This window comes from Geotrypetes seraphini, chromosome 9, assembly GCF_902459505.1.
Source record: "Geotrypetes seraphini chromosome 9, aGeoSer1.1, whole genome shotgun sequence".
Lineage (NCBI taxonomy): Eukaryota > Metazoa > Chordata > Amphibia > Gymnophiona > Dermophiidae > Geotrypetes > Geotrypetes seraphini.
The window spans coordinates 68,054,776-68,126,864 of NC_047092.1; the positions used below are offsets into that span (position 1 = coordinate 68,054,776).

Below are 72,089 nucleotides of genomic sequence, written 5' to 3' on the forward strand. Positions count from 1 at the left end.
GTGTGAGGAAACCCTATGTCAGGGATATTTTACCATTTACAATGTAACCAAACAGAGTATAATGTGTAAATACATAGTGATGCCTTTACTAATTGGGTCAGCTCCTAATCAACACTTTTGGACCCCCACCTTTTATGGACAGGTGATAGATATGTATAATCGTACCCATGATTTAACTTTTTGTGATAACACTTTAAATGGAAAAGTTTGTAAATTGCAATCTGCTGTATATGAACCATGTTTATTGCAAAATACTGTAAACAAATGTGAATGGACTATTATGCCAATAACCTATAGGTATATGGTCGAAATAGCACCACAAGTGGTATGTGTAGTAACTGATCAACCAGTGATACCAGGAATGGCAGTGCCTTTTGCGGGATGTATTCATAACATTTCAGTATTGCACTGGGAAAATGACACATTCATATTAACATCCGATGTAGATAAGGATGTAGCTATCATTTGGAATAGCACTAAATGGGATGTTCCAAATTGGGATGTAAATTTGACCAGATTTAAGAACATATTAACTCAATCAACCAAAATACAGAGTGCCATCCGATACCTAAATCAAAGTATTATGGCTCATCAGCTTACCACCACTATTGCAGCAGACTCGATAGTGACAATAGGGTCAGGAATAGCTGATGCTACTTCACATCATTGGTGGGATATATTTTTAGGATACTCACCTTCAGCCAAAACGACTCTGGATTGGATCATCCATCCTCTGTTAATAGTTGTTATTCTGGTAATAATTTTATCTATCTGGAATTGTTATGTGGCATATGGCATTTGTTGTAAACAACAAAAAGTGATGATGGTTACATACAACACTCATTGTTAAGGACCGAATGTGATACGTATGGGACATACCTGGAGTCTGAGAGTTTGGTTTTTTTTTTGTAACAATGACTGTTTAAGAAACCATCTGCCATGCAAAAAGGGATCTTAATACGGAATAACAACTTTCTTTTTTTAAAAGGGGAACTAGAGTTCAGAAAGATAACTTGCACCTGGCGAGCCAGATTTAGTCAAGACAGGATATGGATGATTCAATCGAGAGAAGGGGGGGGGAAAGACAGGATGTGCATAAATGGTTAGTGAACTTGTCTGTGATATGTTCATGTTTGAGCACATAGACAAACCGGATCCTGACCATAATACTTTGAGTAAAAAAGTGCCTATATGCTCATGTTTGAGCACAATACATAAACCGGATCCTGACCATAATAACTTGTTTGTGACATGTTCATGTTTGAACACGTATACAAACCGGATCCTGACCATAATCTGGGCATAAAAAGACAGGCAGAACTCAGTGGAATCGGGACTTCTCGGGACTTCTCCACTGCTGATGAGCCGTGTGATGCTGATATGAAATGAATGCGCTGCCTCTGATGGTCGCTGGTCCTCCGATATCAGAATGATGATGCAATATATATGGTAACAAATTATTGATTCCTTACTGCATGATTTCATTATTATAAAATTGTATGAATAAACCTATATTATGCTTTCAGTCATCTGTGTATGCTATTAATTTTCCCAATCAGAGAGCTGGTGAGGGGAAGGGAAAGTGGGATATAGCATTACCCTAAGAATAATAGCAGTACAGGGTGCTGCTGGACAGGGGAAGAGGTGCTGACAACATGGGGAGCAGAAAAAGGAAGGGAGGCATACTGCTGGACAGGGGGAGCAGGAAAGAGGTGTTGATGGACAGGGGAAGAGGTGCTGATGGACAGGGGGGAAGAAAAAGGAAGGGAGGCCTACTGCTGGACAGGGGGAGCAGGAAAGAGGTGCTGATGGACAGGGGAAGAGCTGCTGATGGACAGGGGGGGAAGAAAAAGGAAGGGAGGCCTACTGATGGACAGGGGGAGCAGGAAAGAGGTGCTGATGGACAGGGGGGGAAGAAAAAAGAAGGGAGGCCTACTGCTGGACAGGGGGAGCAGGAAAGAGGTGATGATGGCAGGGCGGAGGTAAAACAAAGGGAGAAAGGCTGCTGCTGGATAAGGGGAGCAGTGAAGGGGTGGTGGTGGACACAGAGGAGGTAAAAGGAAGGGGGAATGGACAGGGGGAGCAGGCAAGGGGTGGTGGTGGACAGCCAAGGAAAAAGAAAGACAGAAAGAAAGAAAGACAGAAAGCGGCTAAGGAGAGAGAGAGAAAGAAATAACGACAGACACACACATATATATTCTAGCACCCGTTAATGTAACGGGCTATAAGACTAGTTGTAGAATAATAGCATAAAGCCACTTTGATGTGCCAATGACATGCATAAGCTGGTACGCTTAAGTACATCTTGTAATCTGATACTAATCTATAAGGTGTGTGCATTGCTAGATGGAACACCTATGACATACTCATACTCATCACACTGGTACAGCCCATTTGTTGTTATGTGCCATGTGATGAGCATAATAATTTATAGAATATCATCTAACACATACACATGTAAAAAGCCAATTTGTGACATCATTCACCCACATAAGTGTGCCAAATTGGAACCTAAAAGAAGGCACTGTTTATAGCAGGGGTGCCCACACTTTTTGGGCTTGCGAGCTACTTTTAAAATGACCGAGTCAAAATGATCTACCAACAATAAAATTTTTAAAAAACACAAAGCACGCTGTACTCAGAGAAAATGTTAATTATCATTTATATTCCACGGTTTTTTCAAAGAGGTCAAGGCAGATGACTCTATGCACTGTTATCTCAGTAACAACCATACAAAAATAGACAAATTTCCCCCTCCCTTTTTACTAAACTGCGATTGCAGTTTTTATCTCAGGGAGCTGCGCTGAATGCCCCTCGCTGCTCTCGACGCTCATAGGCTCCCTGCACTAAAAAACACTATTGCGGTTTAGTAAAGGGGGCCATAGTGCAAAATATAGACAGCAGATATAAATTCTCAAAACGGACACATTTTGATAACTAAATTGAAAATAAAATCAATTTTCCTACCTTTGTTGTCTGGTGATTTCATGAGTCTCTGGTTGCACTTTCTTCTTCTGACTCTGAATCCAATATTTCTTCCCTTCTTTTAGCCTACTGTATGTTTTCTCTCCTCCATACCGCATTCCCTCCCCCAACTTTTTCTTCCTTTCTCCCTGCCCCCTCCCCTTTCTCTCTCCCTGCCCCCTTCTTTCTTTCTATCTCCCTACCTCCCTTTCTTTTTTCTCTCTCCATGTCCCCCTTTCTTTCTTTCTTTCTGTTTCCCTTCTTTCCTTCTGTCTCCCTGCCCTCCCCCAAGCAATTGCCGCTGCCATCGGGGAACAGGCCCCCAAGCTACCGCGGCCCCAAGCTCTCCCTGCAGAAGCATTTGGCACAGCGGCATTCAGAGGCCTATAAAGACCCTGGATATGTCCAAAAAATAGGTTTGATTATCATTCTTAGACGACCTGTCTTTTAGGTCATCCAAGTTCTGACTTGGGCGGTTTTATAGCAGTAGCGTACCAAGGGGGTGGGGGCCGGTCCGCCCCGGGTGCAGCCTTAGGTGCATAGCCGGCCCGGTCCCTATCACGCACCCACCCTCCCAGCGAGAGCAGCAAACCTCCCTACAGTAGCATCGGCTGCTTCGCGGCTTTCTCCTCCCTCTGCTGCGTCACTGATGTCATCGGTGATGCTTCACCGGCAGGAGAAAGCCACGAAGCAGCCAACGCTACTGGAGGGAGGTTTGCTGCTCTCACTGGGAGGGTCGGAAAGGTTAACTTGGGGGGGGAGAGAAAGGAGGGTCAGCGGGGGTTCGGCTGGGAGGGGGGAGAAGCAGTCTGCCTTGGTGCTCCAAGGCCTGGTGCCATTACCTTCTTTGGGCAGCAGTAGCTTTTACAATTCGTTGCTGTTGCCGGCTTCAGGCCTTCCTCTCTGCCGGGTCCTGCCTACTTCCTGTTTTCATGAAGACAGGACCCGACAGAGAGGAAGGCCTGAAGCGGGCAACAGCAGTGAATTGTGAGTGCTGCTGCTGCCCGATGAAGTTCAGGACACCAGGCCTTGGGTGACAGAAGGAGGAAAGGGAGCAGAGGGGGAGAGTATTGCTGTACCCAACTGGAGGAAATGAAAGGAGACGCAACGGCATGGAGGGAAGAAGAGATGCAAGAGCATAGGGGAGGGGGTGGTGACAGAGAGAGAAAAACGGAGAGGTGACAGAGTTGAAATCAATCATGTACAAAGGAGAGAAGGGGCACAGGATAGTTTGTGGAAGGAGCATAGAAAGAGGGAAGATGCCATATGGAAGAGAGAGAGAGAGGGTGCACACTGGATAGAAAGAGCACAGAGGGCAGTGTATAGAAGGGACGAGATAGAGGGTGAGCAGTAGATGGAAGGGGAAGAGAGAGGGAAACAGACACTGAATGGAAGTGTGGGGGAGAGGAAGGACAGCTGCTGAATGGAAGTGTGAGGGAAGGGGGGAGCAGATGCTGGAAGGAAGTGGGGAGCAGAACGAAAAAAGGGGTACATGCAGGATTGAGGGAAGAGGGTAGAGTTAGTTACTGGAAGGGGTGAGGGAAAGATGTGGCAAGCTATAGGTAGACACAGTGAAAGAGGGAAATTGAGGACTGAATAGTAAAAAAGAATTTAGACAGAGGCAGAAAATAAATTGAGAAGGAAGACCAGGGAAGAACAGGAGGAAGGGAGCGGAGAGAGAGATGCCATAGCAGGGGGGAAGGAGAGGAGACAGATACCAGATCAATGGGGGTGAAAGGAGAGATGGAAGGGGGAGGCATACAGTTTCTGGAAGAGGCATAGAAGGAGAGAAGATGCCATATAGGGGAAGAGAAATGGAAGACAGTGGATGGAAGGAAGAGAGTAACAAGAACAAGAACAAGAAGATGAGGAAATCAGAAACCAGAGAAGACAAAGGTAGAACAAAAATTTTCTATTTATTTATTGCTTTAGGAGACATGTGTCACTGTTTCTGTGGTATTGCATTGTATGCAGAGTCCAGATTCTTGCTGGTTCAATTTAACCTTTGTCTATGTATTTCTATTTTATCCCCCCTTTTACAACACTGTGGAGCGTTTTTTAGCACCAGCGGTGGTGGTAGCAGCTCTGATGCTCAGAATTCTATGAGCGTCAGAGCTGTTACCACCGTGGTTAAAATCCACACTACAGTTTTGTAAGTTTGTGATGACATTCCATACTAGCGGAAGGTGTTTTTTGTGTTCTGTGTGTTCGAAAGACATGGTTTTCTGTTAGAATTGACTGCAGGATTGATCTGTACTAGTCTGGCTTTAGTTTTACAATGGGTGTATTGCTATTGTACTTCTCACTGCAGTATGTAAGATGCTGCCTTTTTCTAGGTACTCATGTGTGATGTGTGGCTTGTTACTAAAAATCTTTTTTTTTGTACAGATGGGGGGGGGGTGCCAAAAAATGATGGGGCCCGGATGTCACACATGCTAGGTACGCCACTGGTTTTTAGACATGTTTAAATTTCGATTATGAACCCCCCATAGCAAATAATGACAGATAAAGACCTGTGTGATCCATCCAGTCTGCCCAACAGTCACACTCATCATCAAGGCAATGTTGAACCAACAATCTACTTGCTAAGTTCCTCTAGAAGATGTCCTCCTCTTCCCCTGCGACAGGCGAGACTTGTATTCAGATATGAATGTAGTATAAAACACGCATATTTGCTCCTGCTCTGTCTTGCCATATAAGGGACACAGACTGTAGAAGTCTGTCCGGCATCAGCATCATTCCTGTCCATTTTAAATGAAGTTATAGTTGTGGATCTGATGAGGTTTGTGTCAATACTATACTCTTTCTATTTATGAATCCTTTGTGTCTAGCCCATGCATTTTTTGAACTTGATCACTGTTTTTGCCCCCACCACCTCTACAAGAAGTGCATTCCAGGCATCCACGAATCTCTCTTTGAAAAAGTATCTACTCGCATTACTCCTAAGTCCACCACCCTGCAACTTCATATTATGTCCTCTGGTTTTACCGCTTCTCCATCTCTGGAAAAGATTTGTTTGTAGATTAATACCATTCAAGTATTTAAATGTCTGTATTATATCTTCTCTATCTCTTCCTTCCTCTAAGGTAAACATATTAAGATATTTGAACCTCTTCTCATACATCTCTTGGCACAATCCTGAGTTAATTTTTGTCTCCTTCCTCTGGACTGCTTCAAGTCTTCTTCTTCTTTTTTTTTTAAATAATAGTTTTATTAGATCTTCACACAGAGACAGCACAGAAAACAGGACAATGAAAGGTACTAAGCAGAAGAATAACATGTGTACAAGCAAAATAGAGCATACCAATGATTACATTGTGTTCAAAAGAACTACCCAGTTCCAGCCATACTGACTGAAGGCCCATTTTATAATAGAAATTAAAATAACAATCAATCAAACCAACCCCCCTCTCAGCCTCATATCTAACCTAAAACAGAGACAAAGAAAAAGAAGAGTCCCACCACTCACACTCCACATACACCCCCCCCCATCCCATGAGGTGGTTGGAAGAAAACCAGACAGAAATCTAAAGGAGAGTACCAGAATAGCCCCAAGCCCTGACTATACCCTGCAAACTTCACCAAAGCAAACACTGTTACCATAACCACATGTATCTTAAACGTGCCAGAGTCTGACATTTCCCCTTTTCCAAAGCTAGTTCAAATTTTGCTTTCTGCACCATCATATGAATCCAAATATCGACTGATGGGCTCTCTTCCACCAGCTAACATTTCAAGATGGTTTTGATCACCTGAAGAAACGTAATTGCAAGAAATTTACGATCTGAGTCTGGAACGTGTGCATCTACCATAAGGCGTTGATCCCCTAAGAGCAGTGTCAAATAATCCCAAAAGACAGAACATTTAATCAAGCTTTCCACCAAAGGAAGGACTGTAGTCCATAGGGTCAATTTTAGACAATCCAAAAAAGTGTGCACAAAGGTACCTTCATGAATTTTACATCGAAGACAGTATGGGGTTGTCCACAATCCAATAGTATAGCCCCGGGCCCTGGTCAAATATGCCCAATGCAGCAACTTAAAATGAGTCACTCTCATGTCAGATGCTGTAAAAACAAACAAACCCACTTGGAATATATTTTGAAGGTGCCCTACATCTAATGTTTGCTGTAACTCTCGCTCCCAACTCCAAGCCATCTGAGACATGCCAGCCACATCCACCAGTTCTTTAATAATCTTATACCACCGGGAGAGGGTATTCATCGGCATAGACATAATGAAGAAATACCTATCCAATTTGGTACTCTCTGCCAGAGGATCCCAAGCTCACTGCACCCGAGTGTAATAATGCCGGGCTTGATGACAGGTCCAAAAGTGGGTACTGGGCAAGTCCCACATAGTTCTCATCAAATCAAAGGAAGGAAAAGTCCCGCCATCCACATCCAACAAATGCTGCACAGATCTGCAGCCCTTATGTGCCCAAAGTGTGAAAGGAGAAGCCCCCATTCCAGGAGTGAATTCCGGATTTCCCACCAGACCCAGAAGGAAGGATGCCTGATCTGTCTTTCCCTGCTTGCGACGCCACTAAGCCCATGCTGCTCAAAAAGGCTTTAAAAAGGAAAGGTATCGTTTGCACTCTGGGGAAGACCCCACAGACACATGAAGAAGGTTAAGGAAACTAAAAGGTTGACACCAGGCCTTCACCAGAGACAAAGGAGAGAAGCGTTGCTCATCCAAAAGACACTCATGGACCCCACGCAAAAGCACAACCACATTATAAAAACGAATATCAGGCACATTAAATCCCCCCAGCTCTTTATCCAAAATAAGTTTAGTGTAAGCTATCCGGGCCGTTTTATTGCATCATAAAACTGAATCATGGCTTTAAACTCCAATTCATCCTTCCTGTAAATCCATATGGGCATATGAGGATACAATGTCTTTGTCATCACTACCATTTTTAACGCCACCCTTCCTAGCAATGAAATGAGGAGATCCATCAGCTAGGTCAAAACTTGTTTAACATTCAGTTTATACAATTCAGAATCGGATGTGTGAAGGTGAATACCCAAGTATTTAAGAGAATGATTCAACGGTTTAATAGGAAGGGACCCATGCCAGGGTTCAGCACCCACCCCCCTTCAAAGGTAAGACTTCAGATTTACTACAATTTACATTCAAACCCATGAAAGTCCAAAACATCTTCACCCATTTCAGATAAAGCGGCAGCTGCTCGTCTGCATGACTAACATAAAGTAACATGTCATCCGCAAATAAACTGAGATGGATTTCCTGGGATGCAATCCTAATGCCCTCCAATTCAGGGGCCTGGTGGAGATGCGCCACCAAAGGTTCAAAAGCTAGTACAAATAAAAGTGGGGTTAGAAGGCATCTTTGTACATGCCCCTACATAGGGGAAAGGGCTCAGTCAGCTTACCATTCACTATAAGCTGTGCTTTTGGGGCAGAATACAGTGCTTTCACCCAATCTACAAATCTTCCCTCGATACAAAAATGGTCCAGTATCCAGAACAGGTGGGGCCACAAGACACTGTCAAATGCCTTCTCAATATCTAGGCTAGCTAACACCATTCTATCATCCTTCCCCTTGACCTCCCGCATCGCCAAAAGAGCCTTACATATATTCATAGAGGCATAATGCCTGGGAACAAATCCCACTTGATCATCACCAACTAACTCCGGTAGAAAGGTGTTCAATCGTTTGGCCAAAATGGACGCCATCAACTTAACATTCTGATTTAAAAGTAAAATAGGCCTATAAGACCCTGGGCGCTCCCCATCCTTACCAGGCTTAGGGAGAAGAATAACATGGGCAAGATTGAGCCAACCAAGATTTCCACTCTCAGAAGCATCCGTGAACATTTCCTGCAGGGGCAACAAAACCAGATCCTGCTGAATTTTATAAAATTCTGGGCCAATGCTATCTGGTCCTGGAGACTTCACCAACTTCAAGCAGTGGTTGGCATTTTTAATTTCTTCAATACCTATGGATCTGTTCAAAGTCTCCAATTGCTCCATTGTTAGCTTGGGAAGCTGCAAGCCCCGAAAGAAAACCTCTCTTTGTTCTTCTGCCACTGCCCCAGGACTATACAATTTGGTATAACACTGTACAAATTGGTCCACAATATGTTCTAAATCCATATAACGGTGGCCTGCAGCATTGCAAATACTACTGATGAGTTGCTGTTTACAGGATGGCCAAACCAAGTTAGCCAATACTTTCCCAGTTTTCATTCCCCACCTATACCAACTTGTACCTCTGATTGAATATATCCTGTTCCGCCCTAGTTGACAATATCTGATCTATTTCCTTACGAAATGCATAACTTTAGTTTTAGTATCCACATCCAACCTGCTAATATGAACTTTCCACATGTCTTGCAACTCCCGAGAGAGGCGTAGAAGGGCCCCAACCCTATCCTTTCTCTTCCATGCCATGTATGAAATAATATGGCCATCTCCTGTCTCCCAATACACTGTGGGAGTGACATCCTTGATGGGATCCTGAACACGCAGAGAAAGACATGGAATTCCCGGTCCCTAGATAGGTGAGGGGGCAATTTCCAGACCTGACCCTGCTCCCGATTGAGTAGGTGCAAAATAAGAGAAATGGGGGTATGATCAGATACAGTAGACTCTTCAATGTGAGCGCCACCCAGACTCTGAGAGGGGAGTAAATAGTCCAACCGCGAATACATCTGATGTAGGTGGGAAAAGAAAGTGTAATCCTCCTCATCAGGGTGCCACACATCCACCACTCCCAATTGATGATGGAGAAAATTCACCCCTTTGGTGTTGTGGCTGGCATCTCCCTGGTGTGGGGGCTTGCGATCAAGTAAAGTATTAGCTGTAAAATTAAAAATCACTTCCACCATCAGCTTATGCACTGGATAGGCAGTCAGTGTTGCAACCAAATCTGCATAAAAGCTATGTTGGTATATATTGGGAGCATAGACATTGCAGAAGACCACTGGAATAGCCCACAACCTCCCTCCCCCACACACATATCTGCCCTGAGTATCAGAAATGACCCTGTGGACCTGCAACAGCAATTTTTTGTGTACCAGAATGGCCACCCGCCCCTCCCTTCCAGCCCTTGAAAGAAGACCAGACCTCCCCCACACCCATCCTCTCTGCAGCTTAGCTGTTCAGATTTAGTTAGGTGCATTTCCTGTAGATATACAACATCAGCTTGAAGTTTACGCCTCATGGATAAGATTTTGGTGCGCTTCAACGGAGAATGTATACCATCAGCATTGAGGGATATAACCTTTAGATTAACCATGATCCAATGGGAAAGATATATTAAGCCCCCAAAGTGACATTCATGTAGAAGGGGTTGGGTCCCCCAGCTAGACACCCCCCTCCCCCGATGAGGAACAAAACACCCACCCTCCAATTCCAGCTCTTCCTAGAATTCCAAACTCAAGCCCACCCCCTTCCCTCAACCTCCCCCCTCCCCCACACACATACAGTCCACAACACACTCAAACCCAACCAAAAGAATCGAAAACCATTAGAATCCCCCCACCCGACATCAATATCATACATTCAATTCCAATTACAAAGAGAAATCTCCCCAAGAACCCCCGCTACCGATGAACATTTTAAAGAACAATGCATTCCAACAAGAAAATAATAAACCCCCACAACAAAGAAAAAAAGAGAGCCCCAAGAAGCAGTGCATATGTCCCAAATCCACATCACCCAGGGAACACTCCCCAGGACATTTGATCATGCAAATATAGGAAATAAGACCTAACACATGGGGACTGAAAAATCAGGGAGCCACTTTGTAGCAATAACTAATCCAATCCAGTAGTCCAAACAAAACCCCGCAGCCCCAAAAAAGCTCCCCAAAAACAAATCAGGCTTTTGCAGTTGGGAAAACAGCAAAATCAGTGTCTACCCATTGCCTGTACAACCTACCAAAAAGCAATGTTACTTACCATAACAGTTGTTATCCAGGGACAGCAGGCAGCTATTCTCACTAGTGGGTGATGTCATCAGACAGAGCCCCGGTACGGACGTCTCACAAGCACGTGTTGCTTGTAGAAACTTAAAGTTTCTAGATGCCCGCACCGCGCATGCGCCGGTGCCTTCCTACCCGGAGATCCGGGCATGTCTCCTCAGTTCAGGTAGCTAGCCTGAGAAGCCAACCCAGGGGAGGTGGGTGGGACGTGAGAATAGCTGCCTGCTGTCCCTGGATAACAACTGTTACGGTAAGTAACATTGCTTTATCCCAGGACAAGCAGGCAGGTATTCTCACTAGTGGGTGACCTCCAAGCTAACCTCAGTGGGATGGAGGGGGAGTTGGCGACTTAAGAGAATAAATTTTTCAATACTGTTTGGCCAAACTGTCCATCCCGTCTGGAGAGAGTATCCAGACAATAATGTGAGGTGAATGTGTGAACCGAGGACCAGGTGGCAGCCTTACAAATTTCCTCGATTGGTGTTGATCTGAGGAATGCTACTGAGGCTGCCATTGCTCTGACCTTATGGGCTGTGACCTTACAAGGAAGTGATAATCCAGCCTGGGCATAGCAGAAAGAGATACAAGCCGCCATCCAATTAGAGATGGTGCGCTTTGATACGGGTCTTCCCAACTTGTTAGGATCGAAGGAGACAAAAAGTTGAGGAGTGGTTCTGTGTGGCTTGGTGCGATCCAGGTAGAAAGCCAAGGCACGTTTACAGTCTAGAGTGTGAAGGGCCGATTCTCCGTGGTGAGAATGGGGCTTAGGGAAGAATACTGGAAGTACAATGGATTGGTTGAGATGAAATTCGGAGACCACCTTAGGCAGGAATTTCAGGTGAGTGTGGAGGACCACCTTGTCATGATGGAATACTGTGAATGGTGGATCCGCCATCAATGCCTGGAGTTCGCTGACTCTGCGAGCGGACGTAAGGGCTACAAGAAAAAGCACTTTCCAGGTGAGATACTTAAGAGGGGCCCTGTTGAGTGGTTCAAACGGGGGCTTCATGAGATGGGAAAGGACTACATTGAGGTCCCAAACTACTGGGGGTGGTTTGAGAGGAGGGTTAACATGGAAGAGTCCTTTCATAAATCTGGCGACCACCGGATGGGCCGAGAGGGGTTTCCCTTGTAGGGGCTGGTGGAACGCCGCAATAGCGCTCAGGTGGACTCGTATGGATGTGGACTTGAGCCCAGATTGAGATAGGTGTAGGAGATAGTCCAGCACGGAGGATAAGGAAGCTCGCTGAGGTTCCTTTGACTTAGAAACACACCATGAGGAGAATCTGGTCCATTTCTGGGAGTAGCATTGTCGAGTGGCGGGCTTCCTGGAAGCTTCCAAGACCTCCCTCACTTCTTGTGAGAATTGGTGAGGGGTTACGTTGAGAGGAACCAAGCTGTCAGGTGGAGAGACTGCAGGTTGGGATGAAGTAGTGATCCTTGATGTTGAGTAAGTAGTGAAGGAAACACTGGAAGTGGTACTGGTTCCCTGCTGCTGAGTTGAAGTAGGAGGGAGAACCAAGGTTGTCTGGGCCACCGAGGAGCTATTAGAATCATGGTGGCCTGTTCGAGTTTCAGCTTGACCAGAGTCTTCTGGATCAGCGGGAATGGTGGGAACGCATATAGAAATCGTTTCCCCCAGTTCAGTAGAAAAGCATCTGCCTCGAGGCGATGGGGAGTGTAGATCCTGGAGCAAAACTGAGGCAGTTTGGAGTTGTGGGGAGCCGCAAAGAGGTCTATCTGAGGCATCCCCCATTGCGTGAAGATTTGGTGAAGGGGGCTGGAATGGAGAGTCCATTCGTGCGGTTGTAGCAGACGGCTTAGTTTGTCTGCTAAGACGTTGTTCTCCCCCTGGATGTATACTGCTCTGAGTAGGGCGTTGTGGCGCACCGCCCAGTCCCAGACTCGTAGAGCTTCCTGGCAAAGGAGGGCCGAGCCCGTGCCTCCTTGCTTGTTGATATAATACATGGCGGCCTGATTGTCTGTGCGAATGAGGATTACCATGTCGTGAAGTAGGTGTTGGAAAGCTTGGAGCGCATTGAAGATGGCTCTGAGTTCCAGTAGATTGATTTGGTGTAGTCTTTCCGCACTGGTCCAGAATCCTTGGGTGCGGAGACCATCCAGGTGGGCCCCCCATGCATAATTCGACGAATCGGTTGTGAGAACTTTCTGATGGGGGGGAGAGTGCATCAGCAAACCTCTGGATAGATTCGAAGAGGTCATCCACCAAAGTAGAGACTGCCGAAGAGCAGGTGTGACTAAGATGTGTTTGGATAGTGGATCGGACGTCTGATTCCACTGTGATGCCAGGGTCCACTGGGGGATCCTGAGGTGGAGTCTGGCAAAGGGTGTCACATGTACTGTGGAGGCCATATGGCCCAGGAGCACCATCAGTTGTCTCGCCGGTAGGGTTTGGCGAGTAGACACCGACTGGCAGAGATGAAGAAGAGACTCCATGCGTTGCAGAGGCAGGAATGCTCGGAGTCGGGTGGTGTCCAGGACCGCTCCGATGAAGGGGAGGGACTGGGTGGGTTGTAGATGAGACTTGGAAAAGTTGATCTCGAAGCCCAAATTCTGGAGGAAGTAGGTTGTAGCCAAGGCCGCCGAAGTGACCTCTGGGGCTGACGGGGCCTTGATGAGCCAGTCGTCGAGGTATGGGAACACCTGTAGACCCCTGTCCCGGAGTGCTGCGGCCACTACCACCAGGCACTTTGTGAAGACTCTGGGGGACGAAGATAGGCCGAATGGTAGCACTCGATACTGTAGGTGCAGATTTCCCACCCGAAATCTGAGGAACTTTCGGGAGGCCGGGTGAATGGGGATGTGAGTGTAGGCCTCCTTGAGATCCAGGGAGCATAACCAGTCGTTCTGCTCGAGGAGGGGGTATAGAGAGGCCAAAGTCAACATGCGAAACTTCTCTTTGACCAGAAACTTGTTGAGGGCCCGAAGGTCTAAAATGGGTCGCAGATCGCCCGTTTTCTTCGGGACGAGGAAGTACCGGGAGTAAAACCCTCGGTTCAATTGGTCTGACGGGACCGGCTCGACAGCCCGAAGCTGAAGTAAGGTTTGGACTTCCTGAAGAAGAAGGGTGGTCTGCGTCGAGCTTGAAGGATACTCTCTTGGAGGATGGTCCGGGGGGACCCGGTGGAATTGAAGAGAGTATCCTTCTCTTATGATGGTGAGGACCCATAGGTCCGTGGTTATGGCCTCCCATCGATGGTAAAAAAGATGGAGGCGGCCCCCTATGGGAGAGGCCGAGGTTATGCTCCCGGGAGGGGCGTCAAAAGGGCTGGGGAGCCTTAGGTGCAGCCGGTGGCTGAGGTTTTTGCTGAGACTTCTGGGGAGGTTGTCTCTTCGCAGGCTGTCTCGCAGCAGGCGTTTGTCTGGGCATGTAACGCCGCTGGTAAATCAGGGGTGGCCTGGAAGGTCGAGACTGTTGAGGTTTGGGTTTGGGCTGCAGGATGGATTGAAAAGATTTTTCATGATCCGACAGCTTCTTGGTAACAGTTTCGATAGACTCATCGAACAGGTCAGCTCCAGCACATGGTACGTTGGCGAGTCTGTCCTGGAGGTTGGGATCCATATCGATTGTACGGAGCCATGCCAGGCGACGCATAGCTACCGCGCTTGCGGCGGCGCGTGCCGAGAGTTCGAATGCATCGAAGGAGGATTGCATCAGCTGGAGGCGTAATTGGGAGAGGGAGGCTACCACTTCCTCGAACTCGAATCGAGCTTGGTTGTCTATGAACGGAGTGAACTTGCGGAGCACCGGCAAGAAGAACTCCAGATAGGAAGAGAAAAAGAAATTGTAGTTTAGCACCCGTGACGCCATCATGGAGTTTTGGTAGAATTTTCTACCAAATTTGTCCATCGTTCTCCCCTCTCGGCCCGGCGGTACAGAGGCGTAGGCCTGGGAGGGATGAGAGTGTTTAAGGGAGGACTCGACCAGTAGGGATTGGTGGGAGAGTTGAGGGCCCTCAAACCCTTTATGGTGCACGATGCTGTATCGAGCATCGAGTTTGCTGGGGATCGCCGGTATGGAATACGGTGTTTCGAAGCACTGCATGAAGGTCTGGTCCAGTAATTTATGCAAGGGGAGCCGAAGCGACTCCGTTGGAGGGTTAGGTAAATGCATGGTGTCCAGATACTCTTTGGAGTATCGGGAGCCCGTGTCAAGGGTCACATCCAGATCATCCGCCATTTGTCGGAGGAAAGATGAGAAGGACAATTGTTCCGCCAGCGTCGGTCTGTGGGACGGGCTGGAGGAGGAGGAGGCCTCCAGGTCCATGGACATCGGGGAGTGGCAAGGAGAATCGGGCACCGATGTCTCCTCGTACTCCGGGCCCCCCGGAGGGGACACCTCTGATGAGGAGTATCCCCTACGTTGCAGTTTTTTCTGCGGTGACACCTCCGAATGGCGTGAGGAGTGCCAGGATGAGTGTCTCGATCGGTGCCCGTCTCGGTGGCGGGACGGGGATCGGGATCGTCTGTGCATCGCATGGTCTCCCGAGGCCCCCAAGTGGATAGGGCTGGAGGCGGTGGATCGCAACTGGGTTTGCGATGCGGGTTCTTGCGATGCTACCCAAGTCTGGTAAGGAGTACGGAAGAACTCTTCCTGACTATGCCCAGGGCTTTGAGTATCGATCGGAGGTCTGGTCCCATGTTGGTGCGGAGGCGTAATGGGTTCTAATGGCGGCATGTCGGTAAGCGAGGCTTGCCGCGTGGGCATCGCCGCCCTCCCCCGTTCGTCCTCGTCGGTTGTCGAGGTCGAACGGTGTGGGGGAGGGGGAGGGGGCGGACCGCCCCTTTGGACCGGTACCGGGAGGTCACCCTGTATGGCAGCGATGAGCCCGGGTCCGATGGTCTGCATGAGCTCAACGAATTGAGCTTCCAGCACGGACCGTAGCGAAGCCGATAAGGAGGGATCCGCACCGAAAGGGGGTCCTCCTGCACGGACATCGCGCTCCTTCGAGGCCGAGTGCTTCTGCTTAGTAGCTTTCGGCACTTTGATGACCACTGGTGGCACTGTGGAAGAAAGAGGTACCTGAACCGAGGAGACCGGGGCAGGCACCGACGTCGAGCTCGTGGATGGTGTCGGGGTGAGCGATGCCGGTTTCACCACACTCGATGCAGGAGGGGTCGATACCGGTTTCGCCCGAACCGGGGAGGTATCAGATGAAGTGGAGGCTGAGGGATCCTTAGCTGCGTCCATCTTGAACATCGATTCCCACAATAGGCAACGCCGCTTGAATGAGCGTGCCGTAAGGGTAGAGCAAGGCCTGCACGATTTCGGGATGTGGTCAGGGCCCAAACACTGCAAACAGCGCCAGTGAGGGTCCGTGAGTGAAATCGCGCGTTGGCACTTGCTGCACTTTTTAAACCCGGTGATTGGCCAGGACATAGGCCGGAAAATCTCCGCCGCGAGGTCGAAGCCAGTGGGCCTGAGCCACGTGGCCGGCCCGTTCGACCCGCCGGAGGAAATAATCTTCTTTTTTTTTTTTTTTTAACTGAAAAAGAAAAGTACTGTTAACTGTAATTAAAAGAAAGCGAAAACGCGGACAAGGAAGGCAAATTTAACTGAATTCAGCTAGCGCATGATGAAGTTGAACTTCTCAGCTCCGCGGAAAAGAAAGAACTGAGGAGACACGCCCGGATCTCCGGGTAGGAAGGCACCGGCGCATGCGCGGTGCGGGCATCTAGAAACTTTAAGTTTCTACAAGCAACACGTGCTTGTGAGACGTCCGTACCGGGGCTCTGTCTGATGACATCACCCACTAGTGAGAATACCTGCCTGCTTGTCCTGGGATAAAAGGAAATAAGCTCAGGACACAGATATAGCATAAAACAGTACAAGCAGTATGTAGGATCCACATGAGCAGGGTCAACTTGTGCAGGCAGGATTGGAGTCAACGGGCCGCACGGTCCCGTATCCACCTAGGCTTGCCATAATCCAACAGCCAGGTCAGGATCTGCAGGAAAGGCACCGAATAGGCAGAAACTCAGACTCCATATTCAGAGACAGGAAATGCTCAAGGAGCTCCCTGTGCCACCGGCAGCAGAGCCTTCACAAAGGCCTCCAGGTCCCGTGGTTTCTTAAAAGACAAGCTCTTCCCTTGGTATGTCAAGTGCACCCAGGCTGGGTACTGCACAGTCGGGAAGAAACTGTGGTCAAATGTATTGAAGTTGTCAGCACTTCAAGCAAAAAGTTAAAGCTTTCACTGCGGGGTTTTGAACTCTTGATTGTTGAGGCCAAACTTTAGTACAGGAAGAGGCGGTCGGAGCATACCGTGAGTGATTTCCTTCACTCATCGACACTCCGGCTGCCCTCTCCTGCCTCCCCTTCGCGGTCTGAAAATATCGCGAATGACTGGGACCGCAAACCGTGAATTCACGGGGGAGCACTGTATTTAAAATCGGCCTAGGCCTTCACATTGCTGCTGAACAACCAGAGCTAAAAGAGATGTCAGGAGGAGTATCGAGGGCAGGACATGGGCTGTCCTAGACTTATTCCTACTGCATGTATAACCAAAAGTTTTACAACACTGCCTAGACGTAACCTGGACGTTGTGACTCAGGTCATATAAAACAAGGTCAAAGTCTCAAGAGGGTATCCAAAGTGATCAGATAAGCACTGCAGACACAAAGTACAGACCCCCCACCCCCATAAAAATCATAACTTTACATATCTACCCCCAGAACATCAGCACCTGGCAGCCTGACATAGGAAAGCCTAGTAGAGCTGCACAGAGGTGGCTTAAGTGGTCTTTAAAGTGGGTTAGTGAATCATGGAGAGGAGGCCCCAGGCCCATAAGCCACTCTAATCACTGTATTCATGGTGAAAAATGTGCACCCCTTAAAACTCCTTTAACCCTTTTGTACTGCCATATAAGTGGCTTCTGCAGCTATAAGGGCTATTGGGATGTGAGATAGGTGGTTATAGTAGATTCTGGGGGTGTTTTGGGGGGCTCACCATGACCTATAAGGGAGCTGTAGTAAGATGTTTATGGGGGACCCTTTCTGTGAAGTTCACAGCAGTGCCCTGTAAGGTACTCCACTACTTTGGTGTCCTGTCCACTACTGGGTGTCCAGTCCATCACTTTTCTGACCCCTCCTGCACCCAAAAGGTCTTTTCCATATGCGACTTGGATGAATTTTTAGACGAAAATGGGTATAATCCCCCACCTTTCCTTCCGGAAACAATTGAAATCAACTCTATTCCACCAACACTATGGAACTGTATACGATTATTCGCCATAGTCTGCTTATGTCTGCATAGTCTTAGGCCTTTTTGTATACCTGTGGAGGGGCATAATCGAAAGGGACGTCTAAGTCCGTTTGCATCTAACTCGCAAGTCGTCCAAAGTAAAAAAAACAGCCTAGGACACATTTTTGAAAAATACGTCCAAAATTTTTTTTCTTTCGAAAATTGTCTAATTATACGTCCTGCCGATCTGATCGTCCAAGATGCTAAATTGTCCATCTTTATACCACATTTCCGTCCAAGTCAAAAACGCCTAGAATAAGCCCTGTTGGACATGGGAAGGGTCTGCAAAGTGATGGCCTGAACACCCAGACATGCCACCTAAATAGTGAGGTACCTCACAGGGCACTGCTGTGAACTTCACAAAAAAGGGTGCCATGTCTTCTCCTCACTACAGCTCCTATAGGTCATGGTGAGCCCCCCAAACCACATCCAGAATCCCCTAGACCCACTTATCTACCACTCCAATAGCCCTTATGGCTGCAGGAGCCACTTATATACCAGTAAAAAAAGGTTTTGGGGGTGTATAGGGGAGTGCACGTTTCATTATCAATGCAGTGATTACAGGGGCTTATGGGCATGGATCCTCCTCTCTATGGGTCCATAACCCACCCCCAAGATGACTTAAGCTGCCTCTGTGCTGGACGACTAAGCTTTCCTATGCCAGGCAGCCAGGTGATGATGGTCTGGAGGCTGAATTTTAAAGGTGTGATTAATATTTATATGGGGGGGGGTCGGTGATCACTGGGGTAGTGTGTATGGGTCTGTTATGCGTTTGCAGTGCTTATCTGGTGAGTTTAGGTGGGTTTTTGTGACTTAGACCATGTTTTTGGACGTTTTTCTCTTTCGATTATGAGCCCCATAGTATTCACAGTACATCTCTTTCTTCTCTTCATATTTCTCTAGCATGTATTTAAAGACTTCTTGCATAGATACTAAAATTAGATTGTGAGCCCACTAGGACAGAGGGAAAATTTTCTGATTGAAAATGTAACCCTCATTTCTAATGTATTAGTATTGTAAACCATTTAATACTCATGTGCAAGAGGTATATCAAATATAATAAATTCAATCTAATCACTGGATGTGTAGAAATGATAAACTACTTCACACCCCCCCAAACATACAAAAGACACATATTACTAGGTATCAGTTATGTATTTATTTCAAATTACAAAGTTAAACATACAGGTGTTTCACTGAAACTGTAAAACTCTTAGCCAGTAACTGACTTGTCATTAGAAGCTAACAGTTCAGACTAAATCATCAATATATACAGTATCTACATCTATCTAAAACAGTATGTGGGAAGGCCTTGTATGTACATGTAATTTAATTGGTAATTGAGATCTGTCAAGACACTCCTCAATATTGAAAACCAAAATTTTGACATATTCACTATTATATCAGTTGAAATCTTTTAAATAGAACTCAACTACAACAGCAAGAAAGCTCATTTTAAAGTGCAGGTCAATGTTCTTGAAATAGGAGTGTGCATGATCAAGTAATGCCTGGTGTTTAAAGAGAAAAAAAAAATTAGGTCTCAACTCTAGAACTCATGGTAAATAGTTGTTCACTTAAAAATCCCTGCACTATGTAACATGAACAATTTTATTGACATCAGAATTGTAGTAGTAGAGGACTATATACATATAACCCACAGCCCATCCCTAGTTTCTCTCTCTCTCTCTATATATATATATTTACAGACAATACTGTATATTTATATATACACACAGATTTATATACATTTATAGTGAATTACTACCATAAATATTGAAAAATAATTCTGCTTTTTAACAGGTCAATGTTTTATAAATAACAGAATTACCATTATGACTCAAACATCCATGGAAGACAGTAATGCAAACAGATGACAAACAGTGGTTCAATACTGAAAGCTGCTCATATGATTTATGAGTCTAAGACAAATTGACAGTCACCTAGTCAACTATTCAAAATAGGATACTGGCAAATGAATGCAGCTGAATTTAAAAAAATGTAGCGACCATTCATTCAATGAATTTGCAAAACAAAATTCTGCAAAATCAAATAAATGTTATACATACATTTACAGCCCCCCCCCAAAAAAAAACCCCTATACTCTTCTTTTAAAAATGACCTGTTTAAAATCTAACACTTAAATTGGTTAATAAAGTCATTACATATGTTGCTCCCCAAAAAATGAAATAGTGTAAATCTGAGAACATGCTGCTTTTACAAATTAACAAAATTCAAACAATTAATTTTTAATATCTTCACATAAGCTTTTGCCATGGGGTTAGACACATTATTTCAAATTGACCTTCCAATTAGAAATACTTGCCAATTGAGGCCAGTAGGTCTGTTACCGGTTTCTTTTCAGACCAAGAAATAAATTAGGATTTAACCTGTATCAGTCACATTTACACAAGTTAACCCAACAGCTATTCTGGATGTAGACATTTTTCTGCACAGTACATGAGAATATATTAACAAAAAACAGTTCTCTAAAGGTATCTGGGTTTAATAAAGTATAACCTATACTATATGACGACTAAGAAAATCATATTTGCTTTCCAGTAATTTTAACACCAAGCACTATTTATGCCTCATCTATAGAGACTCTATAAAAAAACAGAACATTTACTAATTCAAGTCTAAGCATTTTCAGATGTGGAAAAATACTGTGCAGGATGTCAATACAAATGCACTGTAACCTCAACTGATATTTTTTGCTTTATATAGTCAAAGGGTGTCACTTATGCAAACCCCATTTTTACCATTCTGTGAAGACTGCTTCCCTCAAAGGGATATATTACATGATTCGTACCAGCATGTAATCATAAGTTCAACATTAAGGTCTGGGCTGAAAACATTTAAAAGCAAAAAAAGTGAATCTATTACGGTTATCTGAATATTATATTTTAAATAGCATTATCTGATTCAAATTAAAAGTACCTGATTTATTTCCAATTTCAAGTACGGTGACTTCACCTCACCCTATGCATTACTATACACATTTCTGATGAGTAAACATGTTTGGCTTTGTACTGTGCATTTATGAAAGATGTAATGTGGTATAAAATTAACCACTAGAATTGATTTGGTAGGTTATGCTAACAGCTTTCTTGGTATAAAACAAAACAGAAGCATAATATTTTTTAATCAATTGTAATACTTTGCTCTGGAATAGTATCTTTCATATCAAATGGTTCCATTAGGCACATTCAAGTAATAAAACTATTAAAAAAAATCCCAGTAACAGTTTCAGAAGACAGCCAAACATATGGCTTGATAAAACATTAACAGAATTTTGTCCATTCTCATGAATGGATAAAATCATCACTCCTTCAGCTAAAGACACAGGAGTTTTGATGTCAAAGTCCATGCTAGAATGTAGAACAAATGTCCCAAGAGTTCCTGTTCTACATTCAAAAAGTCTGTCAATGGAGTGGCAATTCAAAAGGATGTGAAATAAAGATAAGTGAAAATTTCAGTAGGTGATCTTCATGGCAGCATGTTCACTTCAAGTAAAGTGTTCTCATTCATATGGAGAATAAATTAATGGCCATCTGTAGCAGTGGTGTGAGTCCAGTCGAGAATGATCAAAGCCATGCTTGTGCACATCACAAACAAGCCACCTATCAGGAAGAGCATAGCCTAGAAAGAAAAACATCAAGTTAGTTTCTATTGATTGCCAAGCATTTTATCATAGGCACAATGCTAAGGAGGGATAATTTCTTATTATGTCCTTCCCTCATTTATTGAATTACCTGTAAACCGTGCCGAGCTCTATCTTTATGGAGATGCGGTGGTATACAAACTTAAGGTTTAGTTTAGTTTTTCTTGATATCCTGAATAGCCAGGTTTCTGGCAACAGGCTGGCCTACTAAAATGTACCTCCTCTACTTTAAAGGGGATATCTGTAGAGTTTTGTTTGAAATTCAATGCTGTGCATTGTTCCAATGCCTTTTGAAAGCAAAATTTCACAATAGTTGGTGATATTACTGTATAACACACCTAAGGTGATAAAGATGCACTGCTATCTGTTCGCTTCTGCTAAAATATCAACTATCAGGCTTTAAGCATTTAGTAGTTTGGGTCTCCCAGCTCATCAATAAATATTCCTCCCGACTTGCTGTTGGAAAAATTTTGCCAAAAAAACCTTAAGCCCCATAAACAGCCTCGCTATTCAATCAGGCCTTTAATCTGGCAGGAACTATGACATCACCCACAGTCTAATCTTTTTAGTATACATGAAATTAAAAAATAAATATGTTTATTGCTTTTAGCTTGTATAGAAGTATTTAGGAAAAAAGACAGCAAATCAAAATAAGGTTTTCCAACAAAATCCAAAACTTTATATCCCTTCACAAGGGCAATATATACATACACACACCTAAATTCTGTTTGAGGGCTTTAGAACACAATCAGTATGCTGTGAAGCCTCTGTATTAGTTCATAGCATATTTTCGAGCAATGCCCAAAAGAGCAATGTGGGTCATGTCCACTTTTTGCATTTCTCAAGTTATACATCGATTCATCCTCTAAGGCTTAAAGGTTTAGGTATGGATTTGGCATGATTTTTCTAATTCTGCCATCAGATATTGACATAACTTTGATTTTTTTCTAAGTTATTAGGCCAACTTTAATTTTTTAAGACTAAATAAAATGCAAAAAGTGCTCGGAAGGGCTCAACTGTATAACTATAAATGTTATTCCCATCACTTGTCAAAAAATGGAGCTTCCTAGCCAAACCAGAGGCTATCAAGTTCTCTTAAGGTATTCAGTATAAATTGGTTTTTTTTAGCATTCATTCTTATTTTAATCATTTGAAACCTGGAATAAAAACTGTTTAAAAGATTTAATTGAATATTCATTAAGAATTTTGCAAAGTGATGCATATGGGAAAGAAGATCCCAAACTATAGTGTGATGCTAGGTAATGTTAGGAGTCACTGCCCAGGAAAAGGATCCAGGTGTCATTGATGAGGATACGTTGCAACCCTCAGCTCAATATGGTAGAAAGCAAATTGAATGTTAGGAATTATCAGGAAAGGAATGGAAAACAAAAGATGAAAATGTTATAATGCCCTTGTATTGCTCTATGGTACGGCTGCACCTTGAATACTGTGTGCAGTTCTGGTCGCCGTATCTCAAAAAAGATATAGTGGAATTAGAAAAGGTATAGAGAAGGGTGATGAAAATGATAAGAGGGTTGGGACGACTTCCCTATGAGGAAAGGCTAAAGCGGCTAGAGCTCTTCAGCTTGGAGAAGAGATGGCTCAGGGGATGATATGATAGAGGTCTATAAAATAATGAGTGGAGTGGAAAGGGTAGATGTGAATCGCTTGTTCACTATTTCCAAAAGCTACTAAGATTTAAAACGAACGGGAGAAAATATTTCTTCCCACAATATGTAATTAAACTCGAATTCATTGCTAGAAAAATCAGTTAGCTTCGCGGGCTTTAAAAAAGTTTGAATAATTTCTTAAAAGAGAAGTCCATAGACCATTATTGAGATGGCTTGGGGAAATCCACTGCTTATTCCTAAAATAAGCAGCATAAAATCTGTTTACTACTTGGGATCTAGCTAGGTCCTTGAGACCTGGGTTGCCCACTATTGGAAACAGGATACTGGGCTTGATGGATCTTCAGTCTGTTCCAGTATGGCAATTCTTATGTTCTTTCTTATGTAATTTCCAAGCTGTTTTGATGCTTGTGGTCTAATGTAATCTGCCTTGGACCTATGAGGAATGGGCAGAAAATGTTTAATTTAATTGGTCAGAATGTATATGAGACGTATTGTGAATGGTATTTAGTAGCAGGGAATCATTCATACCACATTTACAAAACTCTTGACATCACACCATCAATATGAAAAATTATAAAACAACGGAGAAAAATAAACCTCAATTATGAGGGGCCGGGACTACACAAGTACCCGAGCCAACTCACATCATCACTGATTTATGAAAAAACTCCGTGTACATTTAAATAAATAGTTTTCATTCATGCACGATTAACGTTTTTCAAAGATTTTTTTCAAAGATTTTTTAGTGTGAGCAATGTAAACAGAATCCAATATATTGGAACATATCAACAGGATGAACAGGATCCCAAACTGACTAAAACATCAGCGAGGGCTACATCTCAACTTTACAGATATAAGCAGTTGTTGAGGTGTGGGGTCTCTCAAGAGAAAAAATATCCACTCATCTGAAGGTGTGAAATGACTCAAAAGATTCTCAATTCCTTGTCCCGACAGAAAAGTCTTTCTGTTTCGCCTAAAAGGCTACTTCAGGGGATAAATCCAATGTCCAAATATCACCCCGCTTCTTCCAATGCAACAGTTGTAAAGCTGGCTCCTCTCAAAATGAACCATTTTGAGAGGAGCCAGCTTTACAACTGTTGCATTGGAAGAAGCGGGGTGATATTTGGACATTGGATCTTCATATTTATATTCTGCCCACTCTGTCATATAAATAAATGATGGTATGTAATGGCAAGTTGATTTTGAATTTACTAGCTGGTGTTGACCAATTAAATTACTAAATGTATTAGGAAATCCAATTGTTTAGATCATGGATTAGATCATGGTTCTGGTAGCATAAGAAAAAAACAGAATTAATTCCTTAATATAGTTTTCAGTTACTGCAATAAGAATGTAAAATATGGAGGCCCAGGAGTTTGTGAACCTTTAAAAAGAAACCTGATGTAGATGCACATCCCATGTGTCTGTTTATCAGGATAAGGTTAACAAACTCTCCAGGATACCTAGAAAAGAATAATCTGTCAGAGCTGAATTAGGCTGATATTCAGGTTTGTCTGACCTTGAAATTTCCTATAGCTTTATTGGAAAACATTGTCATATTGCTTATACAAAGAAAACCAAAAGTGGATACTGCCTAGGGTCAAAGACAATTGCCCTTCGACAGTGCTAAATAAGCAGAAATTCTTAGAAGTGTGCAATGGCAAGATTTGTTTGACTATACATACCCCAACTTTCTGCACAGATTTCATGGATTCTTTCTTTACTAATTTAATGTAGAATGCAGAAGGAAGAATGAAAATCAGCATTGCAGCTGCCGAAGCACCTGTGAAAAAGGTTAGTGAGAGATATTAAGCACTTCATATAAATTCCTTTACTTGTTAATTTGATGATGCATTCCCTCAACTATTATAACACTTACCAATGAACCCAAAGATATCTCTAATAGTAGGGACAAAAATGACAAGAATGATGGTAAATCCCAAGACAACTACTGTAATAATACAATGACGGATCCAACTGAACTCTTTGTTTGCACACAACAGCTGATTAATGGAACTGCGGATCTGGAAGAAAAAATAATTCCAGGTAAACAATTAAAAATCATGACTTATAAAAAGGTTTAGTTGTATACAAAAAGATGCTTCCTACACAAGTCAAAAAGACATTACTTTCTAGAAAAAAAAAAGTGGGCACATCTGAATATTTTCAACTTAATTTATCCCCCCCTCCCACAAACACTTTTATGAAGCCACGTTAGGATGTTTTATTGCCAGCCGCAGTGGTAAAAGCACTGATGCTCATAGAATTCCTTTAATCGTCAAGAGTTTTTACTGCTGTGGCTGGCGATAATAAACCCTAACGTGGCTTCATAAAAGGGAGGGTTAATGATAAAAGGAGCCCATAGTCTAAATGTTTCACAAAAATTGATCAAGACATGCTAGCGGGGTTAATGTGGCGTGACATTTCATAAGAACATAAGAAATTGCCTCTGCTGAGTCAAGACCAGAGGTCCATCGCGCCTAGCAGTCCGCTCCCGCGGCGGCCCATCAGGTCCATAACCTGTAAGGTGATCCTTTGTCTAAATCCCCTCAATCCCCTTTGTCCATCTGTCTATACCCTTTCATAATCCTATCTCTACCTATATCCCTCAATCCCTGTATCCTTCAGGAATTTATGCAATCCTTCTTTGAAACCCTTTAATGTACTTTGTCCTATCACAACCTCCGGAAGCGCATTCCAGGTGCCCACCACCCTCTTGAGTGAAAAAGAATTTCCTAGCATTGGTTCTAAACCTGTCCCCTTTCAATTTCTCCGAGTGTCCCCTTATTCTTGTGGTTCCCAATAGGCTGAAGAATCTGTCCCTCTCCACCTTCTCTATGCCCTTCATAATCTTGTAAGTCTCTATCATGTCTCCTCCGAGTCTCCGCTTCTCCAGGGAGAAGAGCCCCAGCTTTTCTAACCTGTCTGCGTATGAAAGGTTTTCCATACCTTTTATCATTTTTGTCGCTCTTCTCTGAACCCTCTCAAGTATCACCGTGTCCTTCTTAAGATACGGTGACCAATATTGGACAGAGTACTCCAGATACGGGCACACCATCGCACGATACAGTGGCATGATGACTTCCTTCGTTCTGTTGTAATACCCTTCTTAATAATACCCAACATTGCTTTCTTTGAGGCTGCTGTGCATTGTGCGTTGACTTCATTGTTGTATCCACCAGCATACCCAAGTCTTTTTCAAGGTTACTTTCCCCTAGTACTAATTCCCCCCATTTTGTAGCTGAAAATCGGGTTCTTTTTCCCTATAAGCATGACCTGCATTTCTCTACATTGAAGTTCATCTGCCATTTATTCGCCCATTCCTCCAGTTTGTTCAGGTCCCTTTGTAGGTCTTCACATTCCTCCGCAGTTCTAACCCTGCTACAGAGTTTAGTGTCATCCGCAAATTTTATAACTTCACACTTTGTCCCTGTTTCTAGGTCATTAATAAATACGTTGAACAGCAGCGGTCCGATTACCTACCCCTGCGGAATACCGCTCGTGACCCTCCTCCAGTCTGAGTAGTGGCCCTTAACTCCAACCCTTTGCTTTCTACCTGCCAACCAGTGTTTAACCCATCTGTGTATGTCCCCTTCCACCCCGTGGTTCCACAGCTTCCTAAGCAGCCGCTCATGGGGTACCTTGTCAAAGGTTTTTTGGAAGTTGAGATAGATGATGTCTATGGGTTCCCCTTTGTCCATCTGGCTGTTTATCCCTTCAAAGAAGTGCAGTAAGGTCATTTGGCACGATCTTCCCTTGCAGAAGCCATGTTGGCTCGCTTTCATTAGCCCATTTTTTTCTATGTGTTCACAGATGCTGTCTTTTATCAGCGCTTCTACCATTTTGCCTGGAACTGAAGTCAAGCTTATCGGCCTGTAGTTCCCTGGGTCACCTCTCGATCCCTTTTTAAAGATAGGTGTAACATTTGCTATTTTCCAGTCCTCCTGGATCTCCCCAGTTTTCAAGAATAGGTTGCAAACTCGTTGGAGTATTTCCGCTATTTTGTTTCTTAGCTCTTTTAGTACCCTTGGGTGGATTCCGTCCGGGCCTGGTGATTTGTCGCTTTTCAATCTATCTGTCGGAGGACATCCTCATGGCTTACCTCTATTGTCGACAGTTTTTCATCTTGGTCTCCATTTAAGATCTCTTCGGATTCTGTTACATTGGATGTGTCCTCGCTTGTGAAGACAGATGAGAAGAACTTGTTTAACCTATCGGCTACCTCTTGTTTCCTCCTTTACCACTCCCTTTTTGTTTCATCACGCGCTAACCAAAAGCTACTGCCTGCTCAATAGGAGGCAGTAGCAGCTAGCATGGCCGGCAGTTTAACACACGCGCTATGATGCATTAAACCGCTCGTGCGGCTTGATAAAAGGAGCCCTATATGACTTTAGTCATATCTTCCCAGAGGATCATATATATTAAATAGATATAATAAACACACAAAAATTCAGAATTCAAACCATGGGCCCCTTTTACAAAGCTACGGTAGTGATGCTGCCTCAGCTTTGTAAAAGGATCCCTATATAGGGTATTATTCCATAATATTTTGTGTGTAATATAGTTACTGACGAACATAAAAGACCTAACATTTACTATTTTCTATGCCTGTTTTAGTGTGTTACATATAACAATCACTTACTGGGAATATTACTACTGGTACAGTTAAGGTGACAGCCAGAAGAACAGCAAGTCGAACGATAAGGAGGACAACGTCGGCACCTATCACTTTAGAGTATGTATGAAGTAGTTCTGGTTCAACATTTCCTATAAAACAGATTTTAAATAAAGCCATTAGCAGCAGATATCAGCATTTTAAAATAAGAAAAATTAAACACACTATTTTGTAAATTAACTTCAACCAGGTCTGCTCAGTATAGTTATACTATGTTTCTGGCTTTAGTACTATCAATGGTTAGCCTTTAGTAAGAGTGGCCTAATGGCTAGAGCAATGGGCTAAGAACTTGAGAAACAAGTTCTATTGAGGTGGTTTATGGCCTAAGTCATTTACTATTGCCCACTGCCTAAGGTACCCCAGTTTAGAATGTAAACTCTTTTGGGGAGGGGCTTCTGGCCATTACTAGAGGACAGAGATGTCTGCATCTCCTGATTTACTGTGGAAAGTACCGATTGCTCATCTGGTGTTAAGTTAGAGCTTAAAGCATAAGGATTCTTTCAGTGCACACTGCGGTTCAGCATTGCTTATGAAGTCATGCAGTAGCCTCTAAGGCAACCTACATGAGAAACAAAATGGGCCCATGCAATCACTTGTGTGAATTTGGTAGTTTTTGCAGGAGAAAACATAGTGAATGGTAACAAAAAGTCACCTAGAAAAACCACAAACTGAAACCCTTGAGAGGAACATTAACTCTGTGTGTGTACATTCTATACTAATTTTTATGAAACTAATTATCTGACAAAAATAACTATTAATACAGCATATATACATGGAAAGCCTAACTACTTACCATAGAAAGTTAAGTATCCAAAAAGAGCAGCTAACAAGTACATGATAAACATGGCAAAAAATGAAACGTGTGAGACCTTCATCATCCTTTTACGACTACGGCTGTGAATAAAGGAAACATAGATTTCAATGACATTCTATTTACAAGCAGTCTTGGCTAAATTTCTTTCTTTACTTCAAGAGCCTGAAGCACTAATAAATACCCACCCCTTAAGCTCCTCATAGATAGGAAGCACAGCTGGATGACAGACAAAGGAAAATGTCAAGATTGGTACAGCATACACAGTCTGAAAAGCAAAATAAATAGGTTATAGCAGAGGAAACTTAATATGTGAAAAAGCTTTTGCTGTATTTTCAAGTGTTTCTGCTTTTCTCAACCATGCAGCACCTGCCTAATTTAAAAGAATCATTATCTGTGGATAATTTGAACAATTGATAATTGCATCAGAACATTCCAAACTTCTATCCAACATAACCCATTTTAACATTTAAGTTACATGACCCAAACAGCAAAACCAAAATAGGAAACCCTCCACTGATTCTTTTCCCTCCCCACCAAATTGAAGTAGGAAGGCAGCAACAGCTGCTGCAGCAATGGTAGAAAACTATAGTAGCAGTCAGTATAGGGGATTGTGTTGGTGTACATTTAAAGACCCATGTACTCGATGAACATCTAGTCTAATACAAGTCCATGGGAATGGAGATTGTGGGTAAGTCACTTATTGATACATTTGTTGTAAGTTGTAAAAATGAATAAAGAGTTTAAAAAAAAGTGATTTTTCTTCAGAACTTTTTAACTAAATCTCACTTCGTTTAAAGTATTTTCAAAGAAAGTGTTCTTCAAATGCCTTTTCAGACAGTATGGCCCTGATTCTCTAAAAGTGAGTCCCGATTTTAGGCAGCTGTAGACATCCTACAGCTGTCTAATCAGCCAATCGGGATGCACGTTTTTAAAAAAAAATGCTCCCCAGGCAGGCCTGAAGGCGCCTCCGGGAGCCTAGGGAGACCCGCAAGATGCCTAAGCTCGTCTAAGGGCCTTAAGCGGGCCTTAGGCTGAACCTAGGCGGCCCTACGCGTCTCCCTAGATGAGAATCTTAAAAATGTAGGCCAGCAAAATGCTGGTCTACATTGTAAGTAGACGCGGCCGCTATACTTATCGCGGCAAGGGATCTCTCTGCCGCTATAAGTATAGCGGGCCGTGGCCCCTGACCGATCACTGGCAGGAGGGTGCCCAAACCCTCCTGCCCGAAGACGCACCCCCCTCCCCGACACCACAGACCGCCCCCCCCCCCCGACATTACCGATCCCCCCCCGACAATATCGGTCGCTGGCAGGAGGGTGCCCAATCCCTCCTGCCCGAAGACGCCCCCCCCCCCCCCGGCGCTAACAACCCCCACTCCACCAAACCTGTTTTTACAGATGGGTCTTGCACGTCGAGCAAGCAGGCACGCCTCGTCGAAATGAGGCGGGCCCGCCCCTTCCCGCCGAAGCCTAAGGCCTGATTGTCCCAGGCTCTAGAAGCCTGGACCAATCAGGCCTTAGGCATAGCGGGTCCGCCCATCCCCACTTAATCTAAGGCCTGATTGGCCAATCAGACCTTAGACTTAGTAGGGATGGGCGGACCCGCTATTCCTAAGGCCTGATTGGTCCAGGCTTCTAGAGCCTGGGCCAATCAGGCCTTAGGCTTCAGCGGGATGGGCCGGGAAGGGGCGGGCCCGCCTCATTTCGACGAGGCGTGCCTGCTTGCTCGACGTGCAAGACCCATCTGTAAGAACAGGTTTGGTGGAGTGGGGGTTGTTAGCGCCGGGGGGGGTGCGTCTTCGGGCAGGAGGGATTGGGCACCATCCTGCCAGAGACCGATATTGTCGGGGGGGGGGGGGAGCGATCGGTAGTGTCGGGGGGGGGGGGGCGGTCGGTAGTGTCGGGGAGGGGGGTGCGTCTTCGGGCAGGAGGGTTTGGGCACCCTCCTGCCAGTGATCGGTCAGGGGGCCACGGCCCACTATACTTATAGCGGCAGAGAGATCCCTTGCCGCGATAAGTGTAGCGGGCCGTGTCTAATCTAACCCGATTCTCTAACCCGCGTCTGTAACATGGACACCGGTTACAGAATCGGGGTTTAGTTTAGGCCGATTCTGAATAGGACGCCTCTCCCGGGCGTCCTATACAGAATCAGGGCCTAGGTGTCTTGCGGGCCTCGCCTTCAATATAGGCGGCCTGCCTGGGGAGCATTTTTTTAAAAAAAACGTGCATCCCGATTGGCTGATTAGACAGCTGTAGGACGCCTACAGCTGCCTAAAATCGGGACTCACTTTTAGAGAATCAGGGCCTATATGTTAAATTGTCACCGTACTTACCTGCGAATTGAAAACAAAGTACTTTGGTTTGCACATTTCATCGCTTGTCAGATTAGAGGCCACATGCTCCTGAGATGCATGAGTGGCAGTACTTGCCAGGTGGGTCAATGTGTTGTTTAAAGTCATGTTCATTATGTCATGTTCCAACCCCATAGGGCAAGGAATCTGAAATTTCTTATATATTACCTGTACAAGTGCATGAAAAAAAAAGATCAATTTACCTTCTACTACTTTTATGCCCATAATCCACATTCCTGAACAGCTATATTAGTATTATTTATAAGAAGTATTAGCATGTGCTATAAATTATTTAGCAGACTATGACAAAACCACACTGCATTTCTTGTACAGCCCTCTTATGCTCTAGAAGGCTTTAATAAAAGAAGCAACACCGAATAGCCAAAATCAATACAACTGTAAAATCTTAATTTTACATACAAGAAATGAGATACTTACCACTATCAGAAAGAAAACCATACACAAGAGGGAAAACCCACTTGTATAGCCCAGGTATCCTATAATCAAGAAAAAAAAAAGTTTTTTGTTTTTTTTTTAAAGTACAGTGCTCATTGTTAATCGGCTATTACTAGTTTAAACAGGCTATGTCATATGGTGTAACATTTCTTGTAGAGATCTGCAAAATTTTAATTACAAAATCAACAAGACAAAAATGCTTTAGATGAGGCTGAAAATATGTACTGTGTTTCTAAGATGAATGCCCCCATGATCAAACTCGTCTAAAATTGTGATTTTCAAGATACTAAAATATTTTCTTAAATTTCACAATGTTTCATATCGTCTTTTGAAAATGCATTGCTACGAAGTTATCTATGCTTATCGTATTCTACATTCCACAAATGTTGATTGTTAAGATTTCTTTTATCTTCTAGTTATAATTGCAATTAGCTCTCTCAGACCTGTGCAAGAATTGCTACATGATGCTCTTTCAAACTAAAAGCAGGGGTATCAAAGTTCCTCCTTGAGGGCCACAATCCAGTCGGGTTTTCAGGATTTCCTCAATGAATATGCATGAGATCTATTAGCATACAATTAAAGCAGTGAATGCAAATAGATCTCATGCATATTCATTGTGGAAATCCTGAAAACCCGACTGGATTGCGGCCTTTGACACCCCTGATCTAAAGCATTAGTCTTCATTACCAGTGCAAAACCTACCATATATATTTTATATAGGTATACATCTATGTATCTATCCCCGAGGTAGGTGTAATTTGTTTTGCATTCACAGATCTGTGTTTGATTCAAACCACTGTGATGTTATTTTTCTCTCTGTTTTGCATCATCTGGCATCTCAACACTTCAATAGCACAGATTTTTGCATTAAAATACTCCTGAACTACAAGTGACCAATGTATAAAAACTACATAACACATGCTAACTAGACCTTTAACATACAAAGACCACTTGTGAAAGCAATACAAGAGTAATTCTATTACTGGGTGCCCGTTTTTGAGTGACCTGATACCGTTATATAGTAGGCTGTCATTGTATGGCACCTGATCACCCAGACTTCACTCATTACTCTACAGTATATTCTATTCTAGCATAACCTGGTATCAACACAAAATCTTTAAGCACTCTAGTGGTCATGCGTTACCTCACATTTTTTTGTAATTCATGTACAAGTGGCAGCTCCACCCATGTCTCTCCCAAATGAATGCCCACACTTGAATTTACCCTCTATGCCACTTACGTGCACCCCCTACAGAAAGAGCTGAAGGGCGTAGTTACTAATGTGGGCTATTGTTAAGATGTGTTATTTTACTGTTACTCCAGTTATTAGTGACTAGGAGCTCCTTATACTAAGGTGCGCTATGCTTTTAGCACACGCTAATCACACGCTAAACGCCAATGTGTGCATGTTAGTCTATGGATACGTTAGTGGTTAGCGCTCACACATATTTAGCATGTGCTAAACGCATAGCGCACCTTAGTAAAACAGGGGGTAGGTCTCATTGCACAAAATGGGTTCTGTGCTATAAGGAGAAATTAGGTTCTTACCTGCTAATTTACTTTCTTTTAGCTTCTCCAGACCAGTAGAGGTTAACTTTACGAATGGGTATATATCTAATCATGACCAGCAGGTGGAGACTGAAAACAAAACTTTGGGACAGTATATACTATCCTCCCTTCTCTATTTCCCTCAGTCTGCCGAATAGCCAAGCAGAACCAAGAACTGGAAAACAGGAAGAAAACAATACTCCGAACAGGAGTAACAAATAACATACCCAAATGCTGTTGGAAAATGCAGAGGAGAAATACCCGAAGGAAAATGTCCCCACAGCTCGCCAGCTAAGCCAGCCGAGCCACAGCCGCTGTTCTTTAATTCTCCCCGGCCCTAGAAAAATACTAGAACCCGCAGCAAAAAACAAAAACTGCCCGCGAAAACAGCCCCAACAACAACAACAACAACAGACAGGGTGGGGACCTCTACTGGTCTGGAGAAGCTAAAAGAAAGTAAATTAGCAGGTAAGAACCTAATTTCTCCTTCTTTAGCACTCTCCAGACCAGTAGAGGTTAACTTTACGAATGGGACGTACCAAAGCAGTCCCTCTCACGGGCGGGACCCCCGAAGGGCCGATACCAGAACACGCTCACCGAACACCGCGTCCCGACGCGCCTGAACATCTACTCGATAATGTCTAACAAAAGAATACAAGGAGGACCAAACCGCAGCCTTACAAATATCCACCGGAGGCACGAGCGACGACTCAGCCCAAGAAGCCGCCTGACCCCGAGTGGAATGAGCCTTGAGAAACTCCGGAACAGGCTGCTGTTTCAGAAGATAAGCGGAAGCAATCGTCTCCTTGATCCAGCGCGCAATAGTAGCCTTAGAAGCGCCAGCTCCCCGACGAGGACCAGCCAGGAGGACAAAGAGATGATCGGACTTCCGGAATTCCTGGGTCCGCTGCACATCAGAGCGAAGGACCCGACCGACATCCAACTTGCGCAGCTGCCGTTGCTCAGAAGAGCCCTCCCGACCACCCAAGACCGGGAGAACCACCGATTGATTGACATGAAAAGGAGAAACAACCTTCGGCAGAAAGGAAGGAACAGGCCGCAAGACGACCCGCTCCCTAGACAACTCCAAGAAGGGAGCCCTACAAGAGAAAGCCTGCAGCTCAGAAATACGCCTAGCAGAAGTAATGGCCACCAAAAAGACCGCCTTCAAAGTAAGGTCCTTCAAAGAACAGTCGTCCAAGGGCTCGAAAGGCGGGCGCACCAAAACAGAGAGAACCAGAGTAAGATCCCAAGAGGGAACCGAGGGCCGTAGGGGAGGCCTAAGCAACTTGGCCGCCCGCAGAAACCGAATCACATCAGGAAGAGCCGATAAACGCTGACCTGACACCAACCCTCGAAAGGTCGACAGGGCCGCAAGATGAACCCGGAGAGAAGACCAAGCCAGGCCTCTATCCAGGCCATCCTGCAAGAACTCTAGAATGTTAGGCAGAGAAGCGCGAAAAGAGGTCACTCCCCGCGCCCGACACCATTCCTCAAAGAGACGCCAAACCCGCACATAAGCCCGAGAGGTAGAAAGCCTCCGGGACCCCAACAGTGTAGCGATCACCTTGACTGAATATCCCTTCTTGCTAAGGCGACCCCTTTCAAGAGCCACGCCGTAAGACAGAAGAGAGACGGGTCGAACAAGGGAATGGGACCCTGCATCAGAAGGTCGTCCGAGAGAGGCAGAGGAAGAGGAACCGCCACCAGGTGCCTCACCAGATCCGCATACCACGGACGTCGAGGCCAATCCGGAGCCACCAGCACCACCAAACCCGGATGGTGAACAATGCGAAGAAGCACTCTGCCCACCAGCGGCCAAGGAGGGAACACATACAACAGCCCCTCCGTTGGCCACGGCTGGACCAGAGCATCCAGACCCTCGGCCAGCCCTTCCCTGCGACGACTGAAGAAGCGGGGCACTTTGGCGTTGCCACTCGTGGCCATCAGGTTCATCAGGGGCTGGCCCCAATCTTGCACTATCAACCGAAACGCTCCGGCGCCGAGAAACCACTCTCCTGGATCCAGGAAGTGACGACTGAGGAAGTCTGCCTGAACATTTTCTACTCCGGCTATATGAGAAGCCGAGAGGTCCAGAAGATGGGACTCCGCCCAAACCATGAGCCGAGCCGCCTCCTGCGCCACAGGAGTGCTCTTGGTGCCCCCCTGACGATTGACATAAGCCACCGCCGTGGCATTGTCCGACAGGACTCTGACCGACTTGCACAGCAAAAGGGAGTGGAAAGCTAACAGCGCCAGCCTGACCGCTCTGGTCTCCAACCCGTTGATCGACCAGGAGGCCTCCTCCGCGGACCAGGTGCCCCGAGCTGAGTGGCCCATAAACTGAGCCCCCCAACCGAGGAGACTCGCATCCGTAAGGAGCACCGTCCACTGCGGGAGATCCAGACCCACCCCCTGAACCAGGTGAGGGGTCCGGAGCCACCAGCGCAGACTGCAGCGCGCCAAGCCTCGCAGGGGAACCGGAACATCCAAATCTTGCCTCCGGGGAGACCACCTCCGGAGCAGAGCATACTGAAGAGGACGCATGTGGGCCCGCGCCCACCTCACCACGTCCAGGGACGCCGCCATTGACCCCAGGACTTGGAGGAAATCTCGCGCCCGAGGACCCCGGGACGCCAAAAGCAGGCGAATCTGAGATTGCAATTTGCTCACCCGGGCCTCTGGAAGGAAGACCTTCCCCAAGGAGATGTCGAACATAACCCCAAGGCACTCCAGACGCTGAGCCGGGACCAACCGACTCTTGGAAAGGTTGACCACCCAGCCCAGCGACCGGAGAAACTCCACCACCCGAGCCGTAACCCGGGAGCTCTCCTGCAACGACTTTGCCCGAATCAACCAGTCGTCCAGGTAGGGGTGAACCAGGATGCCCACCGACCGCAAGGCTGCCGCGACGACCACCATTACCGTGGTGAACGTCCGAGGAGCCGTGGCCAGACCAAAGGGAAGCGCACAGAACTGAAAGTGCCGCCCCAAGATCGCAAAGCGAAGGAAGTGCTGATGAGAGGCCCGAATTGGAACCTGCAAGTAGGCCTCCGTCAGATCGAGAGACGTAAGAAACTCCCCCGGCTGAACCGCCAGAATGACCGACCGCAGCGTTTCCATGCGGAAAGACGGAATCTTGAGAGCTCTGTTGACCCCTTTCAAATCCAGGATGGGCCGAAAGGTCCCCTCCTTTATGGCCACCACAAAGTAAATGGAGTACCTGCCGGTGCCCCACTCCGTAGGGGACACCGGCACCACTGCCTCGAGATCTAGCAAACGCTGAAGGGTCTGACGAAAAGCCTGCGTCTTCCATGGAGTCTGACATGGAGAAGCGAGGAAAAGGTCCGGCAGAGAGCGGGTAAACTCCAGAGCGTAACCGTCCCGCACCACCTCAAGGACCCACTGATCGGACGCGATCTCGGCCCATTTGGGGAAAAATTTGCGCAGCCGGGCCCCCACCGGAACCAAAGGGGGCGCCGGCAAGGAGTCATTGCGCAGGACGGGAAGCGGGGGAACCGGCGGAGGGATTCCCTGCCCCCCGACGGGCCCCCCGAAAGGGCTGCATGCGCTGGAAGAACCGACCCCGGGAAAAAACCCTGAGCCGGGAAAGAAGCAGCCCCACGCCCCGGGCGATACTTGCGAAATTCCCGCAAACGCCCCCGGGCAGCCCCACACCTAGACGCAGGGCGGGCACGGTCCTCAGGCAGACGGGGCACCTTCGAGTCCGTCAGAGTCTGAATCAACTCATCTAATTCCTCTCCAAACAAAAAGACCCCCTAAAGGGAACTTTAGTAAACTTAGCTTTGGACGCAGAATCCGCCGCCCAAGCGCGCAGCCACAAAATACGCCGCGCGGGCCATGCCATAGACTTAGCCGAAATCCGCACCAAGTCATAAAGAGCATCTGAGAGGAACGAGGCAGCCATCGCAATCTTCGCTACCTCCTGATCCACTAGAGACCAGTCATCAGACTCCCGATCCAGGACACGCTCAGCCCACCGAAACACGGCGCGAGCGACTAGCTCCCCACAAACAGCCGCCTGTACCCCAAAGGCAGAGACATCAAAATCATACTTAAGAAGAGTCTCTAACGCACGCGCCTCCGAGACCCTAAGAGCAGAACCGTCCATAACAGGCACGGTATGCCGCTTAGGAAGTGCCGAGACCACCGCGTTCCCCATTGGCGAAATTAAGGTAGCCCTACCTCCCTCCGGGACGGGATACCCAAGAGCCAAGGCGCACACCAAACGAAACTGCGCCCATAGGCCACTGCGCCAACACAAAATCCCGCAAATCCTGACGCACAGGAAAAGAGCGGGAACCAGGACAGACCCCCTGAAGCAGAGGGGCCCCCATACGCGGGGTCTCCGGCGGCGCCACTGCAAAAATGCAGCACCAAGGAGACCTGCTACACAGGTCTAAAAGCTCATCCCTCTGAATAAAAAAGCGCACCACGGACGCATCTGCTCTGGAAGACGGGAAACCCGCCGCCCCGCTGCCAACAGGCGTCCCCTCTAGAGGATCCTGGAAGCCCGCCAAAGCAGCCAGGTCCTCAACCAGGCCAACACGCTCCTCCGCCCACCAATTCGCAATCCAAGCCCCCCCGCGGGCGCTTGGATGAGGGAGGAGGAAGAGGGGACGCCAAACGAAAAGAGGGAGGCAAAGCCATAGGGGGCGCGGAGGGAAACCCCCCCCGAAACCCCCCAGGCGCACGTGGGACCCCCCAAAAGTCCGCACAAAGAAAGAAAATAAATTGGGGGCAAAAAACCCCTGGGGGTCCCCAGGGACTCCCTGCCCCAGCAGGGGTCCATGCTGAAACCTGCCCCTGTGTTCGCCATACAGGGGGAAGGTCACCTGAGGTTGCAGACAAAATGGATTTTTTTTTTTATTTTTTTTTTTTTTTAGTTCCCGCCAAAAATGCTCCCTCCATAGCCTGAAGCGGCTGAGAAACCTGAATAGTCTCAGCCGCTAAAGCAGGCAAGCCGGCATCAGCTGTCAAAAAATCAGCTGAGAGGGAATCCTTCGGGGAATCCCTCCGTGGGCGGTTGTGGAAGACCGGGCTTCCCCACTGCTCCAAGCCGACTCGCGAGGCACCATCGGCGGGGAGCTCTGGGCGCCTGCAGCCGCTGCCGACGGAGCTCCACCACCTCACCGACCCAAACCGCCGAGTCAGGCCGGCCGCGAGTGCCTCGCGGCTGGACTAAAATTGTGGCCTACTCCCCCGGAGAAGGGCACAATTGCTCCAGACGCGACCTAGCTATAAAAAAGTGCTGGTTACATGAAAAAATACAGTAAAATACAGTTTTCTTAAAGGGAAACAACCCTTCAGACCAGCACTACCTCAGGATTTTTTTTTTTTTTTTTTTTTTTTTTTACAGAACAGACTCCACAGGCTCTCGAAGCAATATGCCTTGCTTGACTTAGGGGGCAAGGCTTACTGCTGAGGCTCCTCTAAAAAAATGTGGGGAGGTGGAGGAAGTGGGGGGAGGGACCCCGCTCGTGACCCGCCGGGTTTGACACCCCCGAGGTCGGACGGACCCCCAAACAGGGCCCGGCCAAGCTCCGTACCGGCCAAAAACAGGGACTAGAAAACCCCTAAACAAATTCCAACAGCCCTACCAAGAGAGATGGGTACAGATCACTCAACACCTGCTGGAGACTGAAAGAAGACTGAGGGAAATAGAGAAGGGAGGATAGTATATACTGTCCCAAAGTTTTGTTTTCAGTCTCCACCTGCTGGTCATGATTAGATATATACCCATTCGTAAAGTTAACCTCTACTGGTCTGGAGAGTGCTAAAGAATAGTATGTATTAAAAGTAGCACATTAGCAGCTACATCCCTTAATCATTTTGCTGCCACTTATATGTGTAAAGTGTATATTTACCCAAGAAAAGTGACAATATTCTGGTCGTGGAAGATTAGCCTAGTGGTTAAAGCACTACACTTAATCAGAGAAGTCTGGTTCAAATCCTATTACTAGACTCTAAAAATTAGGTGCTAAGTCAGTATTCTATGACACATTTGTGTGCACAGGCTGTTATACAATACTAGTGTTAAATTAGCAATCACATGCCTAAGGTTATGTATGACCACCTATGCCTACTCCATGGCAGGGTAAATGTTCATGTCTGCACATGGCAGTTGGGTATTCAGATTATATTGGCACATAACCCATCCATACCCATACCAATTAATTGACATGCATTATGGTATTTTATAACTGCATTTGCAATTATTTAATTTGGTGGCAGGAAGAGGAGGGGAGTATTGTATGCCTTACTACATTGACTTTCCTATATTTTAAACAAAAAGAATCTTACCTAAATTTCTCAACAGTGATAAAGGGAGAATAAGAAATACGGACACCATCAGAACCAAATAGTCGCCATTAAGATACCATTCTCTGTTTAAAAAAAAAATAATAATGAATGGGTTTCATGTAATTACTCAACAGTTTAAAAAAGGAAACACTGTACAATAGCATTCAATTTAAGCTGAAAGGATTATCCACACCACCCTTTGTTAAACAAAATATTCACATACTGAGTTATTAGTATTCATTCAAATATAAAAGTACATCATAGCCTCTCATTTTCTACTACTAGCTAACTTAAGGGGCCCTCTTACTAAGCTGTGTTAATCACTAATACATCTTAAAACAGTATACTCCTGGATGCATTTCATGCGATCTGCAGAAACTGCCAAATGCATGTTAAAAAATATTTTACATTTTTTTGAGGGGGACATGCCAAGGGGGTAGAGAGTGGGCATTCTTGTGCTAATCAGCACAACTACATTACTGCACACTAACTGGCTTGTCTACAACATGAGTGGTAGCGACCTGTTCACACAAAATGGCCATGAGCAAATGGCAACATTAATGCATAGCCATTAATACAATAAACAGAAAATTGGTCATTTTAAGGATGAAGTAAAAATGGTCTTAGTGTATGAGAAATACCCATGTAAGGGTGGTAAGGCCATTTTCTACCACAGTTTAGTAAAATAAGGACCCCTTAGTGCAGTGATCTTCAATAAGTTTTAAGCTGGTTTCTAATGAGCTGAAAAAGAGCCAACAAATCTCTTTCCATGTGGGGTCAGGACACTGCTGAACCAGTGTGTATCAATGACCTCCATTAGCCTACCTTCAAACTTCATTGGGGGATTTCTTCAAGGTTGTGAGAATTTCCAATTGCATTCTTTCTTGTCTATTGCGAAATGACTTGGTAGTATAAACTTACTCGTAATTTATATTCATCAACTTCTCATTGATTGGCCTTATCTTCAATTCATCTGATAAGGCTAGTGTCAACTCATAATTCTGCTTTCTTTGCTTCTGTTCCAAGTTTATTGAACTCTCTACCAAATGAATTAAGTTGTGAGCTTTCTTATTCTAGATTTAGGACTTCATTGAAGACTTCTTTTTGGATTGGCATTTTCTTAAATTTTTTTATTTTAGGTTTTTATTGATGTTTTATTCCTTAATCTGAATTTTTTTTAATTTGTAATTTTAGGGAAATAGATCCTGCAGCAACTATTTAACTTTTTTTCCTTTTTCTGTCCTTTTTAAATATTGGCGTTCCTTTCCTTAATTTTTTTTTGTGAAGCGCACCGATGTTGTAACAAAGAGTGGTATATAAATCCAAATAAACAAACATGCAGATCATTCTCCCATCCACTTTTCCGTTTCTGTTCTGAGATAAGTAGAGGCACAGTAGCAGAAAAATAAAAAAAGAAGACAGAAAGACAATGGGGGGCCTCCCCAGAGGTTTCTGAGGGCCACCATTGGTCCCTGGGTCTTGCACTGAAGAATAACGCCTTAGTAAATAATTATTCTAATAAGGTAAAACAGATCTAGCCATTAAAAAAATAAAAACACAGGTCACATTTTAACACAGAACTGAAGCCCTGATGATTGGCACTTCTGTTCACAAATTTCACACTTATGCTATTTCAGCCCTTCTGTCAAAGTTTTTTTTTTTTTTTTTTTTTTTTAATTCAAGCCACTTTTTAAATAAATTTTCTCCAAAACCGGTATGAGTGCATGATAGCTCTCCCTTATCTAGTGACTCAACAATTGTTTGCTTCATCTTGGTGATTTACCTCAATGCTAGTATTTTTCGAAAGCTCCTCTAACTTCTCCTTCCTGAAAATTCGTTACATATTAAAAGTAGCATAACCTTAATGCTGACCTACACAACTATGATTTATGGATCCTTTTACTAAAAACATGCTAAAATATGGAATTAGCGCTATAACATGAGACTTTCTCAGAAACTAGGGCCATATTTAGGGTGCAAGTATTTTAAGGGTTTGTTTTTTTTCGTGTATCCTGTGCTGATTTTCAAGTTAAGTGTCGTGTTTATTAAAGCTAAGCATATACTCAGGGCTCCTTTTACTAAGCTGCGCTAGTGGTTTTAGCGCGCGCTAGACGCCAACGCCTTCATAGAGCTGGCGTTAGTTTTTTCCGCGTAGCACAGGGGTTAACGTGCGCTAATCTGCAGCGTGCACTAAAAACGCTACTGCAGTTTAGTAAAAGGAGCCCTAAGTGCTGTGCATCTCATTTTATTTCTATGAGCTATACAGTACTTACAGCTATCTTTACTAAAGCTTAATATGCCTGAAGTCCATATTATACAATTAGCATGCGCTAAATCAGAAACCACTAGTTGGATAACGCTGAAATGCTTTGTCTCCTCCCATAAGAGATGCAAATTATTTTACAAAATTAACATTTTGCAGTAAACCAATTTTTAGAGTGCTAACTGTGCATTAGGGCTTAATGCCCTTAGAGCTCTTTTTACAAAGGTGCGCTAAGCGTTTTAGCATGTGCTAAATGCCAACACATGCATGTTAGTCTATGGACATGTTAGTGGTTAGCGCACTAAAACACATAGCGCACCTTAGTAAAATAGGGGGTTAGTTTGCCGAACTATTCATTTAATGATAAACAACTTTATCAGCTCAAACATTTCGTTATACTTTTTTTGACTACCACCTATGTGGTATAAGGCAATATATTAACTTGGATAAGTAAACTCACTCTTAGATACTATTTAGTTAAATGTTTTTTTTTAAAAAGTTGATTTTATGGCAGAGTAGAGGATACATATTGGGTCTTGCAGTAAGCAGAAAAAAGTCAGTTAAAAATATCTTCTTTTTTCCCCACTTCTTAGTGATAAATTATTTTTTCTCACTCAGCTGACATCTTACACTTACTCTGTGACTCCTTCAATGCCCATCAGCGTCTTGATTACCAGTGGCAGCTCATATTTCACTATATAGAGGTAGCTGGACATAGCTGTATGAGAACAATCATTTCAACAATTAAATGTTTATTTTTTTTAGCTTTCAATGAGCTCATATATTAAAAGCAAACATTAGAAATAAAATAAGGGTTTTTTTTTCCATATATACCTACCTCCAATATTCTGCATTGTAACGGATCCAGAAGCAGCAAGTTTCCCTGGCAAACCAAATGCCTTCATGCCTAGTTGTTCATATAACAAAGACCCTGAAATAAATGCAAACAAGACCAACAAAATATTATTTTACAAGGGAAAAAATTTGTATACAAAAATATATATGTATACAATACAGAGCTGAAACTTTTCCATACCTCCTTCATTTGCAGTTTTCAATAGAAGATGTATAGAATACAAAGAAAATATTGCCACAAATATCAGGAGAAACCTAGGGAAAAAATAAAGCAAATTTCCACATTAAATATTCTCTATCAGTATGTATACATTATAGAAATTTGCTGAATCATGTCCATAGTAAATTCAGGAATGACACTATTTTTTGCATTACACTCCAATTCAAAGAATCATTTGCAGACTTAAAAAGTTTTGTACTGCACTGGCTGGACAGAAACTCAAAAATATCTTGCTTCCCACTCTATAATTTGTCAAAGTAACATTTAAATGCTTAATATGGAAAAAATACCAAGGGGCAAATTCTATAAACAGTGTCCTGATTGTAGGCGGCAGTGGTCGTCCTACCTCTGTCTAACCAGTCAACTGGGATGCATGTTTTCTTTAAAAAAAAAAAAAAACCAACACAACTGAGGCAGGCGCCTAACACTGTAGGCATCTGCCATGGTTAAGGGAGACGCATCATGGCTAGGCGTGGTTTTGCCCAAAGTGGCCTTGGGCGAGTTTAAGCGGCCCTAGGCATCTCCCTAGGGCTGTGATAGATGCCTGAAATGTAGGTCAGCAAAATGCTGGTCTACATTTCAAATAGATGTGGCCACTGAACTAACTGTGGTAAGAAAATCTCCCTGCCACAATCAGCTGAGTGGCCACGATAGAGAATCCTCCCTCCCCGCAGAGTCCCCCTGGCAGGAGCAATGCCCACTTCCTCCTGCTGCCACCCCCCAAAACTGACCCCCCCATGGCTGCAGCCCCCCCCCATATCCCTAACTCTTCCTCCCTCATATCTTTTAGCTGAAAGTCTGGCCAGAGGGAATGTTCACACTCTCCGGCCTGCCACTCCAAAATGGCAGGCCTCCCCTTCCCGGTGCATTTAAAGATGCACATAAAAGGTGAGGCCCGCCATTTTGGAGTGGTGGGGCTGGAGGGTGTGAGCATCCCCTCTGGCTGAACTTTCAACTAAAAGGCATGGGGGGGGGGGGAATTGGGGGTTAGAGTTAAGGGTGCGGGGCCTGCAGCCTTGGGGGTGTGGTGGCAGGAGTGAACATCCCTCCTGCCAGTCCTCAACCCGGGGTGGGGGAGATGTCCCTGCTGCAGCTACTGAGCTGATCGCTGCAGGGGGACTCCCTTGCTGTGATCAGCTGATTCAAGGGATCCCTTGGCGATTTTCTAACTGGTGCCTGTGACATAGGCACCAGTTAGAGAATCAATGAGTTTAAGTGGGTTAGGAGTCTGTCCCTTAGGGAAGACAATTCTGTATAGGATGCAGATGTGCAAGTCTCAGCTGCTTCTTAAGCGACTGCTGAGACCAGCTTCCTATACAGAATCTCCCCCTTACTACATATTACTACTTTTTCTAACATCAGCATTTGAATTCTGTCAAGTGTATCCTCAGCATACAAGAATGCCTAAAACACATCAAAAGCTTCTCCAAATCTTTAGACCCATGTTATTTAGTTCTAGTACTCTCAAAAGAAAATTGTTTTGATATTTCTATTTGAACTTCCTGACTACACGAAACTGAAAGTTGTTACTTAAAATATTCCATATTAGCATTAATATATATGATTCTATTTGCTGCTTACATCAAGTTCTTCTGCCAAGATAAGCTAATGGCTCATCTATGTGCCCAGTATCTTGAGAAATTTACCTAAGCTCAGAGCAAATCCAGGACACATTGTGCTTTTGGCAGCTGTTACACTTTTATCTGTAAAGACAAGAAACATCAAAAGCACCTCTCTAGGTTGTAGTTACTTGATCCTGCTGACAAAATCTGATGCTTGTCAGCTGTTATAAAAACTACCAGTGGCCAATGAATTTCTCCCACAATAAAAATGCAACACTAGTCATTTAGGGATAGGCCTGACAATATTTCAAAATTTTCCTCATACAGTTTCTGGAACTAAAGTTAAAATCAGCAATATCCCTCTTGTGTTTAAAATGTGGGCTTAAAAGCAGAGCTTTTTCACTTGCTTCAAATTAAATTTTCTTTTAGGTATACACTGAGATAATTATCTTAAGACAAGCTAGAACAGGCTCAACTTTAGAGAAAAATTCCAATTAACATAATTAAGATCTGAATGTTATAAAACTTTGAACAGTTCATTTAATTATAAATGTGGTAGAATAAACTGTCAATTCTGACCTGTTCCAGATGAAGCATACCTTCAATTAAAAAAAAAACACACATCACCTTTTAAACTTTTCTATGCTCAAAAAAGGAAACCTTTTAAAATGAAAAATGTATTCTTTTGAACTGCAAATTATTTCCTGGTTTGGTCAACCTCCCTATTCTGGAGTTTGTTTTTATCTATCTGTTAAAAATGTGCCCTCTGGTGGACACTTGACAGAAAGACTGACTATAACTAATAAATGGCCCCTTTTACAAAGCCATGGTAGTGATGCTGCCGCGGTAAATGCACCAAAACCCATACAATTCCTATGAACTTCAGTACATTTAACACAGCAGCATCTCTACTGTGACTTTGTAAAAGGGGAACAAAACCAGAGAACTGTTTAACATTCCAAACAATTCAAAATATATTGATTAGTTATGTTGAGCTCATATAATACTTAATCATCATATATTTTCCCTAATTCACAGGATTTTTTTTTTTAATATAAGTGGAAAATAAATACAGTCTGAGCATTTTTAGTCCACTTGTACTGTATATGCAATAATGGTATATTTCTGCATAAATGGCAATAACATTTTTTAATGTTAAAGAAAAACAACTCTTCTCAACATAAACTATATTAATCAATACACATAAACATATAAGAAACTAAGAGCAGTCACAACTCGGGAAAAAAAGCTAGGACCACATAAGTTCCAACAAAGATATTTAAGTGATTGCTCAGTAGTCCACACTGTTTACAGAAGTCTCAGTGGATTCCACACTTAAAAGTATCCTTGTTTCCTTTCTTGGCTTGTCACTGCTTTTTTGTTGATTATAGCACCTCTCTACTACAGAGAAGTCTGTTTTTGTTTTATAATAGCACACACTATTTTGGTTAGTATACATTATTTTGTAATATACAGACCACCCTCCTAAAACCCGCCAAGATTTCCTGTCTGTGCACGCCCCACTGCTGAAACTATCTATCCTTCAACACTTGAGATCTCGATTTTCAGCAGATAGAGTATTTTAATACTTACATGAAAAGTGCAATTCCAGTGTTGGCCATTGCATATGACAGCCCAAGGATGCCACTACCCACAATTGCATTGCTGAGATTAAATACTGACATTCCAAAGGAAGTTGTACCCGGATGCTATGCAGACAAAACAGCAGACAGGGATATTAATGCTATTAACAGCTTTATTACTGTTATTCCACAGTATAAACTTAAACAGAAATATAAAATAGCACATGACCAGAATGGAAGAGACTGCTCATAAAACAAAACCACTTACATATTCAGTTTCATACTTCTTTTTCCCAAAACCATGTTCAAGTAAAAAATTCTGATTCTCTGAATCCACATCTGTATAACTGCTGAAAGAAAAGGAAACATTTTTTTTTTCTTCATTAAGGCCTTCTAAGGCATTAGTTACTATTGCAACTATAATTATGTGGTGGCAGGGGCGTACTTTCTGTTAAAAGAGAGAAGTCACCAGCCAACATAAAAAAAAATGCTAATCTAACCTCGGCATGGCAAGCTTTTTTGGTTGATAATCCTGACAGCTGAAGTCGTCACTGTTGGAACTGTTGCTGCTGGTATCTTCGTCTCGGGCGATGCTAAAACGGCCCATCTCGGCTTTAGTCATGTTTCAATGGGCTCTGAGCTGCGATCAGATGGGAAATGCCTTATGTGACTCGGGGCAGTACAAGAATCGTCCTCACGTCTCTGTGGGGAAGCAGAAGGGAAACGTTAGTTCACTGCGGAAAGGAGAAGGGAGGGAGGGAGGGAGTCACGTGACAGAGTGGAAAAGTACCAGCAGCAGCAGAGCCTGGAAAAGTACCAGAGACAGTGCAGTCCCCTTCCCGGCCACACACTAAGCAGAGGAAAGGGAGGGGTGGAAGAGGAAGAAAGGAAGGGGGGCAATTCCCTGCCTCTGAAAAGAATTTTTTAAAAGCCTCTGTTCTTGCAAGGATTTCAATCCATCACAGATACATTTCCTCTAGAGGAAACACACAACAATGAAATCACCACGTCAAAGGATCCAGAATAGAAGATAATCTAGTATCCACATGCTCACCAGGCTTAGCAGTTATTCAGATGATTTAAGACGTTACTTTTTTAAAAGCAGCTGTTTTTATCCCCCTTTTAGATCTAACAGGGCGCCTAACCCGAAAGCCTAAACAAGAGCTGGTAGCGGATCATAGATCCTGCCCCTCCCTACCTGGCTGATGCAACCACACTGTCGCGGAGCATGGGGCGCGTCTCCTTCCCTTCCCTTTCCACACTAGCAAGATTTCCCCTGTCCTACAGGGAGCCAAAACCACCTTCACCCTCCTCATCCCTTTCACATGTGGCTCAATCTATACCACGAAAACGGAAGCTACAAATGATCATAAGACCACTGCGTCCTCTCAGCATCACACCACTACATTTCATTTACCCCAATATTGACTCCTCCACTCTTCTCTTCCCAGTAACAACGTCCTCCCCCGCTATATCTCGAGCCTACAGTATAGTATTTACCTCAGAGCGAATCCGTCTAGCCGCTTCCCGTCCTGTTCGTTGTCAGTAACGCGTTATTTATATTCTCAGTAAAGCGAATTGTCTAGCAGCAATTTTACTAATGTAAAAAAACTGGCACTCTCAATAATAAATATCTTAAAAAATAGCACAACACAGTATACAATAAATAAAAACGAGTTAAATAAGAGACCCGTACGGATTGACTCAGCGTAGTGATATTAAGATTTTATTAATATTATGACACTCAAGTGCCTAGAAACGACGCTTCTCTTTCGCCCGTTGCAGCAGCTCTGATCAGGACCGCCTCTACCTAAGAGTTTTATGAAAAGACTGGACAGAATATGACGCTGCCACGGAAGGCGAAAAGCAATTGGCTGAAATGTTGCGTCAGCCGGCTTTCTACTGCTACAATACTATAGCAGCGCGGCGTGTCTCGCGACCAACACCTTGTATACCAACACCGAAACCACGCCCAGGGCTGCGTGCGCACCATTATAGCCCCTGCTGTGGTGAAGTAAGGTTGCATCTTTGTCTCGTTTCTCCCTACGGGAAAAAGGCAAGTTTGTACAGTACATCCTTTAATGCTGCAAAGCTCGTAGCCCAATAAAAGCACAAGATATCCAATTGTTTTAAAGTGTTAATTACGCTTATAGATATGTGCCCGTCAACATCTCTTATAATCAAAAGTTTTCAAAGACAAGCTAGACTGACACTATTCAGCCTAATAATTTATTTAAGGAGCCGACTCTATCTTACAGCGTATGTTTGTAACTTTATGTGAATAGACACCCTTCGACCCTGCAGGAAGACCTTAGGAAATTGGATGACTGGGCTTCCAATGGCAGATGAAATTCAATGTGGACAAATGCAAAGTGATGCACATTGGGAAGAATGAAAGGTTACCGTGGTTTAGGCACTTCTCGGAAATAAAGAGGAAGGAAACTAGCTCTTTACAGATCCCGAACATCCGTCATTTACCCAGGCCCCTCTTTTCGACTTCTGCTTTTGGGTGACCTGAACAAAATCATCCATGCAGCTGTTTTCAGTAGAGGTTGATTTTTATTTTTTAAAATTGCCCGGACATCCGATATTTACCCAGGCCCCTCTTTTCGACTTTGCTTTTGGGTGACCTAAACAAAATCATTCATGCAGCTGTTTTCAGTTGTTTTAAGTAACACTATATAGAGGCTGACGTTATTTTTCAAACAGCCTATAATAGTAACTTTGTTAATCCATATAGGAGCCTACCAACTTTTTTTTTCGCGACTACAAACACGGTTATCTTCTCCCCAACCCCGAATTCAATACCGTGTTATAACGAAGTGGCAGGACGGGAAAAAAAACCCCCCAAGTACACATAAACTGTACAAATATGATGTGTGTGGCCATGACCGCAAAAGCCCTAACGAGATGAGACAGCCTTGCAGGCGAAGAACCTTCTAGAGCGCGGGGGCTTGGCTTCTTTCATGGAAGCTTCGAGAGCATGGCTGCAAGGCGGTCTCTGGTTCCGCTCCTTGTTTGGGGGCGGAGCGGTTCTGCCTTTGGATATAGGTCACGTTGTTACTGCTTTATGAAAAAGACTCGCCAGAAGGCTGGGTTAGCCCTTCCGCTTCCTTATCACGACACACGTCACTCTGAAAGAATTTGAAGTGCCCTTTGGGAATGTTCTGCAGAGCTGCATGGTCTCACACGAGCGCTTTGCATATACTTGTTCTGTGGTGGTTGGCGCTAATAAAGAGGAAGCTCTGCCTAAGCAATGTATTGTTTGAATGAAAGTGTAATGGGAAAATGTTTTTATTGTCTACTTGTTATTATGTATTCATTATTATTAAACAGCAGAGCTTTCAATGACGTGATAAGTAATTGTTTCTGTTTTGTTCTTTGCTATAACCTATAGTGTCGATAGTATTTAAGAAAATGGAAATCTTCAAAAGTGAAGAAGAGAAATGTTCTGATATGCACACTACTTGTGTGCTACATTCTTGAACTTTGAATTTTCCCTTGTAATCTTATATTTAGTCTAGACCAGGGGTGCCCACACTTTTTGGGCTTGTGAGCTGCTTTTAAAATGACCAAATCAAAATGATCTACCAACAATAAAATTAAAAAAAACAACAACCCCCACAAAGCACACTGTATGCAGCAAAAATGTTAATTATCATTTATATTCCGGGTTTTTTTTCAAAGAGGTCAAGGCAGATGACTTTAAAATATGCAATGTCACCTATACAAAAATAGACAAATATACCCCTCCCTTTTTACTATTGCGGTTTAGTAAAAAGGGGGCCATAGTGCAAAATATAGACAGCAGATATAAATTCTCAAAACGGACACATTTTGATCACTAAATTGAAAATAAAATCATTTTTCTACCTTTGTTGTCTGGTGATTTCATGAGTCTCTGATTGCACTTTCTTCTTCTGACTGCATACAATATTTCTTCCCTTCTTTCAGCCTCCTGTATGCTTCCAGAGCCAGACCTCATTCCCTCCGCCAACCTTCCTCTCTCCCTGCCCCCTCCCCTTTTTTCTTTCTCCCTGCCCCCTTTCTTTCTGTCTCCCTGCTCCCCTTTCTGTCTTCCTCTCTCCATGCCCCCTTTCTTTCTGTCTCCCTGTCCCCCCTTTCTTTCTGTTTCCCTTCTTTCAGTCTCTCTGCCTGCCCCCTTTCTTTCTCCCTGCCCTCTCCCAAACCACTGCCGCCACCATCGAGAAACGGGCCCCCAAACCACTACCACTTCAAGCTCTTCCTGCTTCCCGACGCAGAAGCGCCGGGCCGCCCAGCCTCCTCTCCTCCCACATCAATTCTTCGTCGGAGAGGAAGTTACAGGCCAGCCAGCGATTGGCTGGCCTTGAACTTCCTCTCCGATGTCAGATTTGATGTCGGGGGAGGGGCGAGGGGAAAGGCTGCTCGACCCGGCGCTTCTGTGTCGGAAAGCGATCGACCTTTTGGCCACCCCTGGTCTAGACCCTAAGAATATGTTGCCAGTCTATTCCAGATGACTGTTTCTTTAATGTGCTATACATTATAAACAATGTTATAATTATTGAAAGGTGCTGCATGTATTTGTTAAAAAGTTTGATACATGCATACAAATTAATAGCACTGTGCTCACTTGGGGCCAGATTCTCTAATATCACTGGTACAATCCAACGGGTTGCTGTAATGGTTGTAAATATAACAATTCAAAAAAGACAACTGATTCTCAAAGAACCACATATCAAATGAGGTTCGCGGAAGGTTGCCAAATGTACATGAGATCAGTCACTGGTGATATTGGTCAGTACTTGCGCAGAATAGTCCACAGAAAGAAGCGTAAATGTGCACATGTGCCAGGAGGGGCGGAGAACTTTAGTCAAACCTCGGTTTGTAAGTAACGTGGTTTGCGAGTGTTTTGCAAGATGAGCAAAACACTTCAGTAAACTTTAACTCGCAAACCGAGCATTGACTCGATAAGCGAGCATGTCCACCCTGGGAATTGGCTTCTCTTCCCTCACAGCCTACCCCAAACCCTTACCTCCAGCGGACACCGGCACCAGACGAGAGGAGTGGGAGGCTGGCGGCAGAGAGCAGTACACACCTGGAATACGAAGTACTCCTTCACGTGGGCCTGCAGGGTTGGGTTGTGGATGTTGAAGGGCCATAGGGTGGAGCTGGGGGGTCCGGGGGAGTAAAGGGCATCTCCATGCTATCGGCCTTAGCTGGTAGCAGGGCCGTGGAGTTGCTCTCTGAGTTTGTCAGCTGCAGCATGCCAACTGCGATTCCGGGCTCCCCTCCCACTGTTTACAACCACCAACTCACTTCCAGCCTCTCTCCATGGACATGGCTTGGCGCATTGGGCTAGCTTCTCCACACAACTCGTTAGCCAGAAGTTGGAGAGAAACTACCCGCCCACTGCACAAGTGCAGGCAGCTGCCGGGGGTAAGTGTGCGGCTGACCATTCTTTCCAGAGTTGTGAGTTAAGCTTGGCACCAGAGGCAGGGAGGTGGGTTGGCAGTGAGGGGGCTGGTTTGTACTTAGAGAGGAGAGAAAGAGGCAGGCTAGAAGTAGAGGAAGGCTTTCTTAAGCAATAGTGCACAGAGGAAGGAGGGAAAGCTGTTCGGCTGGGGCCAACGGCTGATGCTGTGTTCTCCGGTTCAGGTGGATTAGATGCAGAAATCTGAGGTACTGTATTGGGGTGGGGGTACTGCAGTAAATACTGAAAGTTTGCAGGGGAGGATGAGCCTTTATTTGCAACATAGGCCTGTTTTTGGAATGTGGAATGAATCATCCAAGATTCCTTTATTGCCTATGGGGAAATTTGCTTTGATGTACGAGCGCTTTGGATTACGAGCATGCTTCTGGAACAAATTATGCTCGCAAACCAAGGTTCCACTGTACCAGCAAATGCAATGTTGTGTCAATCATAGGTGTGCCAATGCTATTGGATGGAGGGGTACAAAATTGTCAGTATTCAACAAGCTCATATAAGACACACCTTTAATGCACACGCTCGGGACACATGCTTTTGGCATTTTTTTTTTTTTTTTTACCATTACTATAGTTAAGCCACAGCTGGATACATTCGCCTCAGACACATTTTTCACAGACCGGCACCCTGGACCAGTCGCTAATTTTTGGTTAAAGCCAGCGCTTCATTTGGAGAATTACCTGGCAATGATAGAGAATTGCCTGGAGTGCTCATTTAAATATTAATGATTCCATTTTAATAGTAATGACCTTGTTGTACTACATTTGCATGGCAGAGTCAGAGGCTGCTAGGAAGCTTGGAAAAGACCACGGTGAGCCGTTCTAAGAATTGGCTGGTAAAATACTTGCATGCTAAAACTGTCTAGAACCGGTTTAGCGAACATCATTAAATGCATGATGAGGTTTGAGAATCTGGCCCTTAGACAACTGCTGCTGTTTTCTTTATTGGAAAATAACAATGTTTTAGCAGTAATGATGTAGTTACAGTTTTGCACCGGAGTAAAACTGATACACATTATTTAATAAAAATAATTTTTTTAAAATTCCTACTGTTCTTACTAGGTGTGAGGGGCTTGGGGCATGTTTTACTTGTCAGATTCTTGCACATTTTCACGTGGCCATATTATTGCATTACATGTAGACCAAATCTTAGCAAAGTGATCACTACTGCTGAAGTAAAGAAGTAGTAAAAGAGAAATGTGTATTGCCTAGATGTTGCTCAGAATAAAAACAGTGTCTTCCCTGGCTAATAAGGTGAATTATGGTGCTAATAGTGCAAAATCTCCAGGTGAAGGAAACATTCTTGTTCACTGATCACAGTAGGTAATGGAAAAAATAATTAAGATAACTAAATATATGGACCTGTAAATTAAAACAAGAAGATAATGAACTATTAGGCCACAATTGTGTGCTTGAAGATGGTTCACACAAACTAGGAAAGAGGGATTGCTATCAGAGGAAATGCAAAAAGATTCCTCTTTTGGAAAAAGTACAGAAGAAAAAACATTGCTGTGTACAGAGGTACTGCTGGCAGATGAATACTGCAGAGGATCAAGGATGCCAAAAGCGAGCAAGATCCAATATATAAAGCTGAAGTACACTGCAATAATAGATTTTAAATGTATTTGCCTGAAATTGAGAATAACAGCAGAAACAGAGCCATCAGAAGTATGAGAAATGGAGAAACGAAAGACATAAACACAGGCTACCATTAAAATGTGTTATTTTGCTGTTAACCCCAGAAAAATACATTATCCCAGGACAAGCAGGCAGCATATTCTTAACTGATGGATGACGGCACCGACGGAGCCCCGGTACGGACAATTTTAGAGTGATTGCACTCTAAGAGAAAGTTCTAGCTAAGCCGCACCACGCATGCGCGAGTGCCTTCCCGCCCGATGGAGGCGCGCGGTCCCCAGTTTCTTAGTTTCCGTGGAGCTAAGAAGACACGTTTTTTCAACAACTGTTGAAAAGTTTTTCTTCGCCTTCCCGCTCGCATGTTTTTTCCTGAAATTATTGTTTTCCATAACTAACGAACTAAAAAAAAAATTATCTTTTTTTCTTTCTTTTTCGGTCGGCCCCGGCGGGGCCTGTTGGCAACATCGAAGCTTCGACCTTCGATTTTGCAACTGCCGTTTTTCCCTTCATGCCCCCTTCACCGGGCTTTAAGAAGTGTCAGCGGTGTGCACGTCCTATATCTTTATCCGACCCGCACAATTGGTGTCTTCAGTGCTTGGGTCCGGATCATAGGGCTTCGACGTGCACCTGTTGCGCTTCTCTTCAAAAGCGAACTTTAAAAAATCGCCAAATTCAACAACAGCTTCTTTTCGGTACCACTATGGAGGGTCCACCGGCATCGGCGGCGTCTTCGAAATTGGTGCTGGCCCTTTCGACACCGCAGGACGTGTCTTCAGTGTCGCACCCCCCAGGTAAGCCGGCTAAGAAGCCATCCCCTACCGTCCTGGGCCTGCCGGTCGACCAAGCAGTGAGCCAAGTCCTGCAGACCGCGTGCCGGCCCCATAAACGCTCCACTCGTATTGAAGTCACTGCCTCATCATCGGCATCTACTTCTCCTGAGCGTAGAGCTGCACCACAGGTACCGAAAAAGAGAAAAGCAGTACCGGTGCCATCGGGACCATCATTGGATGACCGCATAGCGTCCATTCTCCATGTCCAACTTAAAGAGCAGTTGCAACAACTCCTCCCAGCTCTTTTGACACCGAACCTTCCAGTGTCGGTACCCTCTGAGCCTTCGGTGCCGGTTGTCGACCAGCCTATTTTGTCGGCATCGACTTTATCGGCACCGCTGCATTCTACCCCTTCGGTATCCATGCCTATTCTATCGGCGGAACCGAAAACCTTGCGTAGGGCGGTTCACTCGGTCTCTGAGCCGGTACCACTCTCTGTCCAGAACCTCTGTACCGCTTTCCATACTTCCCCAGGTACGGTATCGATGCGATCAGGCAAATCGGTACGCAAAACCTGACATGCGTAGGTCTCTACTCCTCTCTCCCAGGGACGACTCCCTTCAGTGCGTGACCCTAATTTATGGGATGATTCCGATGATCCTCTCGGTACCGATGACGACCTTTCATCGGATGAGGCTGATCCATCTGTTCAGGAGCCTGATAGTAAGCCAGAGCAGACTTCCTTCACTAAATTTCTTAAAGAAATGTCAGACACCCTTTCTATTCCATTGGAGTCTGATTCCAAAAAGTCCAAAGCATTCCTTGATGCTTTGGACTTTGATCAACCTCCGAGGGAATTCCTAAAATTACCCTTACATGACATCTTGAGGGAAACCTTTTATAAAAATCTTGAGACTCCTTTAACCATTTCAGGAGCTCCTAGAAAGCTAGAGTCTCTTTATAAGATTATCCCCATTCCAGGGTTTGACAAGCCTCAGCTCCCACATGAGTCTTTGCTTGTAGAGTCGACCCTGAAGAAAACTGTGGGCTCTAGTGTGTACACTTCTGTCCCTCCTGGCAGAGAGGGTAAGGCCATGGATAAATTTGGCAAGCGGTTATATCAGAACACTATGTTGGCCAATCGTTCAGGTAACTATGCATTCCATTTTTCTTTCTACCTGAAACATCTCATTCAGCAGCTTACCACTTTTCAGAAGTACCTCCTGGAACGCAAGATACCTGCTTTTCAACAATGTACTTCCAGTCTTTTCCAGCTCCAGAAGTTTATGGTCCGTTCCATCTACGACACGTTTGAGCTCACATCCCGAGCTACAGTAATGGCTGTCGCTATGAGACGTTTGGCTTGGCTCTGCATCTCAGAACTTGATGTAAACCACCAGGACCGCCTTGCCAACGCTCCCTGCCTGGGTGACGAGCTGTTTGGTGAATCTCTGGATACCACCACCCAGAAACTTTCTGCTCACGAGACTAGATGGGATACCTTATTGAAAACCAAAAAGAAACCCCGTCCTTTTAGACAGCAGACGTCTTACCAGCGTCGTTTCTCAGCTCGGCCTCTTCCTCCTCATCCTCCCCAGCTTCGGAGGCAACGGCAGCAACAGCACCAACAGGCTCGTCAACAGCAGCAACCACCAGTAAAACCTGTTGCTCAGCCTAAACCCACTCAGCCCTTTTGACTTCCTCCTCCAGGGCATAGCCAGTCTTCCCTCTTCTTCTCCTCTACTGCAACCCATCGGGGGACGTCTCCAATTTTTTCTGAGCCGTTGGGAAGTAATCACCGCAGATCAGTGGGTTCTGGCCATCATCTATCACGGATACTCCCTCAACTTTCAGACTCTTCCACCACCAAGTCCTCCAAAGGAGTCTGCTTCCAACTGATCTCAGTCCCTCCTTCTCGGTCAAGAAGTTTAGTCCCTCCTTCTCCTCAATGCCATCGAAGAAGTTCCTCCAGAGCAGAGAGATCAGGGATTTTACTTCCGTTACTTTCTAGTCCCCCAAAAGACCGGAGATCTCAGACCCATATTAGATCTCAGAGATCTCAACAAATGTTTGGTCAAGGAGAAGCTCAAAATGCTCTCTCTTGCCACACTTTACCCTCTTCTCACTCAGGGCGACTGGCTATGCTCCCTGGATCTCAAAGAAGCCTACACACGTATCCCTGTACATTTGACGTCCAGACAGTACCTCCTATTTCTCATAAATCGTTCTCATTACCAGTACAAGGTGTTACCCTTCGGTCTGGCCTCCTCTCCCAGGGTATTCACCAAATGTCTCATTGTGGTGGCCGCCTTTCTACGCTCTCACAATTTCCAAGTCTTCCCTTACTTGGACGACTGTTTAATCAAGGTTCCTTCACCTCAGGCAGTGCTTCTTTCCACCAACCAGACCATCCAGTTTCTCCGAATCCTGGGTTTCGAGATCAATTTACCCAAGTCGCATCTCATTCCAACTCAGTGACTTCAATTTATTGGAGCGATATTGGACACTGTTCTAATAAGCGCGTTTCTTCCATCCAACCGCCTTCAGACCCTTCTTCATCTCTGTCAGCAGGTGCTCCCACAGCTTTCCATCTCTGCCAAACAAATGATGGTACTCTTGGGTCACATGGCGTCGACAGTTCATGTCACCCCCTTCGCACGTCTTCATCTGCACACTCCCTAATGGACCCTAGCTACCCAGTGGTTCCAGGCAACGGATCCTTGTTCGTGACACATATCTGTGACATCGTCTCTTTGACAGTCTCTGCAATGGTGGTTGAAATCTTCAAATCTCTCCAGAGGTCTTCTATTCCATCTGCCTCCTCATCATCTCGTCATCACCACAGACGCCTCCCCGTATGCCTGGGGAGCTCACTTGAACGATCTCCAAACTCAAGGTCTTTGGACTGCCCAGGAAAAGAGACATCACATCAATTTCCTGGAACTCAGAGCGATGTTTTACACCCTCAAGGCTTTTCAGCATCTCCTCTTTCCTCAAGTCCTGCTGCTTTGTACAGACAATCAAGTTGCAATGTACTACATCAACAAACAGGGTGGGACGGGCTCTCGCCTGTTGTGTCAGGATGCCCAAAAGATTTGGTCTTGGGCGACAGCTCACCATTTATTCCTGAAAGCCGTCTACATCCAGGGAGAGCAGAATTCCTTGGCCGACAATCTCAGCAGAATTCTCCAACCTCACGAATGGACTCTCGATCCCATGACTCTACAGTCCGTTTTCGCTCAATGGGGAACTCCGCAAGTGGACCTCTTTGCGGCTCCTCACAATCATCAACTGCCTCTCTTTTGCTCCAGACTCTACTCCCCTCATCGTCTGGCACCAGATGCGTTTCTTCTGGATTGAACCAGTCGGTTCCTTTATGCCTTTCCTCCTCTACCTCTCATGTTGCGGACCTTGTTCAAACTCCAAAGGGATCGAGCCACCATGATTCTCATTGCTCCACGGTGGCCCAGACAACATTGGTTCTCCCTTCTTCTTCAACTCAGTTCCAGGGAGCCCATTCGTCTTCCAGTATTTCCTACCCTACTTACTCAGCATCAGCAGTCCCTTCTACATCCCAACCTGCAGTCTCTACACCTGACAGCTTGGTATCTCTCGGGCTGAGCTCGACCCACTCACTTCTTTCTCAGCCTGTCCATTTTATTCTTGATGCTTCCAGCAAGCCATCCACTCTTCAGTGTTATCAACAGAAGTGGACTCGGTTTTCTTCCTGGTGTCTTCTGCATCATCATGATCCTGCCTCACTAGCAGTAGAACTAGTCTTGGATTATCTTCTTTCTTTGTCTAACTCAGGTCTCAAGTCTACCTCTATCAGAGTCCACCTCAGTGCCATCACTGCTTTTCATCAACCTGTTCACGGAAAACCTCTTACTGCTCATCCGTTGGTTTCCAGATTTATGCAGGGGCTTTTCAATGTGAAACCACCTCTCAAGCTTCCTCCTATTGTCTGGGATCTTAATGTAGTTCTTTCTGCTTTAATGAAGCCTCCCTTTGAACCGTTGGCCATGGCACATTTCAAATTTCTCACGTGGAAAGTGGTCTTCCTTATTGCTCTCACCTCTGCCAGGAGGGTCAGTGAGTTACATGCACTAGTTGCAGATCCACCTTTCACTGTTTTTCATCATGACAAGGTGGTTCTGCGTACACATCCAAAGTTTCTTCCTAAGGTTGTCTCTGACTTTCACCTTAACCAGTCCATTGTCTTACCTGTTTTCTTTCCAAAACCTCATTCTCATCTAGGGGAACAGGCTTTGCATACTTTGGACTGTAAGCGTGCTTTGGCTTACTATTTAGAACACACTCAGCCTCACAGATCTTCTCCTCAACTATTCCTGTCTTTTGATCCTAACAAGCTGGGTCATCCTGTTTCTAAACGCACGATATCCAATTGGCTTGCTGCTTGCATATCATTCTGTTATGCTCAGAACGGACTGACACTGGAAGGTTCTGTCACGGCCCATAGAGTAAGAGCTATGGCAGCATCTGTGGCTTTCCTCAGATCCACTCCTATTGAGGAAATCTGCAAGGCTGCTACTTGGTCCTCAGTTCATACTTTCACATCTCATTATTGTCTGGATGCATTCTCCAGATGGGATGGACACTTCGGCCAATCTGTTTTACAAAATTTATTTTCCTAATGGCCAACCTTCCCTCCATCCCCTTTTTGTTAGCTTGGAGGTCACCCATCAGTTAAGAATATGCTGCCTGCTTGTCCTGGGATAAAGCACAGTTACTTACCGTAACAGGTGTTATCCAGGGACAGCAGGCAGATATTCTTACGTCCCTCCCACCTCCCTGGGTTGGCTTCTTAGCTGGCTTATCTTAACTGGGGACCGCGCGCCACCGTCGGGCGGGAAGGCACTCGCGCATGCGCGGTGCGGCCTAGCTAGAACTTTCTAAGTTCTTAGAGTGGAATCACTCTAAAATTGTCCATACCGGGGCTCCGTCGGTGCTGTCACTCATCAGTTAAGAATATCTGCCTGCTGTCCCTGGATAACACCTGTTACGGTAAGTAACTGTGCTTAAAATGTGACCTGGAGAAGGATAAATAGTGGGGCTCCCCAGGGGTCTGGGCTGATTCTACTGCTTTTTAACAGAAATGGAAATAACTAGTGAAATAATTAACCCCCCTCCCTTTTACTAAGCCATGGTAGAGGTTTCTACCTCAGCCTGGAGCGCTAAATGATCCAACGCTGCTCCGAAGCTCAGGAATTCTATGAGTGTCAGAGCAGTGTTAGAGCATTTAGCGCTCTAGGTTGCAGTAGAAACCTCTAGTGTGGCTTAGTAAAAAAAAAAAAAAAAAGTGTGGGGGGGTAAATTTGCTGATGACACAAAGTTGTTCAAAGTTGAAGAGAATTGTGAAAAATTGCAAGAGGACAATATGAGACTGGGCAGTGAAATATTTTCTCTCTCAGAATAATTAAGCTCTGGAACACATTGCCAGAGGATGTGGTAAGAGCTGTTAACGTAGCTGGTTTTAAAAAAACGTTTGGACAAGTTCCTGGAGGAAAAGTCCATAGTCTGCTATTGAGACAGACATGGGGGAAGCCACTGCATGCCCTGCATCGGTTGATTGGAATGTTGCTACTATTTTGGTTTTGGCTAGGTACTTGTGACTTGGATTGGCCATCATGAAGATGGGCTACTGGGCCGGATGGACCATTGGTTTGACCCAGTAAAGCTATTCTTTTGTACTAAAATAGCACATCATACTGGTGGCCCACATTGATCATTTTGACCCTTAGAACCCAAAACATTTCAGGGAATTGGGTAAGAGTATTCGTGCAGGTAAAATAGTTAACTAAAGCTGAAATAGAAAGGTTCTAGATACATTTACAGTATATGAGGGTCCCATAGAGCACAATAGAAATGGAGAATGGTCTGAAGAAGCAATGAACTGAAACATAGGTCATAAAAAGCCTCAAACAATTAACATTTTTCACCAAGACCTAGTAAACTGCAAACATTTGTTGGTCGGAAAGGTTAATAACAGGTATAGTACCTTCCTAACTTGGGGACTGATGCTCAAAGGTTTGCAGTAGAGTCACCCCTCTACCGTGAACTTGATGCAAAAAGAGAGCCACTGCTTGCTTGCTATGGGTATGAATATTACAACTGAATTAAAATTATTTATTAATTAATTTAAAAGATGTCTAACCTGCTTAAACCTAAGAGGTTTACAAAATACAAACACAAAGTCTGACAAAATTGCGGCAGCATTCTGTAACTTAATGCAGAATGTCAACTTTCATGTCAGTGCCTGAGTGGTGATTAGCTCAGTCACTGACAGGAAACTTGACACTGAAAAAATAAATCATGCTGTGGCTCTCTCCCCCTCTCCTCCCTAATGTTATAAAAAAGGCCTGGTGGTCTCATAGACCACCAGTCTCCCCAAACCCCAAAAAGCTCCTTGGTAATCTAGGGGACCTTATTCCAACCAATAGCCCTCTCTGGTAAGAGTACATGAAAGGAGGCAGAAGCAATGTCCCAGGATACACTGGGTGGGGCACTGCCATTTTGGAGGAAAAGCAGGAGAGGGGAATTATGATAGAGGTGTTTAAATATTAATGTAGCATAAATGCGCATGAGGCAAGTCTCAATTGAAATGAAACTCTGGAATGAAGGGGCATAGCATGAAGGTAAAAGAAGAAAGACTCAGAAGTAACCTCAGAAAATATTGAATTGACACCACTTCAAGCATGATGACAGATAAAGGTCAAATGGCCCATCTAGTCTGCCCATCCGCAGTAACCATTATCTCGTTTTCTCTCCGAGAGATCCTATGTGCCTATCCCAGGCCCTTTTGAATTCAGACACAGTCTCTGTCTCCACCACCTCTTCTGGGAGACTGTTCCATGCATCTACCACCCTTTCTGTAAAAAAGTATTTCCTTAGATTACTCTGAAGCCTATCACCTCTTAACTTCATCCTGTGCCCTCTCATTGCAGAGTTTCCTTTCAAATGAAAGAGATTCGACTCATGCGCATTTACATTACGTAGGTATTTAAACGTCTCTGTCTTATCTCCCCTCTCCCGCCTTTCCTCCAAAGTATACATATTGAGATCTTTAAGTCTGTCCCCATATTAGGAAGATCCTGAATGATTTTTGTAGCTTTCCTCTGGACCGACTCCATCCTTTTTATATCTTTTTGAAGCTAAATGAGGTCTCACCAGAGTCTTATACCTACTGGCCATACCTCTTCCTATGTACCCTAGCATCCTTATAGCTTTCACCATCACCTTTTCAACTTGTTTGGCCATTTTAAGATTATCACATACAATCACACCCAAGTTATGCTCTTCTGTCATGCACATAAGTTCTTCACCCCCTAAACTGTACCATTCCTTTGGGTTTTTGCAGCCCAAATGCATGACCTTGCATTTCTTAGCATTAAATTTTAGCTGCCAAATTTCAGACCATTCTTCAAGCTTCGCTAGGTCTTTCTTCATGTTATTCACACCATCTGGTGTTTCTACTCTATTGTAGATTTTGGTATCCACAAAGAGGCAAATCTTACCTGATAGCCCTTCAGCAATATCGCTTATAAAAATGTTAAAAAGAACAGGCCCAAGAACAGAACCTTGAGGCACACTACTGGTAATATCCCTTTCCTCAGAGCGATCTCCATTGACCACTATCCTCTGTTGTTTTCCACTCAACCAGTTCTTGACCCAGCCTGTCACTTTGGGGCCCATTCTGAAGGCACTCAAGTTTATTTATTAGACACCTGTGTGGAACACTATCAAAGGCTTTGCTAAAATCTAAATACATCACATCTAGTGCACTTCCAATTCTCTGGTCACCTGTTCAAAGAAATTGATCAGATTTGTCTGACAAGACCTTTGTCTAGTGAATCCATGTCGCCTCTGATTCTGTAATCCACCAGATTCCAGAAACTTCATTCTCTGTTTTAAAAGCGTTTCCATTAGTTTGCTTACCACAGAAGTCAGACTTACTGGCCTGTAATTTCCTACTACTTCCACTTTTGTGTAGAGGGCCACATCTGCCCTTCTCCAGTCCTCCGGTACCACTCCTGACTCTAGAGAAGCATTGAAAAGGTCAGTCGGTGAAGCCACCAGAACTTCAGTCTTAGTACTACAGCAAGCAGGTGTCTGGAGTAGCCTGGTGAGCAATGCAGTGGATTCCAGAGAAGGCATCCCTTAGGTGCCCCATTACTGTTCTGGAATGCCTGTGTGCCCAGTCTAGTATGGATGGTGGCCCCATCTATGTCCAAATGGCTTGGTTTTGGACATTTTGCATATTAGAAAATGGCTAAAAGAGACAAACTAAGAGCAAAAACATCTAGTGCAGTGGTCTCAAACTTGCGGCACACCAGGTACTATTTGAGGCCCTCAGTATTTTTATCATAATCACAAAAGTAAAATAAAACAGTTTCTTGATCATATTTCTCTTTAGCTATAAATTACAATATTATTAAGACTTAGCCAAAACAATGGCCAATCAGGGACTTCCTTAGACTCCTCCCTAAGGAAGTCCCTGATTGGCTGAGGTGCCCCAGGCCCCTCCAAAGGGAGGAGCCCGCGGTGCCTCAGCCAATCAGGGCCTTAGGCCTCTCCCTGTGCATCAGATGATGCGCCGGGGCGGGACCTAAGGCCGCTATTGGGTGGCAGCTGTTCGAAGAGTAGGAGCAGGAGGACTTTCCTCCTGCTCCTGAAGATTTTGGCGGTGTGTAGGAGCAGGAGGAGGGTTCAGGCACCCTCCTGCTCCCGAAGATGTTGGGGAGCCTTGTCCAATGAGCAGGAGGGACCGGGCACCCCTCCTGCTCCCAACTATTTTACAGGTACCGGGTGGGTGGGCCGGGCTCAACTACCTGGGCCGACCAGGGGTGGGCCAGTAGTGATTGGCCTAGGAGCAGGAGGGACTGAGCACCCCTCCTGCTCCCACCTTTTTGGTGCTGGGGTGTGTGGGCAGTGCCAGGAGGGAGGCGAGGGCGAGCTGTGCCGGGAGGGGCCAGGGCCGTGCTGCATGCATGAACCATTTTTTTTTTTTTACCGCTGATGGCAGGAGGGAGTTGGTATTCCTCCTGATTTTTTTCTCGGGGGGGGGGGGGGGGCGTGGCAGAGCAGGGCAGGCAGGAGAGATCGGAGTCTGGAGTGGGGTATCGGGCAGATCTCTCTTGCCTGCTCACAGACTCTCCTGCTCTCTGCCGCCATCCCTGCAGTGCAGGCCCACTTTAAAACCACGGGCTTGCACTGCGGGGAACGGCGGCAGAGAGTAGGAGGGTCCGGGAGCAGGCAAGAGAGATCTGGGCTGGGCTGAGCCCTGACAGCAGTGACAGGAGGCTGCTTCTCCTGTCATTACTGTCAGGGTGTGCGCATGAGTGGGGATCGCTCTGGCCGTGGGTATGGGGGCGTGCTAACGATCGTCCCCATTTGCATTCAGGCCTTTACTGAATCAGTCGGCCGGCATGCAAATGGAAATGGATCATGCACGGTTTGGAGGTTTAGTGAATCCTGGCCTAAATTGGTTAGCATGCCTTAATAGAAGGACCCTATAATGTATGAGTAATAACATTTGGACTGATTATGATTAGGATTCAGGCAATTCATAGTTTAAACCTTTAATATTATATAAGAAAAAAATATGTGTTTCTGATTGATCAATAATAAGGTGTATCATCCTGTTAGGTTCATGTAATCATGATAGCCAAACCTTTTGCTAATGATTTCACAAGGATAAAATTGGAAAGAATTCAAGTCACATGTCAATTTTTTTCCTAAGATTGTAAGTGCTGTCTCATGGTGGAATAGCAGAATGTTTGCTCCACATTCTAAATTACTTCCTGTTAATACTGTGCTGTCTTCTAGAAAATGACATGCAAAAACTCTTTAACCAGACTTTCCCAGAACATACAAATATACACATTTGCAAATGCAAACTCTGAGAGAGTCGATATTGTTTCCTTTCTGCTGAGTAGGTGTAAAAATTCTTTAAATTGTTTAGGTTTACAAATAAAAACATCAACATTTTGAATATTGGCTTAGCCAGGTATTTAGCGGCCAAAATAAATATTGAATATTCAGTGCTAGTCACTGGAAATGGCCCAGCATTGAATATCCGGGTTTAATTACCTGGTAGTTTCACTTGTCTGTATTTATTTATTTACCGTATTTGCCGGCGTATAAGATGACTTTTCAGTACCTTAAAATCCTCCCCAAAGTCGGGGGTCGTCTTATACGCCGGGTACTGTTTACATCACAGTTCTTCAACCGCCGGTCCGCAGAAAATTCCTGCCGGTCCGCACAGGACCGGCGAGATGGACCCGTTAAATTTTCTGCCCCGATGGTGTTTGCACAAATCTTCTGTTCCTCCCAGCCTCGGGCGATCAAGACAGGCGGTCATTCCCTCTGTGAGTCTCGCCTATGCGGAAACAGGAAGTTGAAACAAAATAGGCGGGACTCAGAGAGGGAAGGTCCCGACGTTTGCAGCCTGTCTTGATCGCTGCCCCTGCTGAGTCGCCGAAGAGGGCCGCGGGGAAAGTGCAGGCAGAGAGAAGATGGTCAGCGTGCGCGGGGAGGTCAGCGTGTCGATTGGGGCCATCAGCAGCGTTTGTGCTGAGTCTGCCCACGTGCAGGATGCGGCGGGTAGGGGCCTCCGACTCGTCTTGGGCGGCTGGGCCTGCGGTGCAAAGCTGTTTTTGCCGGCTTGGGGGGGGGGGGGGGGTCGCGAATGTGCAGGGCACAGCAGGAGTAAGATCATGGGGAGCCTTCAACTTACCAGGGCAGTGATTCACTTTGGCAACTTCCCCTTTCCTCAGAGGCGGCAACGGACCCAAGGCTGCCTAAGGAAATCACTGCTGCAGGCAAGTACTGAGAACTGCTGGAAGGAGAGGAAGCCACTGTTGGAGGCTGGGAAGCTGATGGATAAAGGGAGAGCTGCTACTGCACCTGGAGAGAGGTAGAAAGAGAGATGCTGCTGGGAGGGGAAGAGGGAAAGAGTTGGGAAGAGAGCTACTGTTGGATAGGGGGGGAGGAGGGAAGGGAGAAGGTAAAAAGGAAGGAAACAGCTGGCAGGGAGATTAGAGGAGGGAAAGGGGAGAGACAGGAATGAGAAAGTAGAGAGAGATTGATGCTGGAAATGGGGTCAGCAGAGAAATGAGAGAGGGATAAAGATGCTAGATCTGGTGTAGGAGAGATAAAAATGAAGAAAGCAGTGAAGCTGGAATGAATGATGTAAAAAGGAGAGAGGAGGCACAGGCTGGATGGAAAGGGGAGAGGGGCATAGAAAGAAGTCAGATACATATGGAAGGGGGAGAGGCCAGACAGTGGATGGAATGGGCAGATGCTGGAAGGAAGAGTGGAAAGAAGATGAAAGCAGAGACCACAAAAGGTAGAAAAAAATCATTTTATTTCTATTTTGTCATTACAATATATCAGATTTGAAATATATATCCTGCTAGAGACATAACTGTGGACTGCAAAGCCTAACACTATTCCTGTCATGTGTGACTGCAGTATTCTGTTAGCATGATATTTCTGTGTAGCATTCTGTAATAATTTGGCTTGTTCAGTTTTCTTGATAGTAGAGGGGATATATGTGAAGGGGAGGGGAGACAGGGGTTTTGTTGGTCCTTGTTCTGAATATTTATATTTATAAAATGACAATTGTACAGAATATTGTTTCTTTTTATACTTTAATAAAATACGTTCAATATAAAATCATAACTGAGGCTTATGCAGATGGGATCAGATGGTTTGTGGGGACCGAGCTTGCGGAGATGGGGTGAAAATGTGTTTTTAAAAATTTCGGTCTTAGTAGTTTGCCGGTCCACAAAATAATTCTTTTATTTCTGCCGGTCCACGGGTGTAAAAAGGTTGAAGAACACTGGTTTACATGCCCTTACTTTACATGCCCTAACATCTCCTTCCTTACCTCCTTACGGTGCTTACGGTACTAGTAAACCTGCCGGGACATCAGCGGGGCCATGGCGGGACATCAGTGTGACAAGGGTGCCAGCTCCTTCATCCTGCGCAGTGGGAAGCAGCGGCGCTCTGGCCCCACCCCTTTTCTCTTTACTACGTCTCTCGCACATGCGGCCGTGTGTGGAGTCTAGCCCTTAAGGAAGTTGCGGGGGCGAACAGGAGGCTTTTGAAGGCTTTTAAAGGGAAACTGTCATGCCAGCAAACTTGCTAGGGACTTGCCCGGCACTTGCTCTCTCCCTCTATGTGTTATCTTCCTTCTATCATTGACAGTTTCAGTTTGGTTAACAGTTTAGAAAACAAATAGCATGGCAGCTCCCATGGGTTTATTGTTCTATTCAGCTTTAGTGAATTAATTAAAATTGTTGAAATAAATTCTGATGTTCTTTTAAGTTTTATTTGTTGTGCAGAAGGTGTGCGGAAGAAGGGGTAGTCTTATATGGCGAGTATATAACAAACTCTATATTTTAACTGTAAAAGTTGGGGGGTCGTCTTATACGCCCAGTCGTCTTATACGCCGGCAAATACGGTATTTGGATTTCTATCCCGTTCTCCCGTGAGCTCAGAACAGGTTACTGTATTCACAGTTAAATACAGGACAAAATTTACAGGCATTTTTAGAGAGACAAGTGAGAAGAGGGGGGAATAAGGGGAGTATTGGATAGGAGGAGAGAGGAGGAGGGTTAAGAGAGAGGGTAGTGGGAGATTAAGGAAGGGGAGCAAGGAGGGGGCTGTTCATTAGGCATAGTTTCCTGGTTGAGGCTGAGAAAAGTGGATACCTTCTAAAGGAATTTAGGGTAAGAGTGCTCCACGGGCTTCATACACACTGATGGTGGTGATTGAGCTTAGATTTTTACAGCATTTTTATATTATTAACTTTTTTTGTTTGTGTTGTACACTCTTACCAATTATGTTTATTATATCCCTTGTATACATATTTGGGCTGTATATATTCAATAAGGCTTATCTGCTAAACTGTAAAAATACAGGGTCCAATATTCAAATTATCTGTGCTTCTAACTTTTAGTTACGCTCTTATATTGGCTACTTTAACAATCTAGGGCTGAGTGCCTAAACTTATACTCAAAATTTCACTGAGGGGGTAATAGTCATGACCATCCTGACAAAAAGTATGAAAATTACCAAAAATAAAAGGATATTAAAGGTCATAATTAATAGTCTGTCCTCCATAAGAAATTGAAAGCCTAGGGGCCTATTATTCAGCTTGTGGCAGGTAGCTGCCAGCGTTAAACCTGGATATTCAATGCTGGGCCATTTCTGGTGACAGGCATTGAATATCTAGAATATTTTGGCCGCTAAACTCATGGTAAAGCCAATATTCAGTGATTGATCAGTTAAGTTATATTGGTTAAAGATAAGACTGCTATTGTTGTGGTCCAATTTAACTGTTAATCTAATCATATTACATTAGTATTTATGGATTTCTAATATGCCCCAGAAGGAGTTCAATGCGACTTACAATTTAGAAGATCCTGGCCATAACTGACTCTTCTGACTCTTCTGACTTCCAACTGCCAATTTTTTTTTGCAGGGGAGGGTGCGTGGCTCCTGTGGCCCCCATTCCGATGCCTATGATTTAACTAGCGATTCGCCTTCGCTAGACTACTCAAATCCAATTAAATTGGCAATAATACCACATCTCCAGAAGATCTAGGAGCCAGATCAATGCTGTGGCATGAAGAAGGAATAGGGCCCAAAGGGCTGAGAAATACCTCACTCCGAAAACCTGGGTTCTTCTCCATTCTACAAGCAGCCAGTTCACCCTGAATAGCACTCACATAGACTTTGATCTCTGCTTGTTGCAGTACAGGAAAAACTACCTACCAAACAGGTTGTGAGGAGGCCTTCCCTTGATGGTTCAGCATCGATAAGGTAATGACAGAGAGAGCTGGCACACATCTACACACATAGGCAGCCATCCTATATTTTTTTAATTTCGATTTTAAATATTACATTATATCTACCAACGTCAATGACTTGTACAAGCCAATGCATTATAGAATTATTGACCTCAATCTTAGTAGATAAGTATATTCATTCTAATAGTCAGTTAAACCTACAATCATTCACACTGTATCCAATCCCACTACCATACTCATTCAGTCTAGATCTTCAATAAAAAACAAACAAAAAAACACCCAACTAAAATAAGTGAAGGTGAATTAAAGAGCTGAGGAAGGGGTTTCACAGAACCAGGGCTGATTTCAGCAGCTCCAGAGAATCTGAGGAAACATTTGCTCAATGTTGCCTCATTTTTACTTCCCTTATGTTTTTTGTTGACAACGTTTCTACTGGAGTCTTCATACTCCTCCTCGGTGTTGGGCTGCCACCTCTCGGATGCCTTTTGCTGTTTCAGTTTCCACCATAGTGAAACTGCATCTTCAATTTGAGTAACATTGGCAAAATGAATAGATGTTTATTGTTAAAAGCAAAGAGGAGTGGAGCAGATCTAATGCATCAGAAAAGCCAACTCCATCAATGACCTTCCAAGGTCTTGTGCCCAGCAATAGCTTTTTCCTTTGCTTCTTCAGACAATAAATACTTGAAACCTATCACCCCTGCCTGAACACAGCATGGAAGAGGCCAAAGGTAAAGCAGCAGACCGAGTCAGTACTGCACTCCTTTCTGGGATCAGTGCACATCTCCCTAATCTTTCCTGCACCTTATCAGTTCTGGGCTGGCTCTGGAGCAGGTCTATTATGTTCATCGCCTTTCTTCTTGTGCCCCGAGACAATATCATCAATTCGAAGGAGTAGGATAGCAGTTTTAACTGCTGTCTTATAGGTCTGTTGCTTGACAGCCAGAGGCTCCCAAATACCCAACTCCTTCATATCTGCCAATGCCAGTCTCTCCATTGACTCTCCAAGTCTGACTTCCTTCCTGGGTATGTTTCGCTCTTAGTGAGGTCAATACACGAATGGTGCTGGCACCACAATTCTGGATCAGTGTCCTTGGGATGACTTTAAGGGCCTGAGCTACTGCACGGTAGGGCCACTGTTCTATTCCCATCATGGCTTTTGATTTTTCTGTCAAAACATGAGCCACTGCCATCTCACGGCCCCTCCACCTGGTACAGGTATGGGTCAATCAGGACATTACGACACACTTGCATTGCTTCATGTAGATTCCACTACACCTCTACATGAATTTCTTTGCTAGCTCCCCAAAGAATGGTAGTGCAGGCTTTGGGATCCTTGCACTGTGTGATAAAGGTGAAATAATCATCACCTATTTTTTAATTTCAAAAAGTCCTGCTCCATTGCCCACATCCTCCTCATGAAGCTAATCTGTGCATTTTGCAATCCGAGCACCACAGGCACTGTTTTCTTGACTCTACGAATGGCTGTGATGTTGGTTGCTGCGCAACAAATACTTTCTCGGTGAGGGCTACACATACAGCCCACAGCTGCAGAAGCTCTCAAACCAGGGAATGTCAAAGTGAGCTGTGCAGCCCCCGAACATCCACCCAAGACCAGGGCCTGCCTCCTCCGAGATGTCAAAAAGCAATCTGGCAAAGTCAGCGGTCCCACACTCCCTGAACCCCAATCAGGAGGCTCAATCACCCAGCGTCAACCGTGCGCCCGTGTCTTCACAGCTGCCGCACATGCACAATGGACACAAGTCGGCCCGAAGAAAGGAGAGCCCCAACACCCAAACAGACACCGACTCACCATGATCCAACAGCCTCTGAATCACAAGGGCATCCCGGAGAGAAGAGCAGAGCATCAACGACTCCCCAAACCATTCGAAAAGCTACATAGGTAAGTGATGTCATCTTTTAGCGTTCCAAGCCTCATTCTGATGAACCACTATTCTTCTTTAGAGTGTTCAAATCTTCACTGTTGAGAGAATGAAAGAACCCAATTCAAATTATAACTGACTAAACAATTTGAGGCCAAAAACAGCAAAGGAAGAATTAAAAGTAAAATAAAGTAAATTAAAAGTAAAGAAAAAACCAGCTTTATACAAAATGTATATCTCCATCTTCTAATCCAAAAGTAATATGTATTGATTTAAATCACATCACCCTTATTTTTAGGATATTCCATTTGCTTGTTGCCTAATGTATTCTTGTAATTCAACGGGTCCTCATAATATATTGGGTTGTTATAGTGAGTAATTTTCATCACTGAAGGGAAAAATAAACCATACAACGCCCCTCATTTGTTTCAGCTGGGGCGAAGTGCCAAAAATTGTTTTCTTTATCAGCCATGGCCTTTGCATAATCAGGAAAAAAAGAGTTTAGCCTCCTGCCACTTTATGTTTTTTTTGCTCCTTTGCTACCTTTAAAATTTCCAGCACTTGTGTGAATCTTAGTAGCCTGAAAATTATGGGCCTGGGTCCAGTAGCAGTATTATTTTTCCTGTAAGGGATTCTATAAGTCCTTTCAATTTCTAGAGGTGGAGAAAACTTCATTGATAGCACTATAGGAATAAAGTCTTTCAAGAAACCTGCCATATCATTTCCCTCAATATTTTCAGGAACTCCTAGAAGCTGGAGATTATTTCTTCTTTCCCAGTTTTCCAAATCTTCCAATTTTTTTGTTATAGTAAGAAGCAATTTATGATCCATCTGGGACTGAACCAGCTTTGTCTTTGTCAGTTCTTCCTGAAGTGAGACTAACTTTAGGGAATTATCCTGTAGCTTTTGAGAGTTATCCTGTAACATCACCTGCAGGTTTTTCATTCCTTCCATCAGTTGCTCAAGGATCTCCATAGAATCAGTTGGTCTATTTTCCTAGACTTGGGTGGGCAGACCTGATGGGCTATGGCCCTTATCTGCCATCATTTTTCTATGTTTCTATGTTTCTGATGGCCTCAGGAAAACAAATAACTTTGGAATCTGCATTAGCTACTAAGGGGAAAAACAAAAGATTAAATCCAACTCTAGTGACTCCATCTAAAGTACCTTTACCAAATTAGTCAATCTGAAGGGAATCAGATATCAATAAATATTCAGTGAGTGTGCCCAAGGGAGGAGCTCTACACTCACACAGCCATCCTCATTGCCTCCAAGTTCCGGAATCCATTTAAGTAAAGCTTAAAGAAAAAAAAAGGAAAAATATAACAAAGACTCAATTTTAACAAATGACACATTGAAAATTTTTTCTAGTTCACTTCAAGAGAAATCCTCAGAATATCTAGAAAAATAATCATATCATCATTACGTATCAAACTAACTCTCTTTGACCTGCCTAGAGTATAGCATGTTTTTTAAAAATACTAAACTTATTATCTAACACATCAAGTTACTCTAATTTTATCGAACAAAAAATACTTTAATTGTAGAGGATAAAGCAAATCATATGAATTTCCCTCATGTGACTAAGCATTTACAGTGAAATTTAAGAAAAGTAAGATGCTCCTAGAACCTTAGATTTTATTTATTTATTTTTATTTATATGATAAAGACACTTATATATCTACTTAATGTAAATGCGCATGAGTCGAGTCTCTTTCATTTGAAAGGAAACTCTGCAATGAGAGGGCATAGGATGAAGTTAAGAGGTGATAGGCTGTGGAGTAATCTAAGGAAATACTTTTTTACAGAAAGGGTGATAGATGCATGGAACAGTCTTCCAGAAGAGATAGTGGATACAAAGACTGTGTCTGAATTCAAAAGGGCATGTGATAGGCATGTGGGATCTCTCAGAGAGAGAAAGAGATAATTGTTACTATGGATGGGCAGACTAGATGGGCCATTTGGCCTTTATCTGCCATCATGTTTCTATGTTTCAAGATGTAAATTTCTGCCAGAAAGCTGGGTTCTCTAGCTGAGACTAGGGAAAATGTTGACTGTTCAAAAATTTTCAGTATTATAGTACTCATGGCCTTTATAAAATGGTGGGACGAATGAAGCCACAGTTGAAGGTAAGTCATATGATTAAGTTTTTATCAAAAAGTGCAACTTTCTGGTCTCATTGTTGCATGATACTGTATTTGTACTATGAAACAAGTACAGTACATCACCCTGCTAATACTACCTATACAGTAAAGCAGATGGTGGCAGCATTATGTTGTGTTGATGTTTTGCAGCAGAAAGAATAGAAAGATTTGTGAAGACTGAGAGAAAAATGGTTGATGCAAATGCATGCAGAGCCTAGAGGAAAACCTC

General features: G+C 44.5%; 2 protein-coding genes across 4 annotated transcripts in view; one reads left to right on the forward strand and one right to left on the reverse strand.

Moving 5' to 3' along the window:
* Nucleotides 1–1,445, forward strand: part of LOC117366403 — a 3,444-nt gene extending 1,999 nt beyond the window's left edge. Inside the window, exon 2 of the mRNA XM_033957743.1 lies at nucleotides 1–1,445. This exon is cut by the window's left edge and continues 1,052 nt beyond it. Within this exon, the coding sequence (XP_033813634.1) occupies nucleotides 1–850 (850 nt within the window). The 3' untranslated portion in view covers nucleotides 851–1,445.
* A 17,871-nt stretch (nucleotides 1,446–19,316) lies between these two features.
* On the reverse strand, nucleotides 19,317–48,004 carry SLC38A2 (solute carrier family 38 member 2). Of its 3 annotated transcripts, none has more exons than XM_033957928.1 (16): nucleotides 47,623–48,004; nucleotides 46,623–46,824; nucleotides 46,391–46,469; nucleotides 46,133–46,248; nucleotides 42,939–43,012; nucleotides 42,741–42,833; nucleotides 42,539–42,620; nucleotides 39,640–39,722; nucleotides 31,750–31,808; nucleotides 31,294–31,479; nucleotides 29,147–29,226; nucleotides 28,941–29,041; nucleotides 28,115–28,239; nucleotides 25,352–25,496; nucleotides 25,158–25,255; nucleotides 19,317–21,819 (listed from the first exon to the last, which is right to left on the reverse strand). In XM_033957928.1, exons 2-16 carry the CDS (start codon nucleotides 46,742–46,744, stop codon nucleotides 21,721–21,723), a joined length of 1,542 nt encoding a protein of 513 aa, XP_033813819.1. In that variant the 5' UTR covers nucleotides 46,745–46,824; nucleotides 47,623–48,004; the 3' UTR covers nucleotides 19,317–21,720. The 3 variants fall into 3 exon arrangements, with proteins under 3 accessions (XP_033813819.1, XP_033813818.1, XP_033813820.1); XM_033957927.1 differs by having other exon boundaries at nucleotides 46,391–46,472; nucleotides 47,623–48,000; XM_033957929.1 differs by lacking the exons at nucleotides 46,391–46,469; nucleotides 46,623–46,824; nucleotides 47,623–48,004 and adding an exon at nucleotides 44,559–44,680 and having other exon boundaries at nucleotides 46,133–46,235.
* Between the last annotated feature and the right edge of the window lie 24,085 nt (nucleotides 48,005–72,089).

Bases quoted from the DNA above. Each gene is read 5' to 3' on its own strand.
- SLC38A2 (XM_033957927.1), bottom strand. From the start codon at position 46,744: ATGACTAAAGCCGAGATGGGCCGTTTTAGCATCGCCCGAGACGAAGAT. The intron at 42,621-42,740 runs GTAGGTATATAT...GTTCTCATACAG, and splicing joins TACAATGCAGAATATTGGAG to CTATGTCCAGCTACCTCTAT. The intron at 25,497-28,114 runs GTAAGTGATTGT...TTTTTCTTCCAG, and splicing joins TACCAGTAGTAATATTCCCA to ATCCGCAGTTCCATTAATCA.